Source organism: Lycium ferocissimum, chromosome 6, assembly GCF_029784015.1.
Source record: "Lycium ferocissimum isolate CSIRO_LF1 chromosome 6, AGI_CSIRO_Lferr_CH_V1, whole genome shotgun sequence".
Classification (NCBI taxonomy): Eukaryota; Viridiplantae; Streptophyta; class Magnoliopsida; order Solanales; family Solanaceae; genus Lycium; species Lycium ferocissimum.
This window is the reverse complement of record NC_081347.1, coordinates 7,135,194-7,207,282: the sequence shown is the minus strand read 5'-3', so window position 1 is coordinate 7,207,282 and position 72,089 is coordinate 7,135,194. Positions and strand designations below refer to the sequence as shown.

The 72,089-nt window shown below is 33.7% G+C and overlaps 4 protein-coding genes and 1 pseudogene across 5 annotated transcripts; all 5 read left to right on the top strand.

Annotated features, from left to right (window-relative positions):
* The first annotated feature begins 7,340 nt into the window (after window positions 1-7,340).
* Window positions 7,341-10,677, top strand: LOC132060604 (probable disease resistance protein At4g27220). Its single transcript, XM_059453597.1, has 2 exons — window positions 7,341-8,590; window positions 8,955-10,677. The coding sequence occupies exons 1-2, from the start codon at window positions 7,463-7,465 to the stop codon at window positions 10,380-10,382; spliced, it is 2,556 nt and encodes an 851-aa protein (XP_059309580.1). The 5' UTR covers window positions 7,341-7,462; the 3' UTR covers window positions 10,383-10,677.
* A 7,612-nt stretch (window positions 10,678-18,289) lies between these two features.
* LOC132059126 (phosphoglucan phosphatase DSP4, amyloplastic-like) lies at window positions 18,290-29,186 on the top strand. Its single transcript, XM_059451632.1, has 14 exons — window positions 18,290-18,450; window positions 18,528-18,597; window positions 20,095-20,139; window positions 20,565-20,667; window positions 21,125-21,201; window positions 21,284-21,360; window positions 21,465-21,545; window positions 22,683-22,815; window positions 24,277-24,336; window positions 24,822-24,878; window positions 26,987-27,082; window positions 27,391-27,450; window positions 27,958-28,065; window positions 28,865-29,186. The coding sequence occupies exons 1-14, from the start codon at window positions 18,425-18,427 to the stop codon at window positions 28,994-28,996; spliced, it is 1,125 nt and encodes a 374-aa protein (XP_059307615.1). The 5' UTR covers window positions 18,290-18,424; the 3' UTR covers window positions 28,997-29,186.
* Window positions 29,187-30,698: 1,512 nt separating this feature from the next.
* Window positions 30,699-36,637, top strand: LOC132060603 (phosphoglucan phosphatase DSP4, amyloplastic-like; annotated as a pseudogene).
* Window positions 36,638-39,881: 3,244 nt separating this feature from the next.
* LOC132059124 (uncharacterized) lies at window positions 39,882-49,399 on the top strand. 2 transcript variants are annotated; one of them, XM_059451628.1, is made up of 14 exons: window positions 39,882-40,440; window positions 42,939-43,025; window positions 43,788-43,891; window positions 44,004-44,054; window positions 44,632-44,803; window positions 44,930-45,250; window positions 45,753-45,956; window positions 46,054-46,563; window positions 46,749-46,958; window positions 47,177-47,365; window positions 47,513-47,685; window positions 48,132-48,284; window positions 48,398-48,479; window positions 48,584-49,399. In XM_059451628.1, the coding sequence occupies exons 1-14, from the start codon at window positions 39,901-39,903 to the stop codon at window positions 48,971-48,973; spliced, it is 3,186 nt and encodes a 1,061-aa protein (XP_059307611.1). In that variant the 5' UTR covers window positions 39,882-39,900; the 3' UTR covers window positions 48,974-49,399. The 2 variants fall into 2 exon arrangements, with proteins under 2 accessions (XP_059307611.1, XP_059307613.1); XM_059451630.1 differs by lacking the exons at window positions 48,398-48,479; window positions 48,584-49,399 and having other exon boundaries at window positions 48,059-48,246.
* Window positions 49,400-50,425: 1,026 nt separating this feature from the next.
* On the top strand, window positions 50,426-57,041 carry LOC132059125 (uncharacterized). Its single transcript, XM_059451631.1, has 5 exons — window positions 50,426-50,592; window positions 51,545-51,707; window positions 53,303-54,392; window positions 55,879-56,051; window positions 56,547-57,041. Exons 2-5 carry the CDS (start codon window positions 51,574-51,576, stop codon window positions 56,656-56,658), a joined length of 1,509 nt encoding a protein of 502 aa, XP_059307614.1. The 5' UTR covers window positions 50,426-50,592; window positions 51,545-51,573; the 3' UTR covers window positions 56,659-57,041.
* Window positions 57,042-72,089: the final 15,048 nt, after the last annotated feature.

Genomic DNA, 72,089 nt, shown 5'->3' with positions numbered 1-72,089 from the left:
ACAATGTTTGTAATAGTTATTTAGACACTATATTTTCTCCTCCTATTCTTCGGCCAATATGGTCCAAATAATGGTGTTTCTACTAATTTTTGATTAATTTAAATATCATCTGTTTAACAACAACGAGGCTGACTCAAGATTTTTAAAAAAGTGTATTATTACGAATAAGTATATTTTTGCTTTAAATTTGACAGGTTGAATATTTATATTCTCACTATTGAACCTATTATACTTTTAGTTTAACTTTTTTTTTTTTGGTCGACATATTGGTGATTTTTCATATATAAATATGTATTCCGTGTCGAAGATGTAGGAATTAGTTTTTTTTTTTTTGGCTGGAATCAAAGAACTTTGCATTAAAATAAAAGTAGAGATTATTACATAATGGGACAGATCGTGATGAAGTTATCCCAGAAATGTCTTTGCAGAAAGTAAAGGAAATGAAAGTAGGAGGATTAAAATACATCTTTATCCATAGCTAATATATTCGAGCACATTTTCCTTTCATATTTAGCTAGGCTATGCACAACAAAGTTGGCTTCACGGGATATTCGTCTGACTTGTAGATTTTAGGAGGGCCTGCAATCATTCAAAGTATTAAAGTATGATTATCAGATGCATTTATAAGGTTTGCCGGTACCTGGGAATCTGTTTCCACCTCAAAGGGAAGCAGGTTCTTTGTGAAAGCCTATTCGAGTCCTTTGAGCAAGGGTATGATCTTAACATGGGGGGGGGGGGGGGTAGGGAGGCATGATGTACTTGCAATTCATTGATTAAGCATAAAGCAAACACACAAGGACTGTGTAAATCTTTGATCTGTCTATTATTGCCATGTTGGGCTGACTCCTGTTGGTGAATATACCACAAATTACAATAAATTACAGTTAAAAATAAAATGAATAAAATGAAGAACAAAGTAAATAAATATTCTTCAGGCTGAGGCGCGGATATCTTGCTCTCTTTAAGGAGATTCAAGCAATGAAGAACAAAGTAAATAAATATCTTGAGGCGCGAATATCTCACTCACTTTAAGGAGATTCAAACCCACTGCAGCATAATCTTCACCGGTCCAGCAGTATAACTCTGACTTGTCCTTCCGGAATACAACAACCCGTCAATTGTCATGTGACTCAACCAACTCTAGACAAGATTTTGAGTCCAAAGCTCCACCAAAAAGAACACCTTCCTTCAACATAAAATTACTCTCTTTAATTCTCACTTTTTCAAGAACTCTCCAATAATTTTCTTACACGCATAAGGTAAGGATGACAAACTATTTACAGTTGAAGAATTGATCCTTGTGAATTGAATTGGATGAAATGTAAATACGGGATATAGAATTATCACTACAAAAAAATGGGTAATAAAGAAATGTAAATATGGAGAATATCAATGAATTTTTTTTATGTAGTAGTAAGAGGTTACAAAGAAAAATAAGACCACATTCATCCATAACTCATATGATGAGATAGTGGAAGGACAAAAGTAATTGCCATGTTATGGCACCAAAATGTGTGAAAATGGTTACACATTTATGGTCATTGATGAATGAATATGGAACTTTAATATGATATTAAAATGCACATTATATCCATCAATCCCCCACTCATTTTAATATTATAGTCAGAGAGTTATCACCAATTTAGTTGAAGGGAGACTATTATGCATAATGAAGGTATGCTCTGCATTGAACCTTCAATTAGCAATATAGTAACCTTTACTCCAGAGTCAGTAGTGTGCTCCGCATTAAATTATGACTGCTTAGGAGAAATAAAGTATCACTGCTTACACATAATAATCAAGGTTTTGACATGAGCTTTAATAGCCAACACATTACGGCCTTGTGCTATCCCGATTTTCATGAGTGCTTTTGAGAACAAACTCAATTCTCATAGGAAGCAGCCTACCTCTATACTCACATAGGTGAAATCTGTCAAGGGTGCTTCTGTAACTTTAACATCCCACTCATACGAGCTACATATTTTCATTAAGAGTTCATAGACTCAACCTCCACAAATTGTTATAGAATAATGCACCCATATCATAAGGAGGGAATAAATAAAATAGAGCATTTTCACCATAAGTCATCATATGATTTGTCTTTCCCATTGAACCTGGTTATAGGATCTCTAGTCCCCAGGTTGGGTTTCCTCATACATGACTTAGAAATTTTCGGGCTTTAATCCCATCCCCCTCGATGTGCTTCAGACCCTCTCTTGCAAAGGCCTTTGTCTATAAATCTGCAAGATTATCACAAATTACACAATTAATATTTATGGTATACCACTTTTCACAAATAATCTCACAATATTATATGTTCTCCTCATGGGGTCTGAATTTACCGTTGTGATAACGGTATTGAACTCTACCAATAACAACAGTCCTTTCACATAAGTTAAAATTAGAGGAATTGGTTTCTCAAAATAAGATATTTGAAGTAATAAATTTCTCCACCAATTCTCTTCTTCATTGACTGAAGTTAAAGTAATAAACTAAGCCTCCATAGTAGAGTTACAATAATAAATTTTTATTTCCAATAAACAATACCAAATATTCTCATATGCATTAAAAAAGTCTTTGAGTACAACAGGATATTTTTTATATAACAAGCCACCAACTTTCTTACCAAGTAAATATACCTGGTTTGCTTGTACCTGCAAAGTACTTCTACTGCATACACAATATCAGGCCAAGTGCAGTCAATCACAACTCATATTTAGGCTAGCATACTCTTTTTTGATTTATCACTATTTTTCACTTTGAATTTGAAATAAATAAACACTTAATCAAAAGGAATTGCAACACATGTACAATCTACATGATTGCACTTCACAATTTTCTCAACATAATGTGACCGAGTAAGAAAAGTTTTATCACATGTTTTTTATATTTCATTCCAAGAATGATATTTGCCTCACTCAAATTTCTCACGTCAAAATGGCTGCTACACACATTTTTAATTTAATTTAACAACACTAGTGTTGGACCCAAAGATCAACAAATGATCAACCATTGAGGCAAAAACAAGTGAATTTTTAAAGATTAATACATGCACTTGCCACACTTTATAAAGCACTCTCAAAGATGCAGAAATCACTTTTCATGATAAATATTTTTCTCACTTCATTAGCCCCCTCTATTTTGAGAATTTGAATAACAATTTATACTCTTGAAAAGTAGTATCACTTTATTCATAAAAATATAAGGTAAATAGTTTTTACCTTTCCTCCGGTTGAGTTGAGCAAGTAGAAAAAAAATACTTTACCCTTCCATCTCTTAAAGAGACCTAACGACGTCGAAGCGAAATGATGTTGACATCTCCAATCTTGATATCCGCGATTTTTTCAAACTATAACAAAGTTGAATCTCCTTAAAATTGTTGGTGAATATACCACAAATTACAATAAATTACAGTTGAAATAAAATGAAGAACAAAGTAAATAAATATTCTTCAGGCTGAGGCGCGGATATCTCGCTCTCTTTAAGGAGATTCAAGCCCACTGCGGCATAATCTTCACCGGTCCAGCAGTATAACTCTGACTTGTCCCCTCCAGGATACAACAGCCTGTCAACGTCGTGTGACTCAACCAACTCTGGACGAGATGTTGAGTCCAAGGCTCCACTAAAAGAACACCTTCCTTCAACATAAAATTACTCTCTTTTATCCTCACTTTTTCAAGAACTCTCCAATATTTTTCTTACACACATAAGGTAAGGATGACAAACTATTTATAGTTGAAGAATTCATCCTTGTGAATTGAATTGGATGAAAGAGTGGATTAATGGGTAATAAAGAGATGTAAATATGGAGAATATCGATGAATTATGGAGTACGTTGCGTTTTGCACCCCTAACCTGTGTCCTCTTTTGTGGTTTGCACCCCGTCCTATTTTTTGTAATGATTCGCACCCTAATCTCTTTATTTTTTACAAAACAATAAAAATACTCTTTTTAAAAAATTTCTACCAGGACAAAATTGGAAATACAAAAAGAAATGGCACAAAATTAAAAAAAGGGCTAAATAAAAAATGTGAATTCCCGCCAATCAAAAACTAAATTCAATTTGAACAGTCCAAACACACAATCCCATATCCAAAAATATCTCAAGATTGCAACCAAAAACGAAATTAGATTTCAGTCTAATGGGCATCGATACACTGCTGTTCCACACTCTCCAGCATTGATTGAAATTAGTGCCTCCAAGTTAACACCAAATCAATAGGACGATAGCTCTTAATTTCTTTTCTGAACTTGAGAAAAAACTCCGAAGGCATCACATTGACATTGTAAAACGCATCCCTAATATGGGTTCTTCTTCGCTTTGACTTGGATATCTCAGACCCAGGAATAAATTGATACTGCAAATGAGTCAACTACATATATCTAACACCTCAAAATCAAATTGTTACACATCAAAATGATTTTTTATATATATTAATTCGCACTTGTTCGTCAAAGTTAATGCCAAATGATAATTGCAAATGGGTCAGCAATCAAATACCTCAAAATCAAATCTTTACCTAAAAAAAGATGATTTTTTATATATATATCAATTCATGTGTTCATCAAATTTAATGCCAGAATCAATTCAAATTGTAAATGGGTCAACAGCCAAAAACCTGAGAATCAAACTTTTACACACACACATGTAGAAACAATTCAAACTGAAGATGGATCAACTATAAAACACCTAGAAATTCATTTTCCTTTTTGGTTTCCATCTTGAGATATTTCCAAATATGAAATTATGTGTTTGGACTGTTCGAATTGAATTTAGTTTTTGATTGGCGGGAATTCTTATTTTTTTATTTAGCCCTTTTTTAATTTTGTGCCCTTTTTTTTTGTATTTCCAATTTTGTCCTTGTAGAATTTTTTTAAAAAGAGTGTTTTTGTTGTTTTGTAAAAAAATAAAGAGGTTAGGATGCGAATCATTAAAAAAAATAGGACGGGGTGCAAACCGCCAAAGAGGACACAGGATAGGGTTGCAAAATGCAACAGAGTCTGAATTATGAGTAAAAGGTTACAAAGAAAAATAAGACCACATGCATCCATAACTCATATGAGTAATGAGATAGTGGAAGGACAAAATTAAAGTAATTGCCATGTTATGGCACCAAAACGTGTGGAAATTGTTACACATTTATGGTCATTGATTGATGAATGAATATGGAACTTTAATATGATATTAAAATGCACATTATCTCCATCAACTCCTTTTATAGGCAAGAAGACCAGAGACATCAAACAATTAATTTTGATTTCTTGTTATCGTGGGATTCATAATAAGATGGATCGCCCTTGCACGGTCAACGAACTCATACTAATGCTAGGACTTGTCGTAAGCTAATTCGGAAAGCCCCGTAGCTATAGCTATAAAGTGAAACTCAAGCAGGCGCGAATGCGCCATCAAATGGGTCTTTGCCGCAGAATGTGTTGTTTTAGAATCCTCTTCCTTTAAAGCTTTCGTTTTTCAGTTCAGGACCCAATAAAGTTACAGCCTTCATCACTGGTGCTAAATTTATAGAAATTTGATTTTAATTATATAAAAATTTACGATTACTAAGGGAGAATAGGAAGTTTAATATGTCAAACTTGAGATGTTGAAAGAACAAATTAATCAAACAAAGAATGACAAAGAAAAAGAATACTATATTAAATCACAAGATGGGCATTGGAATTGAAACCTCAACCTTACTCGTAGAGATGCTCCCAAACTAAACAATGAGATTGTACATCTACACAGAAATAATAAATTTGGTTGAAGAAAAAAGGGAAGACCTAGATGATCTACCTGCCAGAAAATGCTTAAAGTTTAATTATTAACAACAAATAGAAAAAATTAAAAATAAAGATACTCTTTGGTTTTTAAAAAAAAAATAAAGGATACCAATTGTACAACAAAATGGTAGTCCCAAGAACTGGTAGTGGTCTACATGTTCGAAGGTTCATAAGAGTTTCGAGTTGAATATAATGTGTATATATATGACCTGTTATTTTAATATGTACCGAACTAATTAAACAATATATAATTTAATTAAGCATATTTAACTACCTATTTTCTATTCGATTTTAGTGGTAAGCAATTATCACTAATTAATAAAACTACCTTCCCTGGCCAGCTCCTTCAAGAAGAAACCTTAGATTTTTCATTATAACTAATGCTATTTGCTTTATGATTTTCATTCATTTTCATTGTCTTTCAAAAGGAAAAAAAAAAAAATTCATTCGTGATCTTTTTTTGCTTAACAATTCCTTCCATTTGTTTTGTAATTTTTGCTTTATGTTTGAGTTAATTGGCTTTTCAAAAACATGATGGCACGTCAATTCAAGAAATAACTGGACTCACAATGTGAGTTAAAGATAGCATCAAGGATAAAACAAAAGTTTTAAGGTATATTGCTCTCTTTAGTCTTTACTTTTATCTTAGATTGGAACTTCTAGTATTTTCTTTACGATAGTTGTGAATTGATTGATAAATTGTTCATATAGTATGTCGATGCTATGGCCCAAAAGCTTCTAGGTGTTTACATGAATGTGAATATTGGTTGAAACAAGAGATTTAAAGTAAGAGTTGAGATACAAGTAAATGAAATCCGCTAATAATAAGTGTTTGGTATGACAAAAATATTTTTCAGAGAATGTTTTTGGTTTTGGAGAAGTATGTCATATTATGATATTTGGTTGCTACAATAGAAAATTCACCAAAAAGGAGAACATGACTCCTTTCACTCTTTGGCTGAAGTCGATTTTTGTCATAACTATCTCAACTCTTAACTTCATATATGCTTCAAGCCTTCAACCAACACTTATACATTATTACCAATCTTAATATTGAAAGATTTTGTGAGAACACTACTGATTTAACAACATTATTATCAACTTATAATATATATTTTTGTTTAAAAATATTTCATTCTTCAACCAAACACTAGATTTTAGGAAAATATTTTCGAAAAATAAGTCTTCCAAAAAAAAAAAAAATCTGTTGTACCAAGAGAAAGAAAAAGACATGTTTCATTGTAACGAACATTAATTTGGCAACTATTGCAGTATCTCAACTAGTTTAGTTATGCATATATTGCATTGATAGTGTGAATTTTTTTCACACTATAAGTGAATTTCAACCTGCTGCATTGCGTTAATTACCAATTTTACCAGGTTATAAATTAATTTATAATAAAGATTTAGCTGCAATTACCTTTAACGTGTACTAATTGTGTAAATATATTTTATACCGGTCACAACAAACTCTTTCACTTTTATACTCTTTCCATATTTCTCTGAAACTCAGCTTAGAAATCCTTGTAGTTTATGAAAATATCCTTGTCAAGTTTTATTTCTTCTTCATAGCTTATTTGTGTAATTTTGCAACACAAACAGGATTTTGTGTTTAATGTTGTTTCTTGATTAATCCTAGGGGTAAAAAGATTAAAAGAACTCCTTTGAATATTTTGTGACAAAAATGGAAGCAAATGAAGCAGGGGAGTCATTTTTCCCAACAAAGCTATTTGGTCAAGAAAACAAGAGAACATGTGAAAGAATTTGGAGATGTTTAAAGAAAGATAAAGTAACAAGCATTGGTATATATGGAGTTAAAGGGGTTGGAAAAACAACATTAGCCAAGCTCATCAATCATATTCTTGAACAAAAAACTCAATCCCAAGTTTTTTGGATAAATGTTTCTCAACAATGCAACATCAAGGGGTTGCAAGGTGATATTGCTCTAGCCCTTGGATTGGATCTTTTAGTGGAACAAGATGAAGAGAAGAGGGCGATCGCGTTACATGAATCATTCAAAAGGAAAAAGGATTTTGTACTAATACTAGATGATGTGTTGGAAGATGTACCTTTGAAAATGTTAGGTAATCCTCTAAAAGTTGAAGGGGGAAGATTGATAGTAACAAGTTCGTTGCTCCAAACGTGTCGAAATATGGGATGTCAAAGGAAATTTGGAGTGAAAACACTTGAAGTAGAGGAATCTTGGAGTTTGTTTATAGAAAGTCTTGGAAATGAACAAGTGATTCCTCTAGAAGTTGAAGGAATTGCCAAATCTATGGTAAATAATTGTACTAGTGGCCTTCCACTTGGAATTATTACAATAGCTACAAGACTAAGAGAATTGGAATTGGATAATGTTGATCAATGGAGAAAGGCTTTGGAAAATATTACTATTCAAGAGTCAGTTAAAGGGGAGAACAATGATGTTATGAATATGTTGTTATATAGTTTTAACTGCTTGAAGGAACAAAAGTTACAACAATGTTTCTTGTATTGTTGTTTGTATCCAGAAGATGAGAAAATATCTAAGGATCAATTGATAAGTAGGTTAATCTCAGAGGGGCTAATCCATGAACGAGAGACTCGCGAGGCAGAATTTGAAGAGGGATATGAAATATTGAACAGATTGGAAGGTGTATGTTTGTTGGAAAGTGGCATAGACAGTGAAGGTAATCAATGTGTGAAAATGCACAATCTGATTAGGGATATGGCACTTAGGATCACTAAAGAAAATCCTATATTTATGGTGAAAGCTGGAGTTCAACTGAATGATGCACCAATGGAGGATGAATGGCTGGAAAATTTGGACAAGGTATTGTTATTCGTTATTATTAGAAGGTTTTGTTATAATTAAAAGTAATTTGCTAACATTTAATGTTGAATCGGCCTAAGACACCTCACTAAGTATGAGTTTTTATGTATAATGATGAGCTAAACTAGAAATAACGAAACAACGCACAATTACAAATAGGGTTATGGTCTCCAAATTGGACATATGATTATGACATTTGTACGTCTTTGGTTTGGAAGATCAATAGCTGTAAGAATGAAGAATTTTGTTAATACTCATGGATTCATGTACACTTCTGCACTTTGTTTATTTTCTTAATAATTTGATATGATATAGATCTTGGAACAAAAATAATAATTTTTGTCTAAGTTTTTGCTCCTAACAGGTATCTCTAATGAGGAACAACATAGCTGAAATTCCACCAGGAACATCAGCTAATTGTCCTAGACTGACAACCTTGATGTTGCAGCAGAATTATCACTTATGGAAAATCCCAGATTCTTTCTTCAAGCACATGAAGGCGTTACGTGTTCTAGATTTAGGCCATACTTGCATTGAGAAATTGCCTGATTCTGTATCCGACTTGGAGAATCTCACCGCGCTCTTGCTTGCATTTTGTTGGAATCTTAGATCAATCCCAACTTTGGAAAAACTCAACTCATTGCAAGAATTGGACTTAAGTGGCACCGGGATTCAGACTCTTCCTGAATCCCTTGAGGCTCTGTTGAGCCTCAAATGCCTGAATATGTATGCAATGCGTTGGGTCGAGAAAATACCAATAGGGATATTGCCTCAACTCTCCACTCTGCAACGCCTAGTCTTATCGCATCATATGGACATACAAGGTGAGGAACTAGAGATGCTAAAAGAGTTGGAAGAATTTCAAGGCAGGTTCTCTAATATTCATGACTTCAACCGATTCATCATAGCTCAAGAAAATGAGGGATGCCTTGGGTTTTACAGAATATTAGTAGGTGACCATGATGGCTCAGGACCAATGACACAAATCCAATTCAATCATGGAAGAATTTCGGATAAATTAGTCAAGTGTTATGGACTTGGAAAAGAAGATGAAGTATTATCGCTTCCACAAGACATTCAACACTTAAAAATTGAGAGCTGCAATAACTTCAGTGGCTGTCTTTCAGATTGTTTGCCATGTCTTTATGAATCTAAAGATCTAAAGTACTTCAAAGTTCGCTGGTGCAACAAAATAGAGTACCTTATGAAGGTAAAAGAGGGGCAAGAATCCGTCTTATTTCATTCTCTCGAGCATCTTGATCTCCTTGAATTGCCTAGTTTTATTGGTATTTTCGACGAGTGGGAAACAAGTTTGAGTTCTTCAATTCCTCTAGCTGGTATTTTTTCCTTCCTTAGAATGATAAGAATCGAAAGATGTCACAATATCAAGAAGCTACTTCCAATCGATCTATGCTCGAACCTGCAAAATCTTGAGAGGATATATGTCCTTTCTTGTAGTCAAATAGAGGAAATAATTGTAGACGAAAATGATGGACTCGTCGTCCTTCCAAAATTGACAAGAATATGCTTATGGTCTTTGCCAGAATTGAAAAGCATATGCAATGGAAAAATGGTTTGTAACTCAATCAAGAAAGTGTCAATAAAGGAATGTGGTAAGTTAAGGAAATTGCCTTTCTTTTTTTCCCCTGAAGAGGAAGATGAGAAACTCAAAATTCCCTCTACACTCAAAGAAATTGCTATACATTCAAATGATAAAGAATGGTGGGAGTCTTTGGAATGGGATCATCCCAGCACAAGAAATGAGCTTCAGCCCTTTGTTAACTATTTGTAAGAATTGTATTTTTTATTTAAGTTATGTTACTGGGGCTATTCAAAAATTGTAACGGTCATGTGCATAATCTTCCAAAAGTAGTGCATTTTTAGAGGATCTGACACGCACAACAATATTTTTGGATAGTCCGAGCAGCATAGGGTTTAAGGCATTTACTCAATAAGTTATGTGTATTTTTTTCTGCCTATGACTAAATGTTTCTCTCCCCCCTAATCAGCTTCCAGAGTTGAGGCTGAATTGTTTTGGTGTAATTCATGTAACAATGTTTTGTTTTGCTATTTCCTGCTGATGTGAAAAAAAAAAAAAAAAAGGGGGGGGGGGGGGGGGGGGAATGCTAATAAACCAAACTTGTATTTATGTATCTTTATTTTATTTCAAAAGCTTTTTGCTCTAAATTTCATTAATATAGAAGTAAATTAGATTGCTTTAGTCTAGGTATTTAGTAAGGTCCTCTTAAATAATCCAGGCACATTAGAGGATATGCAATTATTGGATCATAGGTAGTTTCTTCTAAAGAAAAATATGAGATTTTTTTCTTGTTGATTTTTATGGCAAAGCTTATAAAATACTATATTTTAATTTTTCATTAATTCTTCACGTAGAAAGAAAAACAAATACTGTGATGTACTCCCTCCGTCACCAAATATTATGCTTTTCTAGAGTCAAACTATATGAATTTTGATCAATATTTTAAGATGTATTTTTTTTACCATATTGGTATAAGAAGAGTTGCAACTTATAGTACTTTTTGTATAATTTTGGAATATCTAAATTTTAATTTTAAAATATTAAACTAATCTAATTTAATTTAGCTCCAGAATTAATCAAATTGACTCTCAAGAAGTGAAACGTGACAAGTATATATTTAGGGACGGAGGGAGTAATTCATCTAACAATAACTTTCATGTGAATTTACTAAATATTACACTTGCAAGGCATTTGTGGGTTCCTTCCAAATTCCTACCCCTTTAATCTTCCCTTATCTCTTTACCATTTAGCCATCATGTTACTGCGTGATCTCTGTTTTTTTTTTTTCTTCTTATATTTATAATTTCTATATTTTGGTTTTCAAATCCATCTTGTCTGTATAAAAAAAATAAAAAAATGGCATAGCTAGCTTCTTCTCCTGCCTTCAAGTGTTGATGTTCAATTTCATTTTTCCTGACAGATGATGGTCCAATTTGATCGCATGCACAATCTTAAATTCAAATGAGGTAACATAATACTGAACATAGAATTGAATTTTCGGATTAAAAAAAAAAAAAAAAACAAATTCAAACAATTTGTATAGTATTAGTTCTTATGTTTTGTATATACACTTTTTAACACTTAATTATAGTGATCGTACCGAAATCAGGCTCATATGGTCCACAAACGTCATAAATCATCGCCAAGATAGTATTGAATGTTTAAACTCAATAGCTTCTTTAAAATAGCCCCTTTAGTATAGATAAATGGTATTTATATAAGGATTTATCAGTCAATGTCAACTTCATGTTAGTGCTTTGCCAATTCACACATATAAGAATTAATTTGTCATGATCTATTCTAAGGATGTACACATAATTATTGTTTTTCACGATTGATTGGACATGGTATTAAGAAGTCAAACTAAAAAACAATAAGAAAGTTTCTTTAGTCTTTTTATATAGCAAATGAATGGATAAATTTATCAGATATTCATGTCCTTCAATCTAGAGTTGTCTTTTGAACTATTCTTACTTCTTGAAGATGTTGATCCCCCGATTGAGTTTCTTTTTTTAGTATTATGTGATAGTTGCAAGGCATTTTCCAGGTTCCTTCCAAATTCCTAACCTTTTATCTTTTCCTTCTCTCTTTATTTTTTTTTAATGTATTTTCAATCCGGTATTATGTATTCCTTTGAGGTTCCAACTAATTCGGTAGGAGCATCGCGTAAGACCTGTTTAAGAGAAAATTACTTTCTATCAAGATCTTTTTCATTCAGAAAGCTCGAACATGAGACCTCTGATTAAAGGTGAAGAGATCCTATTCATCTCACCACAACCCTTATTGGTCCCTCCTCTATTTATCATCTATATTTTAGCAAACATGTTACTACGTGATATGATATCTATTCTATAAAAAGTTATTGACTTTTTTCTTCTTCTTATATTTTAATTTTCAAATAATCCATCTTGTTGTCTATACAAAAAATTAAAGACATAGCTTCTTCTCCTGCCATCAAGTGTTGATGGTTCAATTGACTTTTACATTTGGATATCAAAGGTATATAGTACTAGTGATTTCATCTTTTTGATTACATCCTTTCAATTTTCACTTTAGACATGATTATTTGAATTTCTCTTTTTAATTTTATTGCATGCAGGAGAATTTTGAAACAAAATGGACATGGACGTTGAGATGATAGACACTTTAATGAATCCCACAAGGAACAATCAAGACAGCTTTGAGTACAATTGGCAAAGCCTTCAAAGCAATATAAAGGTATTAAATGGCATAGTTTTGGAGATTGAGGTACAAGTGAAGGAAGCAGAAAAAAGGAAAAGAAAAAGAGAAGTTGAAAATTGGTGTGAAGAAGTTGGGAAAATCAAAAATCAATTTTTGAAATTGCATAAGGATTTATTAGAAAAAACACCACAAAAGTGTACTTCAGAAGTTGGAGAAAATTTGTGTGTGATTAATTCAGGAGTAGTTGGACTTATTGAGCAGAGTCAACATTTTGGCCAGCTTTTTGTTGATGTTCATCAGGCCCCTTTGGATGATCAAGATTTGCAAAGAATTTGGGCATGTTTATCTATTGATTGCTAAGGGAAGTCATCAATTTTATTTTTTCGATTTAATTATTCAATATTCAAAATTTACTAGTCCGAGTAATCAAGCTAATGAGAGTTTTGAAAAACGGATGGTTAAATCAAAGAAAAGATGACTTTTGAGCCATCAATAGAAAGTCCTCCATTTTCATTATATTCTTATATGAATCATAGTACTATTTTTGACATTATTGTTACATCATGTGTGTTTTTTTTTTTTTTTTTTTTTTTTTTTTTTACATTAGTGGTGGTTTTAAGATTTTCTGATACAATTAAATGCATATATATACTTCAACTTTCTCAAAGTAGTGTTGTTGAGGATACTGGGATGGATAGGATTTTTTCACTCCTAGGGCTTGTTTGGACATGATTTTAAATTATGATTTGAAATCGGGTTGATTTGAAGTTGAAATTTTGTTTGATCATGCAATTTGGATTTCTTAAGTTGAATTTTTTCTCATAAACATTAAAATTCCACAATTTGTAAAAACTATCAAAACTTCCCCAACTCTTATACAATCTTACCAAATGAGCAAATCAAATTTCATAAATAAGGTATCATTAATAAATTACATATCTCTATATTCCTTTTATAAATAAATGCTCGCGATTACATGTTATTAAAAACTTTCAAATACGCATAATTTTAGAAAGATCCCTTTGGTTCACAAAAGATTAACAATAGTAGTAACTAGTTATTCTTTAATATATTTTATTTCACATGGTACGGATAATCTCTTCACGTCAAGCATGATTCTTTTCCGATTGGTCTTCTTTTACAAAATATAAACTTATGGGTCAAGTTTACATTTTAAAAAATTGAAATCATAAATTGAAATTCCAAATCCTACTTTTTGGATAATTTGGGATTTGAAATTGAAATTTTGTGCATATTTGATAAACTAAAGTTGACTTGAAATCAAAATATGAAATTAGGCTCCCAAATCCTATGGCTAAACACCTACTTAATCAACGGTTTCGTGTTCAACTTGTGGGTATGGAGAAAATCCTATTAGAAAGTGCTTCCCAGTCTTATAGCCTGTTTGGTCAAGCTTCTAAAAACAACTTATTTTAAAAAGTGCTTTTTTCAAAAGTACTTTTCAAAAAAGTATTTTTGGCTAAAAGCAGTTTGTGTTTGGCCAATTAATTTAAAAAGTACTTTTGAGCAGCAATTAGTGTTTGGCCAAGCTTTTAAAAAGTACTTCTATGTGTATTTTTCTCAAAAGTACTTTTCAAAAAAGTGCTTTTGGGCAAAAACTATTTTTTTAGCTTCTGAAAAACTGCTTCTGCTACTCCCCAAAAGTACTTATTTTCTCCCAAAAGCTTGGCCAAACACCTCATTTTTTTTAAAATAAGCACTTATTGAAAAAAATAAGTACTTTTAAAGAAAAAATAAGCTTGGCCAAACAGGCTATTAATATCAAACGACAAGAATGGGTGAGAAACTAAAAAAGAATATCCTGCATCTGCATAAAATATATTCTCAAAATGTGCTGAAATTATTCGGACAAGATGAATAATTGCACCATTTAAGACCATCCCATTATCAAAAGCTTTATTTTAATTTTATTTTTTTATTTAACTATTTTATATACCTATTAATTCAATTAGTTCGAATTCGCATCAATGGCGATAAGAAAATCTCCGACTTACCTTGTTACACAAGAGCCACAAGCACGCACGTTCATAATGGATTGAGCTCCTTTCCATTTCCCTTCTCTCTATTTTTCCCGAGTTCTACCTTAGTAGGCGCTTCGACATGCGGTTTGAAATCATGGTTTGAAACCATGAGATGAAACCAGCGTTTGGACATGCATTTCATCTCATGGTTTCAAACCATGGTTTTAAAAAATTTAAATATAAAAATTAACCCATAAGTTTATATTTTATAATAAAAAGACCCATAAGTTGGTAAATATTTTTAACAATTACTCCCACCAACCATTTACCAATCTCATTAACTTCCACCAACCTTTATTTATGTCTACCATTTGGAGGATTATATTAAAGAGTAATTACATTACTATTCATGTTAAATTTTCGTTTTTATTGAACTAAAGTTTGATCAATTGATGTTATATTTTTTAGAAAGGCCTTCTAGTAGCATATTAATTTTGTTATGAACTACGACTTGCTCATTTGGTAAAATTGTATAAGAATTGAGAATGTTTTGATAGTTTTCACAACTTGTGGGGTTTTATGTCTATAAGAGAAAATACAACTTAGGATATCCAAATTATATGTCCAAGCATGGTTTCAAACCATGTCCAAACGGCTCCTTAGAATAGAGAGACATGGCACGGTTTAGAATTAATGGCTAAGATTTAATTGACTAAAACAAGGCCCTAACCATGGTTTATATAATTAATAACTTATCCATAAATATATTAAAATATTTTCTTGCTCTTCCTATTTTAATATTCCATCCCATTTTTTTTTCAACTATGACAATTCTTTAATAGCGATATTTTTCAGAATATAGACAATTCTTTCAGAAATATACAATTACCAATTGAATTATGGAGTCTATATTATGTGAATTTATAAGCATCATAATTGAAAAAAAAATGAAAAATATCACCTATTGAATAATGGGGTCTATTAGGGAAAAAAATTAAGTGGCAAAAAATAATCGGGTAAATCAAAAAAGATATTTTACTGGGTAGGAAAAGTAAAATAGGAAGAGAGAGAAAAATATTCTAATATATTTATGGATAAGTTATTAATTATGTAAACAATGGTTAGGGCCTTGTTTTAGTCAATTAAACTTAGCCATTAATTCTAATTCATGCCATGTCTTTCTAATCCAAGGTAGAACTTGAGGAAAATGGAGAAAAGGAAAATGGAGAGGAGCCCAATCCGTCCATGACAATAAGTGAAAGTGTTGAACGCTTAAAACACTAAGAATAATGAGGCGACTCGGAGGAATTAGGATTAGATTATACGTACGGTCGTATGTACCATGTTTTTATACGGTTTTGCAGAACCCAATTCAATAATTTATTTTTAATTTTTATTTAATCTAAACAAATATAAGGTAGAACTCAGTAATTCTAAAAGACTAAAATTAAAAACTCGTAAATTTTAAATTCTGAATCCGACTTATGTGCACGAAACCATATTGTAAACATTAATGTAGTAAGGGTTGGGTGAGAGATGAATAAGATGATACTCTCTTGCTAGATAGCAAACGAGGGCAAGTTTTATATTGGATTATTATAGCATGCAAATGCCCTGGGACTCTATGTTCATAATGATTGCCTTTGGCACTCCGGAGAAGTAAATTTTAATTGAACTTATATTTGCTCAATGGATATTATCCGCTTATGGTAAAACTTCATATTTAATTTAGGATCCGTTTGGCCATGAGAATTATTCACTTTTTTTTTTCGTTTATGGTGTTTGACTATAAAGTTGTATTTGGAATTTGAAAAACAATCAAAGTCTTGTTTTTCACTTTTTTCATTTTTTGTTTTGGACCGTTACTTTTGTTTTTCTGTTTTCAATTTTTACCTAAAAGTTTTTATGTTGCTCAATTTTTACCCTAAATGTTCATACAACTTTTTTCATTGGTTAGAGGCAACTTATGTTGCTCAGTTGCTCTCCACTCTAATATTCAACATCATGTGCTAAAAAGCCTCTAAAAGAAAAAAAAGCAGGCGGAAATTTTGCAACAAAGCCTTTATTTAGATCTTTATATTTTTTGTGTACGCGCAAGCCTCCCGCATTAAATTGCTTTGATGGAAAGAAACCATCAGTTTTAAGCACTCCATAAGCTAATCTCGAGTATTGTTGCTATATTTCTTGCACTGATTATATTTATTAATTGCTTTGGGTGATTTTGCAGTTTTTTAAAAATTAAGGGATATAAATCATATTTCATGTTTTAAAAAAAAAAACACATTTCAACAATCAAATATTATTTTCAAAAATTATGGTCAAACACAACTCCACCTTCAATTTAAAAAATTCCAAAAAAAGTAAATTTTTTTTGTTTGGTTTCTAAGGCCAAACGCCTACTTAGGCTATCAATCATGTCGTTATCTCTCCTGATCATGATAATAATTTGACCTGAGATATCAAATCCCGAATATTTTACATTATAGTTTATCAGCAATAGATACCCAAAGTGCGGTACACTTCACGCCAACCTAAACTCCCTATCCTCGTAGAAAAAGAGAATATCAATGGTGAATTTCAATAATTAATTTTGACTTCATCTCCTGTAAGTGCAGCCACGATAGTTAGTGGCATATATTTGACGAAAGATAGCATTATTAGCATCTGGATTTGCGTTCTCCTTCTAGAATCGATAAATATAATATTTAAATGATAACCTATATATACATATTTAAATCAATTTGTTTCTCTAATTAGAAAATCAGAGAATGAAGCTGCTCATATTTTAGCTAGGACGATTGATTTTATATCTGGTTCGATGGAATGGGGGTCTGTCCCACCATTTTGTATGTATTTAATTTTACAAACCTTGTTAGCTGTCTAATCTTAAAATAAGGAGAGGAGAGAATGATACAAGTCCAAAGGTAGAATGGATCGGATTTTGACTTTTTACATAAAATTGAAGGAAGAATAATTTCTCCATTAAATGAGCATTTTATTAATGGTTTTGTTTGTTATCAATCCCATATCCGGTATCTATTCCGATTAATTTGAACTCATGCCTAAAAGTCCATTTTGAAAAGTAAAACAACAAAGATTACTCTATTTTCAGAGCTTTAACTTGAGATTAAATACTACTATGAAGGAGTACTTACATCATACCATAACTTTCGATTGTATTTTATCAACAACTGAACTATAGGAGTATACAAACTACAAAAAATTTGCCATCCGTTCAAAATATATCATTTACTATGTATATTTATAGAGGGAAAGGAAACAAAAAGAAAAAGAAAAAAAAAAAGATTAATTCCAAGCAGCCATAATTTTTTTCTATGAAAAAGAGATGTACCCCTATACCCTACGAAAAAGGAAAAAGATCAGAGGGTATTATAGAGAATCTTGAAAAAGGTGCCTTTTTCAGATTTGATTGGAGGTTACAGTTAGTATAAACTATCTTATAAAACGCCAAAATCAGAAAAATATCAGTGACAAGTATTATAAAGTACTACTCAGACAACAAAAAACTGAACTGATAAAATAATAGTACACAGTTTCATTTCAGTTCTGTTTCATATCAGATTCACATTCTTCTTCATTCTCTCTGCTCCAAATCTATTCATTTTCCCAATGAATTGCCTTCAAAATCTTCCCAGGTTTATTTGATTTTTTTTTGTTTGTTAAAGTTTCATTTTTTGTTGGATTAATTAACTTTTTTAATTTTGGTTTTCAGATCATCTGGTTTACCACTTAGAAGCTTCACAGGCAATTCAAGAAAGCCTTTTTCCACTGTTGTTTCACTGGTAATAATCTCTTTAATCCACTTATGAGTATTGTTTCCTTTGATTGGAGTTGGACACGTTAATTTGATTAGTGTATTGCTCCGTCTCAATTTATGTGAAGGCGTTTGACTGAGCATGAAGTATAAGAAAGAAAGAAAGAAAGAAAGACTTTTGATACTAGTGGTCTAAGTTATAGATATTTGTTTGGCTATAAATCAATGTTGAATAAGAAATTTAAAGTTAAATTGTTACTAAATATAGAAAGATATCTTTTTTTACTTTTTGGGACGGACTAAAAAGTAAAAGTGTCACGTAAATTGGGATGGTGGGAGTATTATGTTAGTAGGTATTTGGCCATAGATTCCAAATATTTTTCACTTTATTTGGAATTTATGAAGTTGAAGTTGAAGATGGAGTTGTGTTTGGTTATACTTTTTGCAAATGAGACAAGAAAGCATTTTTTTATTTGGAATTATGAAGATGGAGTTGGAAAACAGGTTATAAGCTGTTTTCCAAATTTGGAATCCAACTTCAAGTTGGATTTGGAATTTTCATGGGCAAGCACCGATTTTAAATAAAGTTGAAATTATTCCGAAAAACGCGAGGTCAAACGGGTCATAAATATAGAAAGATATCATTTTTGGACTGACTAAAAAGTAAAAGTGTCGCATAAATTGAGATGGAGGGAGTATTATTTTAGTGATATTGGGAGAAAATTATATGGGGTCCACCTTCATTTGGTAGAAATCTTGGCTGAATTTGGGGACTAAATTTGTTTTGTCTGAGGAAGTGTTGGCATTTTTTTCTTTTGTTTTTGTACTTCTTAGAGCCCTCAGTTTTTGCTCCTATAAAGAGGGGCAGCTTTTCTTCTCATTTCACTACAGAAGCAAAAGTAGCAGAGAAACAAGTCACACACATTGAGAAAGTAAATAGTGTGCTAGGAGAAATACTGTGAGCAGTGTTATAGTAAGTTGTGTATATCCAAAGAAGGTTCCTGTGGTGGTCTCTCGAGTATTTTACTCGAAATTGCGAAGTGTTATGATATTACTTTGAACCTCTTAGGCCGCTGTTTCCTCCTTATTAAGAAGAGTTTTGCTTGTTGAAATCTTGGTGTCCTTATTACCTTGTATTGTTACTTGATTACTGTGTCTCGGTACGCTGTTTATATTGCTATTAGTTACTAATAGTATTATTTTCTGTGTGATATCATTCACAATAAAATATTTAAGTAATGGTTATAAAGTTAGTTTGATAGAGAAACCATGTCTTCAAAGTAGTGAAAGTAGCTATGGGTTTACCCTGTGCGCACCCGAAAGGTAGCGGCTGCGGGTTCTCATGTCATCAAAAAAAAAAAAAAAAAGTAGTGAAAGTAGTATATAAATTGAATGGTGGCAAGCATCTTGCGGCATCCTAGAGAAAATGTCATACAAATTGAAATGGCAGGACTAGTAATTTGTACTTTCTACTGGTTGTGATCAATATGGAACCTTATCATGCTCATTGTTTTTTCATTCACAGGGGATGACAAAATTTGCTTATCAGCGTCTAAGTGTTGTGGCACAGGTAATTTTTGAAACAGCTATTTATGAATCATTCATTGGTATTTCCTTTTTTTTCTTTTTATGGACTTTTGTTTTTGAATTCTGTGTTCCTTGATCAGATTATTTAGCTGAACATGGTACTCTTTTTCTGTACAATGTCAATTGGTCTTGCACATTAGTAGTAGTGACAGTTTAAATTGCGAAAAAATCTGCCTGCTTTGGTGTCTCTTTTCCTTTCCATTATCTTCTAACCGAGATCTCTCTTCCTCTCTCTCTCTCTCTCTCTCTCTCTCTCTTGCATAGTTTACTAGGAACAGGGAAGGTTGAAATTGAGTATGTTATAACATAGTGTTTACTGCAGCTTCTTCTCCTTTTCCTCTCTCTACCCTTTCTTTCATCTATGAAACCATTTCTGAATCGGCATTAGCTTACTTGCTATGTTTCTAGGTAGTATCTGGTCCTGAATCTACTACCGAGAAGGATGAGACAGAGAAGGATGCGGGAAAATCTGATACATACAGTAATGACATGACTGCAGCTATGGGGGCTGGTTAGTCTATCTTCAGACGCGTTTTTTAGTTCTGTGAACTTTATGTTCTTTTACTTTGAGGATTTTTCTGGTGCAAAACCTTTCCGATGTGAACAGGAAAGCTATTAAACTTATTAGTTTCCTTGACTTATCAAAAAAAAACTTATTACTCTCCCTGGCATTTTTATAAAGCTACATTACATGCTAGCTAATAGGTTAAGTTATGTGCATACTATTTTCTCTTCTTTGCTTCTCCTTCTTGCCTTCCCCTTTGTTGAAGAACATCCTTTCCTTATGCAAACTGCAAATCCAAGTTTGCTCTATGTAGACATGATTCAGTTGTATTAGCATAACTTCCGGATCATCTAACGTAATGACATGCACCTTTAGTCAGTAATTTATCAATAAAAGTTTGCACAGTCCTATTAACTAACTACTATATGTGGCACTCATATCGTCGCTGACTTTCTTAATGCAGTCTTAACCTATAGGCATGAGTTAGGAATGAACTACACCTTCATCCTGCCAGATTTGATTGTTGGGTCATGTCTACAGGTAATGAAATTCCTTTTCCTTTAAGCATATTATCCTTTTCAGAAGTGACCTTTTGACTTATTTGACTCCAACGAAATGGCAGACTCCTGAGGATGTGGACAAACTTCGCAGCATTGGAGTAAAAACTATTTTTTGCTTGCAACAAAATCCAGATCTCGAGTATCCATGAAATATGTCATGTATTTATTTCATGTTGGATCAACAAATCTATTTCACCCTCAATCTACAACATTCTTTACAAGTCCTTAATTACTGTTCTCTAGATATTTTGGGGTTGATATCAGTGCAATTCGTGAATATGCCAACAAATGCGGTGATATTGAACACTTGCGTGCCGAAATAAGGTTTGTTTAAGAGAAAAAAGTCAGCAGTGCGTTGTTTTGTGATTGTAACTCTCCCTCTCCCTCCCCCTCTCTCTCTCTCTCTCTCTCTCTCTCTCTCTCTCTCTCTGTGTACGTTTGTCTCTCTCTTTTCGTTTAATGTAGCATTACCATTTCTTCTTTTTTAAACCACTTCTTTGATGTTACAGATAGTGGAGGAGTTTATGCAATTGAGAAAGACATGCTTTTCTTTTGGTTACATTTAGTTCTAAAAGGAAATATATTAAAGATTGGAGTTGGTTTGAACATGAAATAACAGGTTATATTAACCTAGGGATATGTGTATGCACATTTAAAGGACAAGAAAGAGAACATCTATTACTGGGATAATTTTCCCGTTCATGTGCAAAAGATTTGTTTTCTGTATATCCCTTGAATCAATTCCTTTTCATCCTCTTCCATTGCAAGAAATGCAAGTACTAAAGTAAGCACACTTCTTTATTTCCTAGTCGCTGGGTGGGCAGTTGTGGAATGGTTTACAGATGCCAAAATTGTTAAACTTCTTATTATGGCTGATAATTATACCTGCAAGGGTGTGTAATTTTTCTTATAAGTACGTTATGTCCACAGGACCTTAGCATAATTTGATTCTTTTTTTTTTTTTTTTGAGATGGTATTCTGTTTTCACATTCTTATCTTAAACCCATGTGAAGAAGGAACAAAAGGATTTGGAATTTGATCCCGAGCATCAATAAGCTTTGTTTATAACATCATATGTGCAGAGTACTAAAAGATGAAGAAGTTTTATCCGTTTCAAGAATATTTGTTAAATGTACACTACCTCACCTGCTGATGTTGGAAAGGAGGTTCTTCATTACATGGTCTGACATGTCTTGGGATTCTCATTCTAACCCAAGCTAAGGTGAAAACAGTAAAAGTTTTTCCAAAAGTGAGAATAAGTTGTAATTGAACAGATAATCTTAGCGTTTGACGATTTGCAAGTAAATTGCTGTGCATACTAGTTCCAAAAATTGGACAAGCATCTTACATTTGTGGCTTTATAATTTTTTATCATCACTACAATACGTGATTTCATGAGGCATTTCAAAAAGTTAATTCCATGATGCTAATTCCTAAGTGCGCTGATGCTTGATGAAGCAGGGATTTTGATGCATTTGATTTGAGGTTGCGGCTTCCAGCGGTAATGAGCATACTGACGAAAGCCATCAATAGAAATGGGGGTGTGACTTACATACATTGCACCGCTGGACTTGGCAGAGCTCCCGCAGTTGCGGTATGTGCTTATGAGTTTCTTTATGTCGCCTGGTGACTGCAATGACATTAAAGTACTAATTCAAATGATAGTCTAGGCGTGGAAATTTCCCCCCTCTTGCTTGTGGTATTTGGATCGGTTCTCTGAACTTTGATGACATAGAGCACTGTATGGTTGCTCCTGGAGCATAAACCTTTTTAACGGTAAACTGAAATTTGTGCAACGACAAAATGATTTGAACTAATCATGTGCAACTTTTTCTTCCTAGGATAACATAGAATGTTTTTGACCACTGGAGCCTCTAATTTTCATTTACTTGAGTTTGTTCTTTGCTAATCCATAAACAGTGTTGTTGATGCACTAATATACGTTTCTTGTACTTAATTCAAGACCCTAAGTATCTGTAGCGGCCTACATCTTCTTTAGTATGAAATGATACAGTCAATGTCCCTTTCTGAATAATTGAGCTTCATATGTAATTATCATCTCCCTGTTTCTTCCTCTCCAACATGATGTATCACCTGGACCTCCTCTCAATCTTTGTCACTGAATCATTGCTCACCACTCCTTTCCAAATTTAACACTCATTGCGGCCCTTAAGCATTGCTGAATTACACATCAAGTCCTTGCAACAACAGAATAAAACTCCATTATAAATAGTTTCCCTTCTGCACTCCGTCCTCACTCCTCCCCTCATCTCCAAATCCCGGTCCTAGCGATTTCCATACCCATCTCTAAGTTTCACCTGAATTCCAGAAGCACCTGACCCAAATTTGTGAGTTTGAGCAAATCCTGTCTTTTCTTTGATTTTCAATTAGCAGTTCAGTGCATTGCTTTGTGCTAGAATCCATTGTGACTGCTTGTATTATACTGATCTGGTGATTGTGCTTGCATTTTTTCTTGTGTTTTTGCCACTTTGTGGTGTTAGTAATGGACGAATGATTGCAAGACCGTAGTAGTGCAGTGGAGAAGTTTACCGACATTTCATCATTGTCTGTGTCCCTTCTGTGTGCATTGGTGCATGTTCTTCCTTATTCTATACCTCAAAGATGTAGGGTGATGATTAGTCGTCTGGGCCAATGGACTCTCTAGTGCTTGCAGGCTTCACACTAGTAGCCTGCAAGGGGAAGTGAAAAAGAAGTAGAAAGAGACCATCCAATAGCTGGTCATACTCCAAATTAGAACATTGGCCAATTGTATGCGTTGAACCATACGATCACCTCATTCAAAAGTTTAAGCAGAGGACACTTTTATTTACTTAAGTATGTCTTCAACACAACCCTCAGGTGCTAATTAGATTCTCTTTCATGAGTCAAGGATGTGAAAACTTCTTTTCATTGAAGGATGCTGATCTTGTAATTTTCTTATTTGAAAAGTATCTTGTATTTGAAATACAATCACAATTAGCTGGAAATGTTTTATTTTACTTATTTAGATTACGTTGTGATTAACTTATATTCTTTTTGGAACTTTGAATTGCAGTTGACTCACATGTTCTGGGTTCAAGGCTATAAGCTTAATGATGCTTTCGATTTACTCGTGGTAAATTTTCCCTGTTATGTTTGTTATGTAGTTTCACTTCTTGAAAATATTATTATTGCTGGCTGTCTTGCTATAACACCAAGTGTTCATTGAGAATGGTTACCATGAATTACGGTCCTTGAGGAAGAAGAGTTTGTCTTCTTGGGTCCAGTAGCCAAACTTCTGAAGTTGATATCATCTGTTGAAGATGATACCATGTTTTTTTTGGTCTTTGCACTAAAAATCCTTATGGTGGTGACCTGGGGAAAGTGTTTATGTGGATCGCATCTGTAGCAATGTTTGTGAAGCTGATTATTGCCTGTTGAAGATACAAACATACAGTAATACCATGTGTTTATTGGTTTTTGCAATAAATTTCCTCGGAATATTTTATTGGAACTTGGCTGATTCTTTTTCCCCTTTTGTATAGCTTATTCCATTTTTTTTTTTTTCAACTCAAACTGGTTTTACTTATCTTGACCAAGTCTTTTCTTGTCTTTTTGCAGAGCAAGCGCTCCTGCTTTCCAAAACTAACTGCCATCAAAAGTGCCACAGCAGACATCGTGAGTTCTATTATCATTTTAACAATTTATCATTCCCATAGTTGAAGGGGGGCCTTGGCGTAACTGGTAAAGTTGCTGCCAACCTTTTGCTGCAATGCAGGGTAAGGTTGCGTTACAATAGACCCTTGTGGTCCGGCCCTTCCCCGGACCCCGCGCATAGCGGGAGCTTAGTGCACCGGGTGGGCCCTTTTTTTTTTTTTTTTTTTTTTTTGTACTTTTTATCATTCCCATAGTCCCTTCACGCCCTTGTGGCTTTTGGTGTTGGTGTTGGTGTGGGATGCTTGGTAATATGTATTGCACTTCATCACTTAATAAATTGAATTGAAATTTGAATCACTAGTTAGGATTAATAATCCCTAACTTGTTTGAAACTGAGGCGTAGTTGTTGTTGTTTAGATAGGATTAATAATACTACTTATACCTGACAATCGTATTTTTCCTTTGGGGAAAGGTCAATTTTTTACAAAACCAATACCAGGAGGTATTGTATCTTTACAAGGATTTGTAGTGTACTTTCAAACCTGAAAGGGTTCCATCATTGGTAGATTATTTTCAATGTCATTAACTACATTCCTTTTAGGCCAAACATACAGACACCGAATACATCTAAATTTTAAATGAGAAAACAATTTTCCTTCCTCTGAGTGAATTGTTCTTCACTCTTCTTTTCTCCATCTCTGCCCTTGCCAGCAGCTTAGTAGTTGTGCCAAATCTCCGGGCAACACCCATTAGTCACAATACAGATTTATGACAAATTCCAAATCTGCCAAACAACTTTACACTGAAAAAGACAATTGACTGATTCAGATGCCTGTTTGATTTTAGCTGCATGCTCTTCTTTGTTAATGTCCTTGAGTTAAACAAGATTCGTGTGTAGCTATCCAACCAAAACAACCCACTTTAGGTGGAGCTCTTTTTTTCCAGATTATCTTCCACGGCCAACTATATCTACCAGATTCAGTTTGTCTTAATAACATCTTATAACAAGATCTCACAGAAAATTTATCATCCATCCTCTCCAGTACAAATAATCATTTCTGTTTTCCACACTAAGTTCAGTGTTCATTTTTTCATAAGCAATTCACGTCCCCGACCTCCAATCATGGAAGTTTCTTCTGAAAAGGAGATTCCATCAACTTTCAGTGAAACATTCAGCTATATTACACATTTCGTCAACAGCCAGATTGGCAGATTGTACAGATCTGGAAAAAGTGTCTTACAATGCAGTATTCTCCTGCGATTTCCAGAATCTAATTTTTCTCCCACTTCCTGCTTTCAGACTTGTGTAAAAGGCTGAAATCCGTACCATAAGCTCCTTATTTGTCTTCATAAGGAATGTTGACTAATTTTGTACAATGTGGAGCTCCCTTACCATATTTAACAGTAACCACTTACTTCCGTAATTCATTCTTCCTATCATTGAATCTTCAATGACACTTGTAAAGTAACCTCTTATTGTGCAGCTTCAAGTTTCCAACTCCCACACCTCCAGAATAAATTAGTTACACAAAGTTGTAACAACACTATTTGTCCTCTCAAATATGTCAATATTTTGTGTAACTGTGCACAAGACTCTCCAGTTGCTATATTGTAATTAATTGACCGGTCTATTTCACAGTGAGATGCAGTTGGTTGATGGAGAAAAATTGATAGGATAGGAGTATAAACAAAGAAAAGCTGATCTGCATATTCTCCATTCTTTAACACCCTTTGAGAAGAGAGATGTAATCCATTATCCATTCTTCCCCACATAATCTTTGCTTTGCTCACTTGTATATTGTTTTCTATAAAAAGATGTATCTCTTGTGATTGTAATCGAATTGGGAAAATATTGGAAGATTGTGTTGGTTTGTCAGATATCTGGAGGTAAAATAACAAAAATAGGTCAATCCTGCTACGACGTGCAGAGAGAAACTATTTGTTTCATAATGTACCTGGGTTACTGTATAGTTACAATATTTTACAACACCATGGACGACTTTTTCATCTTTATTTTATTATGTCTTCTTTTACATCTATTTTTCATTTCACATTCTGGCTTCTAATTATGATAGGTGGTTAGTGTCGTAAATGCTTTTCTGTTCTTGACTGAGTATTCCTGTTTAAAGCTTACAGGCCATAAAAAGACGCCTGTCACATTGACATGGCATGGTGTTAAGTGTACTACAGTGGAAATATCTGGACTTGATATTGGCTGGGGCCAGGTAATAATCAAGTCTCACAAATGGTAATAGACTACTAGTTTTTTTCTTCCAATCTTTGACAATACACTACTCACAAGTAGTTTTATTCTTTGACAATCACATACCCTGTACTCAATTTAATAAGAGGCTCTCACTACTAGGGAAGGAACATTCTGGAATAAAGATTCGAGTTTCCATTAGCATTTCATTGCCTTTTACATGTTCTAAAGAAAGTTCATTAAACACTGTTTGCACTTGATGCAGCAATGCATTATTTCATGCTTTTTATTAACGAGCTCATTTAAGAACTCTGCTTATGATGTTTTCAGAGAATACCCTTGGAATTTGATGCAGATCGAGGTTTGTGGACTCTCCATAGGGAATTGCCTGTAAGTAAAGTCCACACACTTTGTGTTTCTTTATATGCCTTCAATCCTTTTTTATAGCAAGATTCTTAAAGCTATACCAAAAGGTTTGTTTAAGTCCTGTAACTTGTTGAAGATCGGGTTTTCATGGCATCTAAAGAATATACCGTTATAAGTTACTCCCTATGTCCCATTTTATGTGACACGCTTTCTTTTTTAGTCTTTTCCCGAAAGAAAAGATACCTTTCTCTATTTGGAAACTATTTAAAATTAGCATCCCAATTTCACACATTAATGACGTAAGTTATTGGATCCTCTTGATATAAAAATTCATTCTTTTACTAGGAAAGAAAATGAAAAGACATGTGGAACTCTCACTAGCACGCAGTTAATTATTACTATCTTGCTTTATTTCTTAAATTCCATGTACAGACAAATATCTTCATATAAAATGAGATGGAAAGAGTAATTGGAGAATATATGAAAAATGTTTTTGAAAGATTTTCAACCTTAATGTATCTCCATTAACAGGAAGGGCACTATGAATACAAGTACGTCGTTGATGGTGAATGGACATGTAATGAGTTTGAGCCCATCACTTCTCCCAACAAAGATGGACATGTCAACAACTTTGTAGAGGTAAGGAACTGATTTCACTTGGTTGTAGAACGAGAGGTGCATGCTTTCCTCCTATCGTATCGTCCTACATACGCCTTTTTTTTTTTTTTATATTTGAAATTTCTGTTTTATTAGTTGGAGTTTACTATATTCTCGTGTCAAAATGTTTTTTTCAAAGGCATAAGACATAAGCACTGAATATGGCATAAATCAAATGCTGGAAAGTGATAAGAGTATTATCCATATTTTTCATCGGACATCGCATTGGCCATACACATAGGCAGAGGCGGATCCAGGATTTAAACTCTATGAGTCCAACCTTTTAAGATTCTTAGCATTGAACCCATTATATTTTTAAGTAATAGGTTCAGGTCTACTATTTATTGCAATTGTAGTAAATTTTTACACTTAAATTTATGTTCTGAGTCAAAAGTTATGGGTTCAGTTGAACCCGTACCTATAATGGTACATCCGCCCCTGTTTATAGGCAAATGCACTTTAATATCAAGTCTCTGAACTCATGATTGTGATGGATTCAGTGTGTGAGTACATAAAAGTTGAACCCGTCAAATTTGAATCATGAATCCACCTCTAACCATACATTAGCTGCGGCTGAGGTGTTTAGCCTCCTTTGTAGCTGTGACTGCTCAAAAAGGGGATATGTCTGTTTCTACTTCAACCTTTCAATCTAGAGTTGCCATCCTTTGACTTCTCATGGATATGTCTGTTTCTACCTCAACCTTTCAATCTAGAACTGCCATCCGTTGACTTCTCATAGTTATTATCTCTTACCTAATGTTCAACTTGGACGTGCCAACAGGTTCTTGACGACAATTCAGACAGTACCCGTGCAGCAGTTCGGAAGAGGCTCACTGGTGATGACCCTCATCTTACTTTAAATGAAAGGCTCATAATTAGCCAATTTCTCGAAGCTTATCCAGACGTAGAATGAAGGGAATGCATATCATAACTTACTATGCACTTTGTAATTGTAAACAAGCCAATAATCTGCTATAACTCATGCAATTCAATAAATCATGCAGTGTAAGATATAGCTGTTTGTAGCATGACCACACGAGTTGTATGATACGTTTTTAGGAACGAACACAGTTTTATGCTTTAGTGAAGTAACTATTCCATCACTACTTTTCTTCCTCTTTTTCATCCGTCTTTTAGGTAAATAAGGCTCGCTTCATTTCAGAAACCGTGGACACGTCATTAGTTTGTAATTCTCATGAGTTATGTAATTTAAAAAAAGGGGATAGCAATTTCTGCAGACTGGCTTCTGTCACATATGCATGTGGGCCCGGGAAGGACTGCATCATAAGCGTCTATTATACGCACCTTTACCCTGCTTTTAAGAGGTTGTTTCAAGCCTCCAGTTTATCTAATTAGAGCTCATTTAATGGTAAAGTAGTTAACAAAATTCAGAGGGAAAATAGTCGTTTTAGTCCTTGAGTTACAGTTTTATCCTAGTTTTGATCCCTCATGAGTAAGCATGTTTAACCTTTAATTAACGTAACATGCTATTTTGCTCCGTCAAACTAAGGGAATTCAAAACTTAACAGAATCCATATTTAGAAATTTAGAAAGGGAGAAATAAAAATAAAGATGGAACAAGTGGAGCTATGATTCAAGGATAAATGTTCAAAGGATTATTTGGTCTACTCTCCTTTTTCTGATTCAGAATTTCAAGGAAACAAAATGAACCTTAATAGAAGTTATTCGTGATAAATATTTAAACTCATCTCTTGTTTAAATTGAGCTAATTGTAAAATGAACCTTGGTACTGCTTTTTTGTTTCCTTCATAATTTGACTCTGAAAAGCATTTTTAGAAAATATATTTCTTTTAAAAAATAATTCACACCCCCCAACTTAAACAAAAATATTTTTAAAGCAACAATTTGGGGGCTGTATACTCTGATAAACATATTGTAACTTTCAAAATATATTTCTAAAAAAATTATAACAAAAGTACTTTTCAAAATAAGCAGTTTTTTAAACAGTGTGTTCTTTGAAATCGGGCGCATATGCCCAAACATCATAAATCGGTAGTACTTTATAATAACTTACCGGTCATTATAAGCTGCCTGTTAGCATAGGCGGATGGAGCTCTATAACTTGGGGTTCAATTGAACCCCAAACTTTCGATGAGGGGTATAAATTTATGTGTAAAAATTTACTAAAATCACAATAAATAGTAAATTTGAACCCATAACTTTAGAAATGTAATGGGTTAGTGCTAAAATTTTTAGATGTTGAACCCCTAGAATTTAAATCCTACATCCGCCTCTGCCTGTTAGTGCTTTGCCAAATACACACATAAAAATTAATTTGTCATAATCTATTCTAGATATACTCATAAATTTGGAGACATGACATTAAGAAATAAAAAACGAAACTAAAAAAAAAATATATATATATATATATCTTGAGATTTTTAATATAGCAAGTGGATTAATAAGTCAGATTTTCATGCCCTTTAATCTAGGGTCGTCTTTTAAAATAAATATTAGTGCTATCAAGGAAATTTCCATGTCTCTTCCAAATTTCTACTCTTTTATTTCTCTTTTGTTATCATTTTAGTTTAATCAAGTTATCAGTAACTACCTAATATTTATTTATTTTAAAAAATTATGACTTATTTTATTTTAAAAAATTATGACTTCTCTTCTTATTTTATAATCTCTATAGTTTGGTTTCCAAATCCATCTTGTCTGTCTTAGAAAGAAGGCATAGCTTCTTCTTTGACGTTTAACATTTGGATAGCAAAGATATAATAGTGATTTCATCATCTTTTTTCATTATGTCTTTGTTAAGCTTTTTGATTTTTTTCAAATCTTTTTTCATTATGTCTTTGTTAAGCTTTTTGATTTTTTTTCAATTTACACTTTAGTCATTGATTATCTGAGTTTTTCAATTTTGTAACTCGTTTTTCTTCTGGTAATAGTTTTATTTTTCCTATTAATTCAGGTTAATTCGGTTCTCAAATCTTCTGATTTACCACTAAAAATCTTCACGGACGTTTTAACAAAGAAGGATTTCTTGAAGCGCATGTGAAGATTTTATTTGGACGACTAATATGTTTTGAGCTTAATAAAGTCTAAATTTCTAATAGATTTGAATTCAACAAAATTTAACTACATATAATGACTCAACATGATGTTTATTTTTCTATAAGGGCAATTTTGTCCATATATCAAAAGAAAATAAAAAAAATTGAACTGACCGCCATGGTGTTAATTTTTGTATAATATTCATTGTATTTGTTTGATTTAAGAAATACAAGGTATATCTGAAATAGAATAATATTATAGGGGTGTTTAGCGTAACGAAAAATTTGACATGTGTTCCATATTATGTTAGTGGTATTGGAAGAAAAATATTTAAGTTGAAACTTAGTTTTATAGAGAAAATATATGTTAAAATTTTTGGCACCCAAGAAACATGAAGTTTCAGGTTCAAATTTCAGCCGAGGAAAAAATACTACTAGGTGATTTTCTCTTACGTGTGCTGATGGAAGTTAGCTGGTATCACGTGAAACTAATCGATGTGCACGCAAGCTGGCCAGAACACTATAATTATAAAATAAATGTTTCAATTTTTATCAAAATCATTTCTGAATGTGCTAAAATAGAGAGAATGCCATATAACTCGAAAAGGAGGGAGTATTAATTTGTAATAGCTATTGGTTGTGATCAATGTTGCACATTATCATTTCATTTTTCTCTCCCTCTCTCTCTCTCTATTTTTTTTTTTTTTTTTTGGGAGTCATTTGCAGGTGATGGCAAAATCTGTAGCTACTGAAGATGGTTAGTCTATCTCTTTACACATTTTTAAATTTTGGAACTTTATGTTCTTTTACGTTGAGGATCTATCTATTGCATACCTTAAACTATTAAACTTATTAGTATCCTGACTTATCAAAAGAAAAAACCCGTTAATTTCCTTAATTTTACTAGACTAATAGCCTGTTTGACCAAGCTTTTGGGAAACTAAAATTGTTTATTTTTTAAAAAAGAAGGTGCTTATTTTAGAGAGTTGAGTTGTTTGGCCAAGCTTTTAGAAAAAATAAGTATTTTTGAGTATGAGTAATAGCAGAAATTATTTTTTAGAAGCTGAAAAGAAACGTAGCTCTTCACGGAAGCACTTTTGGAACCTTAGTCATCAAGCACAAATTATTGCTCTAATATTGACAAAAGTACTTCTCAAATTAATTAGTCAAACACAAAATGATACGTACGTTCCAAAAGTATTTTTTCGAAAAGCAGTTCTTATAAAAAAATGCTTTTGAAACTAAATCAATTTTGAAAGCTTGGTCAGAGTTGCATGCTAGCTGAATAGGTTAACCTGTGGGTGATCTTTTTCTACTATTTACTTGTTTCTCCTTCTTGCCTTCCCTTTGTTAAAGAACATCCTTACCTTAGCAAATTGCAAATCAAAGTATACTCCATGTAGACATGATTCAGTTGTATTAGTATAATTTTGAGATCATCTTACTTAGCGACATGCACTTTAAGTAATTTGCTCAAAAAATTTTGCACACACACACACACATATATATAGTCCCATTACCTAACTACTATGTGTAACACTCATAACTTTCTTAATGCAGACTTAACCTATAGGCATGAGTTAGGAATGAGCTACAACTTCATCCGTCCAGATTTGATTGTTGGTTCATGTCTACAGGTAATGAGTGATTCACTTTCTTTTTTTGGTAACATATTACTTTTTGACTTTTTTTTTTTTTTTTCACTCCAACAAAATGACAGGCTCCTGAGGAGGTGGACAAGCTTCGTAGCGTTGGAGTAAAAACTATTTTTTGCTTGCAACAAAATCCAGATCTTGAGTATCCATGAAATATGTCATGATTGTTTATTTCATGTTGGATCAGGCAAATCTGTATCATGGTTCAATCTATGACATTCTTTACAAGTCCTTAATTTAGTGTTTTCCAGATATTTTGGGATTGATATCAGTGCAATTCGAGAATACGCCAGTAAATGCAGTGACATTGAACATTTGCGTGCCGAGATAAGGTTAGTTTATAACATTTGCATATGCCTGCCAATGCAGTGACATTGAACATTGCAATATTGCAATCTGTAGAGTACTAAAAAGATAAAATTATTACTATTTCAAGAATATTTGCTAAATGTACACTATCTCACTTTCTGATGTTGGGAAAGTGTTCTTCACAGGGGCGGATCTAAAGGGGAACCTACAGGTTCACGTGAAACCCAGTAGATTCTGCGCATAGCTCTATATGTATTAAGAAATCCACTAAATATCGGCATATATTTGACTGTGAACCCAATTATTATTGTATATTAACTTGAGGTCGTTGTGAGAACCCATAAACCTAAAATCCTGGATTAACCTCTGGTTCTTCATTATATGGTCTGAAATATCTCGGTATTTTCGTTCTAGCCCCGCCAAGCTAAGGTGAAAACAGAAAGAAGTGCTTCCAAAATTGGCAATATGTTGTAGTTGAACAGAAATTGTTAGTGATTGATGATTGCAAGTGAACTATATATTGTCCATACAAATTCCAAAAATTGGACAAGCATCTTTCCTTTTTGTGGCTTTATAAATTTTTATATTCGCTACAATATGTCAATGCCATGAAGCATTTCCAAAACGTTAAATCTCATGATGTTAATTCCTAAGTGTTTCTGATGGTTGATGAAGCAGGGATTTTGATGCATTTGATTTGAGGTTGCGGCTTCCGGCTGTATTAAGCAAACTGAACAAGGCCATCAATAGAAATGGGGGTGTGACTTACATACATTGCACCGCCGGACATGGCTGAGCTCCCTCAGTTGCGGTATGTGCTTATAAGTTTCTTTATGTCTCCCGAGGGTTGCAACCACGTTAAGTAACTAAACTAAATGATAGTGAGTCTAGGCATGGAAGTTTTCTCCCTCTTGCTTGTTTTATTACAATTGTGTATCAACACTTTAATTACATAGAGCACAATGTCATTTCTCAAGAGAAAAACAAGTAGGAGGAACAGACCGTTTGATGGTTTGTCATGATACTCCAAATTAGAACGTTGACTAATAGTATGCTTTGAACTGTGTGCCCATCTCATTTAAAAGTTTAAGCAGTTAGAAAAGACACACTTTTGTTTACATAATTATGTATTGGCATACCCTTTACATGAAAATTAGATGCTTGAGAAAATTTCTTTTCAAAATATGTGACAAGACTTGAATTTAGGACCTCTGTCTATTGTGGTACCATATTGAATTGTATGATCACTTCATCTAAAAGCTTAGGCTGCACACTTTTATTTACTCATTAAGTTAGTTACATTTGAAGTGTTAGTTGTTTATTCGGATTAGGAGAACATGATCATTTTGCGTAACTGTTCTTATTGGTGAACCTTGCATTTCATTTACAAGTAGAGTTTTGAGAGCGTGAGACATAGCCTGAAATCCAGTTACGATTACTATGTAATTTGTCTTGTAATTTATCAGGAGAACATCCCTTTTATTTATTGAAGTTACCTTGTGATTGAACTTATATCTGTTTTCGGAACTTTGAATTACAGTTGGCATATTTATTCTGGGTTCAAGGCTATAAGCTTAGTGAAGCTTTCAATTTACTCACGGTAATTCTTTTTACCTGTATGTTAGTTATGAAGTTCCACATTTTGAAGATAGTTTTGCTGGTCTTTTTACCTGTATGTTAGTTATGAAGTTCCACAATTTGAAGATAGTTTTGCTGGTCGTTTTGCTATATCACCTAGCTAGTGTTCTTTGACGAAACATTCTTTGTAAATGTAACCATAACCATTGAGACTGGCTGATTCTTATCTTTTTTATCCCTTTTATATATGTGATACATTTTTTGTTTTTCTTTGTTTATAAACTTTATTTGGTTTTAACATATCTTGACCAAGGTTTTCTCTATCTTTTTGCAGAGCAAGAGATCTTGTTTTCCAAAACTTGATGCTGTAAACTGTGCCACTGTAGACATCGTGAGTTCTATTTTTGTTTTTACAATTTATAATTCCCACAGTTCCCTTGTGGCTTTTCTGTTCTTGATCAAGTATAGTCCTGTTTATAGCTTACAGGCCTTAAAAAGAAGGCTGTCACAATGACATGGTATGGTGAAAAATGTACTCCAGTGGAAATATCTGGACTTGATATTGGCTGGGACCAGGTAATAGCCAAGTCTCACAAATACCTATTCTTAAGTACTCGTATTTCTTAGGACAGATACTGTAGTTAATCTTTTTTCGAATTTTGACTGTCAATTTGATCAATGTTAGTCACAAGTAGTTCTATTCTTTAACAATCACATCTTCACTACTAGGGAAGGAACATTCTCGAATAAGAATTCCAAGTTCCATTATTGTAGCATTTCATTGCCTTCTACATAAACTGTGCATTATTTGATGCTTTTTATTGAAGAGCTCATTTAAGAACTTTCTTGTCATGTTTTCAGAGAATACCCTTGGAATTTGATGCGGAGCGAGGTTTGTGGATTCTCCATAGGGACTTGCCCGTAAGTATGCGGTTTTAGGTTTAACGCATTTTTCTCCTTATAATGATGTATATACAAAAACATAATTAGAAAGTTTTGCAGCATGTGGGATGTAATTTCTGTTTTTGGATCTTAGTATCTTCAAGTCCACACACTTTATGTTTCTTTATATGCTTCGATAAAATATCACATAGACTATTCCAAGATCCAAAACAACCTAAAGAGTATATTGTTGTGAATTAATTGGAGAACAAATAACAAATATTTTGTAAAGGTTGTCAATTCCAATATCTCTTCATTAACAGGAAGGACACTATGAATACAAGTACATCATTGACGGTGAATGGACATGCAATGAGTTTGAGCCCATCACTTCTCCCACCGAAGATGGGAATGTCAACAACTATGTAGAGGTAAGGAACTGGTTTCTTATGAGAAGCATCCATTTGTATATATATACACGAAAAATTACGAAAGTTTCAACAATTAACAAGTAATTTTCTGAAACCACATTGCATAAGTGCGATCAGATTAAAATCTTGGACCCACCTCTGGCGATACATCAGCTGCGGCTGAGGTGCTTAGCCTTCTCAATAGTCGAAATGTGTATTTTTACCCCATCCTTTCAATCTAGAGTTGCTGTCCTTTGACTTCCCACACTTCTAAAAAAACAGAAATTAGGGACAAACAAATTCAGCAAAATCCGTCGCTAATCTTATTTAACGACGGATTAGCGACATATTATCAAAAAACTGTTAGTTTTGGGCGATTTTACGGCAGATTAGCGATGAAATTCGTTAAATAATTCCAGTTTTTTTTATGTGACGGTTATTGTCTCTGACCTGTTGAACGTGTTAACAGGTTCTTGACGACATTAATCCAGACACTATCAGAGCACTAGTTCGGAAGAGGCTCTCTGATGATGATCCTGATCTTACTTCAAATGAAAGGCTCATAATTCGACAATATCTCTAAGCTTATCCAGATGTAGAATGAAGTGGATTATGTCACACAGTACTTACTTTTTATACACATTGTAATTGTAAACAAATTAAAGCCAATCATCTGCTATAGCTCATGATGCAGTGTAATTAAGATGTGGTTGTTTGTAGTATCAATAAGAGTTGCATGATACGTTACATGAATAAATTTTTTTTTTCTTTTGTGAGTTTTCCACCCATTCTCCACTACCCATTTTGAGGTAAAACTAATCCAAATTCGCGAGGAAGCATCTATCAATGGGAAGTAGTCTATTATCCGGACTTAAATTCGAGACTTCTAATTAAGGATAGATGGATAAGTACCACCTCATCACAACCTCTGGAGATAACATGTTCAGTCTCGGAAGCTCACACTTCTAAATCCACTCTCCAAATCTTGGGAGAATTAAGTAAACATCTGCAAATCAAGGAAAAGATAAAATAAAGTACCCAAAAAGATAAAGAAAAAAGAAATACACGGTTGATATATATAAATGTAAGATAGTTATCAAGATCCTAAAAAGGATTAAAAGTTTAACTCTTTCATGTGATTAGTAAATGCCGTCTTTATTAAAAAATATATAATAGAATATAAAACGAAATAAGAGAGCAGTTGAATCATGAATCAAATCGATCATGAAGTTATTCTAAGTATTTTTTATGTAAGCCGTAAGCACAGGTGTCACAATTAAGACTAATCGAAATCTTTTAGATTCCTAATCACATGCTTAAGCATTAAGGCGTGTCGGTGTATTTTTTGTTGGTCTTATTAAGAAAATAATTCAATTTAATAGTGTGAAAATTGTAAAATAATGATCATGAACAATAAACAGTAGATTCTCGAGCGTAGTTAAATCTTTTACCTCGCCACCTTTGGTTTTTTTTTTTTTTTTTTTCTCTTATGCTTCAAAAAGGGATCTTTTGAAGGAAGAGGAAAGAAAAAGTACTAGATGAATTTTGAAAGAAATTTATTTCTTAAAATGTTACATGAAAATACCAATTTTTTGGCCTCAGACCCTATTTCCATGTTATATTTTTTTTGTTATACTCCCTCCGTTCATTTTTACCTATCATGGATTGATTAATAAGCCTATTAAGGAGTCAAAACTAAAATGACAATTTTACTATATTACCCTTTAATTATTGCTAAGTAACCTAATGATTAAAATTAATAAAACATGATTTAAAAGTTGTGCATAACTAAGAATTCCTTGAACTTTCCAAGCCAATTAATAATAAGAGTAAAATAGATATGAAATGGTAAATTATGTATTGATTTTTCAAACTGGATAAGTAAAAATGAACAACAATTTTTAATATACAGAACAAATAAAAATGAACGGAGAGAGTAATATTATTGATGGTGAAATCTCTCTACTTTTTCTTTCAATAATTAATGACATAAGTCGTTTCTTTTCACAATAATAAAAAAAAAAAAAAAAAAAAAAAAAAACAGAAAGCAAATGGGATCGCGTTTCGTAACAAAAATTTTTCCCACGATGTAGACGAATAACCGTAATCGGCCGTTGCCATTTAATTTTGTCACCTCCATTCGATCTTATGTGACGGGTGGGAAGATCAAATTAGTTAATTTTTATTTTGAATAACATGTATAGATTTCACAAATTATGTCAGATTTACATATATATAATAAACTACATAAAAGATGGTTGAAGTAACCTTTTTTTTTTTTTTTTACTTTTCAAATAATAATATAGCGCTACATAATGCAATTAATGGAGTAATGAGATTGGTAATCATATGCATCTAAATCCTATCATTAGTACCTTTTTATAGATTCAAATTGGGTTAGTAATATTTATTGTCCCTTGGCTATTGATAAATTATAATTTTTAGCTCTTGTGATATCTGGCTAAGCACATTAACTTCCATCAATTGAAATGCGCACTTTTGATCCATTTGCTTGTGAATATTAATAAATTTATCATTATTATTAACCGTTTCATTACTAATTACCAGTGTGTTATATTAAGCTTCTATTTCTACTCCATATTTGATGGTCATATAATTCTAAAAATAATCCAAATATAACATACTTTCACATTTCAATTAATTTCAGGCTAAATATGCTTAATCAAATATCACAATTTACTAATAATTTTGTTTCTTTTTACACGTTTTTTCCCTCTCCAATTTACCATTAATTGAATAAGCAAAAGTGTTATTATTCAATTTTAATTTAAACATCTTTAGTCTCTGGTTCCCCATTTACTAAGTTCATTCCCTAAACAGTAATTTTACAACTCTTACTTTCTCCATCTAATAATTCTCCCCATAATCTCCCGCCGGCTAAGCGCGTAGAGCCCACAGATCATGGCATCACGTCGTTTATTCAATCACGAAACTAAACAAAAGAAGAAAATCAGAAAAATAAATAAAAGAATAAAGGAATAATTGCAATTTTAGCCTCTATATTATTGAAAAATTTAGATTTGGCCTTTTAAATAGAGGATTAAGCACATTTAGCCTTCAATATACAATATATATTTTTGATTTGTTTATGTAGAAATATGTTATACTTATATAAGGCCTTCAAACTTGAAGAAATTTCATTTAGACACTTTAACTACGCTGTTTTAATCATTGAGCACATGAACACATAATAAAGTGTTCTATTAGTACTTTTTGTTCAAATTTTGGAATAAATTTTATGGTAAGTTAACCACTTAAAATATATCATCTTCTTTAGTTATACACATCATCCATAATCAAAACATGCTCGAGTTTTTATGGCTGATTGAGAATAATTCGTATAACTAAAGGGAATAACATATCTTAAGAGATTAACTTATCTACGTAATAGACACGTGACAAAACAGACAAAAAAAAAATATCAAAATTTGAATCGAAGTGCTTAATAGGAACACTTTATCATGTATTAGTCTTCAATTAAAGTAAAGTTAAAGAATAGTTCCACAAGGTTTAAATGAAATTTATTGACAGATTTTAGGAGTTGTCCATGTATTAAGCCTTGTATTTTTAGAAGCATATCACCTTCAAATACGAAGTAATAGGAAAATATAGCATAACACATGAATAATCAAATGGTGAAACGGTTAATAATTATGAAAATTTGTATATAATCATAAGCAAAACTGCAAAAAGATCAAAAGTGCCACATTTAAACTAATGAAGAGCTCATTATGCATATTCGAATTTTACGAAGACTAAAATTAGAATCTACAACTAACTGAAAGGACCAAAAGTAGTTTCAATACTGAACAATCAACAGTCAGACTCATCAGAAAAACGAGTGAAGAAAGAAGCTAACAGACACATTTCACACTTGCGATTCAAATCACACACTACACACCCCATTTCAATGCCAAAACCACAAATTTCGCCTATTAGAAACCAATGACAATGGGCCGTAGCTCAGCCAGTAATTCCGGTGACGAAAACAACGATAAACAAAATGACAATAATTCCATTAACAATGTTGGATTCCATTCGATCCGTGACCGTTTCCGTTTCAAACGCAATTCAAATAAACAACAACCGACACCTTCGCCGGCGCTGACGTCATCCTCGCCGGATCGCCACTGGAAAGCTCCGCCGGCGGCGGCGGCGGCGGCTAATTCGGCGGCGGCGCGATCTCATCATAAAAACAAAAGGAAACTGAATTTCTTGTGTTTACAACGGAGATCGTGTTTATATTTGTGTATATTTCTGGTTATATTCGTGTTTGCGTTAGCGTCAATGGTGTTACAGAGTTCAATAATGTCTGTGTTTAGACAAGGCGATGAAAGAGCACGTTCGAAGTGGTCAGTTAGAGATGATTTGAAGTTAGGTAGTTCGTTAGAGTTTGTGATACCTAAGAGGTTTCAGCTTGGTAATGGTTTAGACTTGCTTAGAAATCAGCCTAGAATTGGCGTTCGTCCTCCTCGAATCGCGATAGTAAGAATTCTATATGCATTTGTTCTTGTTTAAGTATTCGAATTGCAAATTTGATATTATTATTAGTAATAAGAACTATATATACCTGTGTTCATGTTTTAAGTATGCGTATTGCAAATGTGAGATTATTAGTAATATTTGATCACCATAGAAGAACTCTATATGCATTTGCTCATTTTTTATGTATTCGAATAGCAAAATGTGAGATTATTAGTAATATACAACCGCCAGAGAAGTGTTGGGTGTTGCATTTGTTACTGCTACAGTTTTCTAGAATAATTAGTTGTTTAGTTGTAGGAGAAGTTTAATAGTAGTTGATTTAGTAGAACATTCAATTTCTTATTAGTTTAAGAGTCTAATACCTTTAGCCTAGAATTGGTGTTCGGCCTCCTCGAATTGCACTTGTTAAGAATTCTATATGCATTTGTTCATGTTTAAGTAAGCAAATTGCAAATGTGAGCTTATTAGTAATACAATCGCCATACAAGTGTTTGATGTTTCATCTGTTACTGCTACAGTTTTCTAGAATAATTAGTTGTTTAGTTGTAGGAGAAGTCTAAAAAGTTGATTTAATAGAATATTCAGTTTATTGATTGAGTTAATAAGAACTCTATATACCTGTGTTCATGTTTAAGTATGCGATTTGCAAATGTGAGAACTCTATGTACCTGTGTTCATGTTTCAGTATTCGAATTGCAAATGTGAGAACTCTATATTACCTGTGTTCATGTTTCAGTATTCGAATCACAAATGTGATAACTCTATATACCTGTGTTCATGTTTAAGTATTTGAATTGCTAATGTGATAACTCTATATACATCTCTTCATGTTTAAGTATTCGAATTGCAAAATGTGAGAGCTCTATATACTTGTGTGCATGTTTAAGTATTCGAATTGCAAATGTGAGAGCTCTATATACCTTTGTTTATGTTTAAGTATTCGAATTGCAAATATGATAACTCTATATAGCTCTGTTCATGTTTAAGTATTCGAATTGCAAATGTGAGAATATATATAGCTGTGTTCATGTTTAAGTATTCGAATCGCAAATGTATGAACTGTATATACCTCCGTTCATGTTTAAGTATAATGTGAGGTTATTAGTAATATACAATCGCCATAGAAGAACTCTATATGCCTGTGTTCCTGTGTTCCTGTTTAAGTATGCGAATTGCAAATGTATGATTATTAGTAATATAAATCGCCATGGAAGAACTTTATATGCCTTTGTTCCTGTTTAGGTATGTGAATTGCAAATGTGAGATTGTTAGTAATATAAATTGCCATAGAATAACTCTATATGCCTGTGTTCATTTTTAAGTATGCGAATTGAAAATGTGAGGTTATTATAGTAATATACAATCGCAATAGAAGAACTTAGGAAGCTGTTATAACAATAGCCATAAACATGTGGAAGAAAACAAGTTCAAATTAATGAGAGAGCAAGTTTTTGGTGAAATTCTAAGTTACTATTTAGGAAGACAATGCAGAAGTTGATACTTACATGATCATGTTCAATGGTTGGTTAGGATACGAGTTCTGTTCGTTGATGCAACATTTTTATTACTCAGAAAGAATTTCCGCTGCTGATTGTATTTCCAAAAGAGAGTAACTGGATGATGGACCTTGAACAGATTTATATCAACCTGATATTTTGTAGATATGTTTTTTCACGTCGATATGAGAGCAATTGGATCATCTGGGTTAAACTTTCAATTATTAATATATTTTACAGATCAGTTTGTTTCATGCATGTGAATGCCAAATGCTTATTTTGGTAAAACATTCATGTTTCACTTACAAAAATGCATTTGGCGTTCTTCCTCTGACTTGTAACCTCCAGCCGCAAAAATGTAATGGATGGAAACCAAACAAAAGAGGTGTCATGCACATCAACTCAATGATTTAGTTGCCAACTAGCATCACTTGTCGATTCTTTTCTCTTTTCTTTGGGTTGAACCTTTAAGATCTAGATGCATGTAAGTGCAGTTTATACTAGAGCTTTAGAGCTCGGGAGATGATGACAGCTGATTCAAACTTAAGAATTTCATATCATCATATGAATTGTGATAGTGGCAGGATAATACTATTTACAAGCCTGAAACTATAATTTAGTGTTTGTTTGAATTTGGAGGATATGCCGTAACATTTTATTTGCTGAATGAGTGAAAATAAAATATGAGCAAAACATATTTGACATGTTTAAGAATATATAATCCCCTTTTTTTCATTATTCATGACCTGTGATCTTTACCTGGTTTCTGCGGTTATTCAGTCTTAGCAGATGTTAGTGATTTTATTTTACATGGATTATTCCGGTTTCTAATTTTAAAATGCATAAAGAAAAGACTGGTTTCGAGTGTCAAGTCACCATTTGTAATTTCGTTGTCTTCATAATATATTATATCTTCCCTATCGCTTTTTATATCAAAGTGCACGTTGCGTTGGTCTCTTTAGCTTTCACGAATTTAACTGTGCTTCAATTTGACTGTGTAAGGTCTTAGGAAACATGAGGAAGGACCCACTGTCATTGATGCTGTCTACTGTGGTGAAGAACTTACGGGGACTAGGCTATATGATTAAGGTAATTTTTGGAAACTTCAAGCTATAAAATCTGATTGCTGTATCCTATGTATGTACTGTCTAAGACATAAAACTTTAAGCATCTGTTCAGCAACTATTCTAAATTTCAGATGGTATTTCTGCTATAAAGATGGTATTTCGGCTGTAGAGATTATTTTTGCCTGAAATTTCTATTTGTGATTCTTCTCTGACAAACTGTTTATTTGAGATTGAGTGAAATTCGGTTGTAAAGAGGTAATTGGTGTTGAGAGCTGGGTCACCATAGCCCATTGAGATTAATACACTTTAGATTCTGGGAAACAGAAGCGGGTTCTTCTCTTGATGCTGGGAGGGGACTGATCTGGCAGATTGTGGAATTAGGTTTTAAACCGAACCATAATGTCATATGTTCTTCGGAAGAACTAGGGGTGTCAAAGATGGCCCAAAAGTTGATGGTTCTATTTGACATGTTTAAAGGAAGAACTTCTTCCTGTTTGCTCTGTAGTTTCTTATTTAAGTTCATGATTATTCTTATTTGTCATGATTCCTTTTCTTTTTTCCCATCCATATCCTCTAAATGATAATTGCATCACACATCTGATTATGGACATTTTAATTTTTCTATAAGTCATTGGTTCTCTATCTGAAAACTCGGGACTAGACTATGATGAGTGCGAAATATGGTACCATGTCTAAGTTGTGACAGAAGAACTGTACCTTGTTTGATAGCGGTATATAATGGGTATGTGCAACCTTTTATCCTACCTAAAGCTATTCTTTGCAGATATATGCTGTGGAGGATGGCAATGCAAGATCTATATGGGAAGAAATAGGAGGGCAAGTATCAATTTTAACTGCTGAAAGATATGATCTCATTGATTGGTCAATGTAAGCATGCTCTGCCATCTTGTATCCTCATGACAGTTCATTTCTGTAACTTTGCTATCGCTACTCTCAATTAGCTTGGTATATATTAGTTTCTACTTTTTCATTCATGCAGCTTTGACGGTGTTATTGCTGATTCACTTGAAGTTAAAAATGCTATATCAAGGTATGGCTAGCCTGTTAGATGAAGCTTACTTTTCATTATTCTAAAAGATTCAGAATGAATATCATGTGAGCATTATCTACCTATAACAAACTAAAACGTGTGTTTGGTCTTCTGTTATGAAAATATAAGCTATTTTAATGCGAAATGTACGGGCAATGAGTTGTTCTTTAAAGCATCCTTGTCCTATATTCTGAATTTCTCTTGCGAGAGTTTTAAGCATTATAGTGCATATGTTGACTTGTACAACATATGAAGATGCTTAAACCTATTGTCACAAAAACATTTGAATGAAAAGCACTTCTGTAAGATGTTATAATAAATCAATCCTAATGTCAAATGGGCTTTATATTATTATCAGGTGATGTCAACACTAGTATTTTCTGTTTTTCTTGCTACATTCTTGATATAGTCTAAATGATGCATACAAAGTTCCATATCAATGTCAGTCCTTCTCAACATGGGTATGTCTAGGCAATACAGGGAGACCATGTGACAAAGATGAATCTAGATCTTGAACTTATGCATTCTCTATATTTTATTTGAGATATTATGGTTTGTGAGTTCTATATTTATGCAGCCTTATGCAGGAGCCTTTTTGCTCTGTCCCCCTAATATGGATAATCCAACAAGATACTCTAGCAAGTCGCCTTCATCTTTATGAAAACACGGGATGGGAACATCTTATTTCTCATTGGAGAGATGCTTTCCATAGGGCTGATGTTATTGTATTTCCGGATTACTCTTTGCCGGTATATAACAATATTCTTCTCTGTTTTTCGTTCTGAATTCCTTTTTTTCCCCAGAATTCTTAGCATTTATTCAAAGTGCTCATCAAGCTTTTCATATACTCAACCCTTGCATTTCTCCTGTTATAGATGTTATATAGTGGGCTGGACACTGGAAACTTCTTTGTGATCCCCGGATCACCAAAAGACAATTGGGCTGCTGACAGTTATAGTAGGAGACATTCAAAATCTCAGTTAAGGGAGAAATATGGTTTTGAGAAAAATGATCTCTTGGTTTTGGTTTTTGGAAGTTCCGTTCTGTACAATGAGCTGTCTTGGGATTATGCTTTGTCCACTCATGATATAGAACCTTTGCTACTCAAATTTGCTGGAAGGAGCGATGTTGAAGAGAGACTGAAGTTCGTTTTCATGTCAGGAAATTCCAGTGATGGGTATAATGAGGCGTTGCAGGTAGGACTCCTAAATGCTGTTTTAGTAATTAAGATAATTCTTAATTTCTGCATCCTGTTTCACTCCTTATTATGTCCTTGTAATTGATGGCTTACCATCACCTTCCTCTGCTTCAATAGTGTTACATCTCAATCTTAAAAGAAGTTTTTTGCTGTTTGAACTGTAAAATGGATAAATCTTCTTAGGTATATTTATGCATAACAACTGAAACTCATTTAGCCGAGGAAGTTCTAAATCTTTTTCTCTTGATTTACACTTTAAAGGGCTTTGCTATTTTAGTTGCCTCCGTGAAACTTTTCACTCTTTTGTCATCCAATATGTATTTTCCATTTTTTGTTGTCTTCATTCCTTGCTAGTGCTTTACCGTGTTATTTGTTAGGTTGAGATGAAAGTTCAGGTGATATTGAATAATGCGTCTCAACATTTTTGCAGTAGCAGTAATGTGCACTTTACTTACTATTATATATGCAATAAAGAAATTATACTGTTTCAAAATTTGTAGGATATTGCTACTCGTCTAGAACTTCGTGAGGGATCTCTTTCACACCATGATATGAAGGGTGATGTTAACGGTATTACACTGATTGCTGACATTGTCCTCTACTCTTCCCCGCAACATGAGCAAGAATTTCCTCCTATTCTGATACGAGCTATGTCATTTGGAATACCAATTGTTGCACCAGACTACCCTGTCATTAAGAAATATGTAAGTCGATTAAGTGTTGTTGGCAACTTTTTAAAGCTGAATAGTAGAATACTTTGCTTCTTATTTTGTCTTTCCCTGAAGAACTTTCTGTATCCAGGTTGTTGATAAAGTACATGGAATCATCTTCTCTCAACACAATTCAGATGAACTGGTGCAAGATTTCTCACAACTTATATCTAATGGAAAACTCACTAGATTTGCTCACACTATTGCATCTTCTGGGAGGCTGCTCTCCAGGAACATGCTTGCAGTGGAATGCATTACAGGGTATGCAAAGCTGCTGGAGAATGTCATAGCTTTCCCATCTGATGTCATACTTCCAGGAGACACCTCTCAGCTTAAGCAGGGCTCGTGGGAGTGGGGTTATTTCCAAAAGGATGTAGAGAATAGTAATGACATAGAAGATCCTCAAATGAAGGATGTGGATCCAATAAATTCCAGTGTTGTTTATGACCTTGAAGTAGACATGACAGATTTTGCTCCTTTGATGAATGTATCAAGAGATGATCCGGAGGCTTTAAAGGAAGACTTTCCAAGCGAGTGGGATTGGGACATCTTGAATGAAATGGAGCGATCTGAGGAAGTAAATAGACTGGAGATGGAGGAGGTATGTGAATAATTTTTACTGACTAGCAGTCTTTTTTCCTGTCCATCCACAGTCCTATAACCAAAAGAAAAAAAGAACAAGAAGGAAAAAGGAAAAAAAAAATAGATCTTTACTTGTCCATGTTTCTATTTTTCTTGATTTGCCTTTGATGCAAGATCTGTTGAGCACATTTTTTCTATATGTAGATTGATGAAAGAATGGAAAAAGACATTGGTGGGTGGGATGAAATATATCGTAATGCTCGAAAAGCTGAAAAGCTTCGGTTTGAAACTAATGAGAGGGATGAAGGAGAGCTGGAAAGAACTGGGCAACCAGTATGCATTTATGAGGTTTATGATGGAACTGGAGCTTGGCCATTTCTGCATCATGGTTCTTTGTACCGTGGGTTGAGCCTTGTGAGTTCCTGTGGCCTATTCTATGTGTTCCAGTTTCATATGGTTTCCTCTCGTTTTTTGGTATATCTTGGTACAGAAATGGAGTTTTTAAAGAATACGATGCTATATGTTAGACAGATTTGCTAATACAGATTAGTGCATTCCCTTACATTTTAAATTTCTTCATTATGTTACATCTCTCGTTTCTTTGGTTCTAACTATGGAATGTTCCCTTATAGTCAACTAAAGCACGGAGATTGAGGTCAGATGACGTTGATGCAGTTGGCCGGCTTACCCTCTTGAATGAGACCTACTACCGGAATATCCTCTGTGAGATGGGTGGCATGTTTTCAATTGCATACCATTTAGATAATATTCATAAGCGACCCTGGATTGGGTTCCAGTCATGGCGATCTACTGGGAGAAAAGTATGTTACTAATTCTTGATGAATCTTGACGTGTGTAATTGTTCTTCTTGTAATTGTTAAGCTTGACATTGTCATATTCACATATAATCTCTATGTACTCTTTTCTTGTTAACAAGTTTCATATAGGATTCTGTACTAATGTATCAGGTTTCCTTATCTAAAAAAGCCGAGCTGGCCCTAGAAGAAACAATACAGGCAAAGGATAAAGGTGATGTGATATACTATTGGGCACATTTGGATGTGGATGGTGGGTTTACAGGAAGCAATGATGCCCTTACCTTCTGGTCAATGTGCGATATATTGAATGGAGGCAACTGCAGGTAAATATTAAATCGTGTACAGTGGGAATTGGACAGACCGATTTATTTCAACATTATTCATTCCTGCCAGCATTTTTTCCTTTCCATCTTGGTGGATAGGTTTCTTGTATTTCAACAGTTTAGATCTCTGTTACAGAAATTTGGATGAATTATCCATTTGTTTAGGTTTATCTAGTATAGAATACAATAATAAATCCCAAATTCAAGTTGATTCTATTTCGACTATTTCATGTTCTGAAGTCCAAGAAGCTGGAAATGGAGATTTCAGAAATTCATGTCCTATAATGTACAATGTTAAAAGAAGAGAGTTAAACAGGAAACTGGAAATTTTACACCCTACTCCACTTAATAAATACCTTCACCTTATGTGCAGAGGGCGGGTGTATTTTTGCTTTTAATGGAGATTGTCCTTTCATAATTGTCTCAGCTAACTCTCATTCTTTCAGAAATGCTTTCCAAGACACATTTCGTAGAATGTATGGCTTACCGTCACATATAGAAGCTCTCCCACCCATGCCTGAAGATGGTGGGAGATGGTCAGCACTACATAGCTGGGTTATGCCAACCTCTTCTTTTCTGGAGTTTGTTATGTTTTCCAGGTAATCTAGGCACAAACATACTTATCTTGTGACGTCGTATTACTTGCATAAATTTGGATATTCAAGTTCGAAATATGAATTGTTTATTTGAACTAAAATGGTTTGAATTACAGGATGTTTGTCGATGCTCTGGATGGTTTGCACGTGAATTCAAGCAATAGGACACGTTGTATACTAGCAATATCAACATTGGAGGTAAGCCTGTAGATATAAATTGCATTAGTACTAGTTTCCATTTGGTATAAAGTAAAGCAGGCTAGAAGGAGAAGTTCTTATGTTTGATTGTTTCCGACCACCAGAAGCAGCATTGTTACTGTCGGGTATTGGAACTGTTGGTAAATGTCTGGGCCTATCACACTGCACGGCAGATGGTTTATATTAATCCTCACTCAGGTGTACTGGAAGAGCAGCACTCAATTGAGCAGCGAAAAGGATATATGTGGGCAAAGTACTTCAACATGACATTATTGAAGAGTATGGATGAAGACTTGGCAGAAGCTGCTGATGACAATTACCTTCCATATGAAACGTGGTTGTGGCCATTAACGGGAGAGGTATATTGGCAGGGGATATATGAAAGGGAGAGAGAAGAGAGATACAGGCAAAAAATGGACAAGAAGAGAAAGACAAGAGAGAAACTACTCGATAGAATGAAACATGGATATAAACAAAAGACACTTGGAGGATAACACGTCTTGGCTAGAAGAGTTTTTTGACACCATTTGTGAACCACTTGGCTTCCAACACGACAACCAAGCTCATTTTTGCTCTGGGCTTGTGGATGAAAGAGAACGATGCCAAACAAAGGAGTGGTTTAATTCTTTCTAACTGCATCAACACACGGAAACTGACATACCAGACTGACCTAACTACATATATTCATATGGAGGGAGAGTGAATTAGGCTTGGCAAGAGCGAGCATTTTTGAAAGCTTTTATAATGGACATCATATGCGGCTCGTTACTATTCTCTGATTCTAAGAGGCACAATCTCTAGTGGAGACTCCATTACTGCAATATTTGAAATGAGCAGAGCCTCTGCTGAAATTGTATTCTTTCGACAATGTATATACATTTTGATACGATAAAGCAAATGCAAATTCGTTTTACTGTGCTCGGGAAGAATTTCGCTTTTCACAATTTCTTAAAAGGACTGGCATTTCTCTCATTCTTTTTGCGCAAAATGGAAGGGTAGAAGCCTCAAGACTCAGCCTCAATGAGTTGGGATACAGGTTCCTGGATATTAGGGGTAGCTTGTATTTATATAAACATGACTTCTAATAGTATCACAGATTTTTCTTGTATATATATATATATATAAAAGTTTTCATTTTTTTCAAAGAGAACGATGAGCGTAATTTACCTTAAAGTTCAAAACCTTGTGATATATAATTTCAGAAAAAATATACACATGATGATGTGACCAAACGATCAATGAAACTATCTTGAACCATATGACACTGGGTTCCAATCCCAATTGAGTTATTCAATACTTGGGTTGTTCACTAGTGGGAATTGCAAGTATATACCCTATACTTTGCAACTTACAAAGGAGTTGAATGTATCTTGGGACAGTGTAAATTGTTTTACGTTATGATTGGATAAAAATCTTTTGTTTTTATAACCAAGTGTCACGACTAGCATACCTACAATAAGACAACAAAAATATAGCAACAATCTTTTGTGGCAAGAGAGCTGGCTAATTCTTTGTAATTCCAAGTTATCAAATTACTTGAAAGCATAGGTTGTTCTCCGGTACACTTGTCAACATTTAATTGTGAACTACCAAAGAGTATTACGAGGACCCACGTTATAATGAGAGCTTCTTCTTTTTTCTGGATATAAACTTTCTATGATCATATAAAAGTTCCCATTCAACATAAGCTTTCTATGATCATTTCACGAACATAACACACACTAAAATAGATGAACATAGGCTTTTACAATTTAAATGAAAAAATAACGTTGCAAAGATTACATGTGTTAGTATTTTTATATCTCTCATGTATAAATATAATTTTATAGAAAACATAAAACTAAAATTAAAATTTTAATAGATGCAAAATCAATTGACTCGTGGCTTTTGTTTAGTAATAGTAAATTTTTTCACCCTCATGTTTCAAAAGCTCAATAAAAAAATTCAAATAAAATAATAATAACGAGCCCGCCCTGTGTCTGTCTGGACCAATAGAAAAAATGAAAAACTCAGAGCAGTCTCTCACTCCTCACTCACAGTGTAGGGTTTTGTCACTCTTGTTTCTCTCCCACTACCTCATTTCACTTCACTTCTTCCTGGAAATTAAACCCAGGTATAGTTTATTCTACAATAATTTATCTCCACTTTTTTTTTTCTTTGGGGCTGATACAACTTAATTTTGCTTAGCTATTGTTTTTATTTTTTTTATTTTTTTATAGCTTTATGCAATTTTGGAAAATCTGAATGTGGAAATGGGGTTTTAGTCTTTCTTGGTTTTTGCTCATTTTGTTTAGTTTACTGAGTGTTAGAGCTAAAAAGACAAAGGAGTAGGAAAAAATAGAAAGATTTCTTGGTGGGGTTTTAGCATCTTAATGATTTATGATAATCTTGGTAGTTTTTTTTTTCTCACTTTAATGAAAGAATTATTGACTTTGGGTGTTTCCATTGGCACTATTCTTGTAATTATCTATTGTTGGAAATGAAGGGAAACACCTGGATTTACAGATGGAACAAAAGTTTTGATTTTTTTTGTCCTTTATATATATATTTGGCGCTAACTAATTTTTCTCAAGGTTTTTTAGGTTTCGACTATCTCTATGCTATGTTACATAGATTCAAGTATGCATTTTTCCAAAATTTAGCAACTTTTTTTTTTTTTAAAGTATATTTTTGAAGGATCTGCAAGAAAGTAACCATACCCTTGGCAACCCGTTCGGATTGCATCAACGCTAATGAAAATTTCCTGTAATATAGTTATTTATGTTGCATTGTGGTGGAATATATTGCTCCTCATTTGTTAATTCACCTAGGATTGAAAGTGTTTTTTTTTTTTTTTTTTTTTTTTCATTACCACTTGATGTTGAAGAATAACCATACCCCTATCAACTCGTTCGACAGGTGTACATCTAGACAAATGAGAAAATTCATGTATATAGTGTCTGTATGTAATATGGTGGAGTCGATTTTTCTTCGTTTCTTTCCATTTCTTTCGTTTGATAGTTCAGCTTTGGAATTTCATTATTTGATGTTGAAGCTAAACATTTTTCTGTTGTTCAATATTTCAGCTTTACATGAGTAGCTGAAAGTTAAAAAAATGCACACAATTAAGGGTGGTTGGGTCGGGCAAACATTTGCCCTTGCTACTTACAATGACTCTAGTGGCCGGAAGACTAGAATTAGGCGTTCGAAAGAGGAGAGGAAGACTATGGTTGAAACTTTTATAAAAAAGTAAGTGACTTTTTCATTTCTTCTTTAAACTAAGCTATTCTGATGATTTCTCTCAAGCCTGGTTGAGTTGGACTGATCTGTTTAGGGTTTAGAACATCACTTGGGTTGCTATATATCATCAGTTCTAGTAGTAGTGAACCTATTCTTCGTTTAAATTCTTTAGACGCTTCACTCTAGCTAACAAATCACCTATATCTGTGTGTGAATTTTGCTAAATTGTAAGAGAGGTTCTTGAAATGATATTTCTTAAGGGTATTATATAAATATTTGATTTGTGAATTAAGGTTGCTGCTATATGTTAATGTTCTCTTCATATGATGTCTCATAGAGATGATTAAACTTTTGGAAGCAAAGGTGAATGTTGAACATTACTCAATTACCTGGTTAAGCAATCTGGTCTTCGCATGCTGATTTCACATAATGATTTAAGTATTGCAATGTTAGGTACATGTGGATGAGAAAGTAAGCAGGCCTCTAAGTTAAAATGCAGCATGTGTTCTGTCATTCTGTTTTTTTTGCAAGTAAAAGAGGTTTCATTGGACAATAAGGGAATTCCCTGGTTTACAAGATGTATAACAAGCTGAAAATTAAGCTGCAAAAATATGTTGCTTTCTACAATGAAATCCATTCTTCTATAGATGTATAAATCCTAAATGTGCCTAAAATTTATAGGAAGACAGCAAGATACTAGTCATTTGGAAGAATAATGACCATTTTCACTTATCAAAAAAATAATTACCTCTTTTCATCAAAGCTCTTTTATTTCTAACCTTACAACTTGTCCACATCTTAGCATGTAAAAAAATCCTTTTCGGTAGCAGCTTTTAGAATCATTTTCTTCCTCTCACAGTTCTAGTTACTATGCAGCTCCACAATAGGTCTAAAATATCACTTGGCATCATCAACTCATTTCTCTTGCATAAGGGATCAAACTTAAAAAGTTCTGCAGCAGTGTTGCAATGCAATACTCTCTCATTTTATGTGGTCCTTTGTTCTTTAAGGTGAAAATGATTAGATTTTGAAACTATCAAATAATGGGTATTAGCTTAGCTCTTTTTTTTTTTTTTTTTTTTTGACAATGGTAGCATAGCTTAGCTCATATTTTGAAAGTAAAACTTGAATAGTCGAGAGTATACTTAACTCTATCTATTATAAGTGCTCGTTTCTTAAAATATTTAATTAGCGTTTTAAAGATCTCGCGAATAAATGATGTAGTTTAACCTCCAATTCAAATCATGTTAACAATTGGGGGGGGGGGGGGGGGACCAAGGACGTTGCATGACAGGGTCAATGAGAGAGCTGGAGAGGAAAAATGGGCATAAAGAGTAAAATAACCTCTTAAACCTATTTCCATTAAAGAGGGATGAGAACATCAAGGGGGTGGATTGGGAAGTAGAAAACTGCCCAGTAAAATCTCCCTTTAACTCTTGTCTCCCGTGACTAATGAGATAAAAATATCCGACAAAGAGGGAATCATTATCCTTTCCATAATCCTAAGCTCCCTTCAATCTTCTTTGGACCACTAAATCTTTACTTTCCAGCATTAAATCAACGGAATGAAATCTTATGTGCATTTGGCTTTTTAATGGTTGCAGATATCAGAATTCAAACGATGGGAATTTCCCGTCACTTAATCTGACGCACAAGGAAGTTGGTGGCTCTTTCTACACAGTACGAGAGATAGTTCGTGAGGTAATTCAGGAAAATAAAGTTCTAGGCCCAGCTAAGTTATCTCCTGAAGAGCAGAACAATGTCATGTTTGCAGAACAATATCCACTAGGATCCATATCAACTGAACCACAAAGTTCATCTTTATCTGGTGAAACCCATGTTATGTCAACTTTTACACCCAACCATTACATAGATAAAAGTGAAGAAGATGATTTTGGTGTGAACAGACAACTTGATATAGCTGAAGTGAAGGCTGTAGATAATGTACTACAGACTAGCACAAATGACGTTTCCGAGAGAATTGAAAAATCTGATGAATCATACTTAACTGATTCTGAATCTGATGAACGAAAAAAGGAGGATGAGGTTGTGTACTCTGTTGGGATTAACGGGGTTGACCATGAGGTGCTCGATGAAGAAATGGTTGATGATTATGAGACAACCAAAGAAAATGAAATCTCGCTCTCTCACAATCATCAAAATACCAGTGCACAAGTAGATTCTACTGAGATCATCTCGGAAAGTGTGAATGCTAGTCTTCTCGGTGGGGTTGATGGTAGTCGTCCTAAAGTTAAAAAAGATGAAACAGATGGAGAACCAATTTCTACAGAGTCGGTGGTAGGAGAGAATCTAAATGTTGAAGGTGGATTGAATGAACTAGAAGCATCAAAAGCAACAGAATTACTGGTGGAGGACTTCCCCCCGCGACCCATTTCTAAGAAAATAGATGACATGGATTCAGGATTAAATGAAACAACTAGTGTAGCAAAAACATCGAAAGAAACAGAACATGAACATGACAGAATAACCTCTTCGGAGAAAACTGCCCAACTTGTAAATGAGCCAGTTGATGTGATGATAGCTGATCCAACAACAGAAAAGTCGAGTAAACTGTTGAACGAGAAAGCAGAGGCGAAAGCTGGGGAGGCATCATTGGAAATTTCAAGTTCCTCAGAAGAAAGAGAAGCCATTACTGCTGATATAGCAGTTAATGCCTCATCAACTTTAGATAGGGTAAGCTTTTTGAGCAGTAACCTTTAGCAATGTTTTCATGTAGGTCAAGTCTCAAGTTCCTGCTTTTTCTTTCTTATTTATCAAAATTAGTCCTTTAATTTGAAGGTTTATTTCCTCTGGTGCTTGTCTTAAACTCTTAATGTACCTATTATTTTGCTGGGGTCAGGAAATAGTAGAGGAAATAAACCTTTTTATGCCGAATGTATGGGAAGTAGGGTGTGTTTGGTATAGAGGAAAACTTTTTACAGAAAATGTTTTTCAATTTTCACATGTTTGGTTGGTCAAAATGCTTTGGAAAACATGTTCTGTATGAGGAAAATGAGTAATGGAAGTACGGAAAACACCTTCCATAAGTGGTCCCCCCCCCCCCCCCCCCCCGCGTCTCCCATCCCCATAGTGTTTTGCTAGATTACATACAAATGCTTTCGAGATTATATTTTTTTGCCTATTTACCAAACGCTAGAAAATAAGTAAGAACCCCACTTGTTTTCCGGAAAAGCATTTTCTGGGAAAACATTTTCCTTCATACCAAACACACCCATAGAGTCAACTACTTCAATCACAATCTAGAGTTTTTGAATTTATCCCATGTGAACATTTCTTAGGCATCTAGCGCTTAGTATTAAAGTTAAATACAAAAAAGGAAATTTAAAGTGCTTATGGAAGAAATAAGGAGAGGGCATGATTTTGGAGATGTAGTGTAGAAGAGGTTCTTCGTTAGGGCCATTCAGACAAAGTTGAGTGTATTTAACTCCTTAGTGCTCAGGTAGGTTAACTATTGCTTTCCATGTAGTGTTGTGTTTTGCTCTTTTGGGTGCGGCTGGGGGTTGGTTTGAGTTCCTGGCTTTACGTTCTCTCTTGGTAGTGAGTAGGATGGAGAACTTGCAAGTATATGTTGGTTTGGGTAGCTTTACCTTTTCCCAAAGTTCACTTCGATCAATCTGTCGAAGACATATCTTATTAGGCATTTTGACTGAGGCAAGTGATGTGGTTTCCTTTCTGTATATTTCATGCTATCACAGCCTTGACTTTTATGGTTTTAAGAATGTTTAGAAGGTTGAGACGCTCCAACTTTTATGCATTTTTTTGACTTTGATAAAGAAATTCCCTTTAGTTATGGAACAAAGTTTCTAGAAGCAAGCTAGTTCAGCTTACTTTCATGATCAAATGAATGTCTGTCTTATTCGATATTTGTATGGAATTTACAGCTTTGCTTAACCTCCTAGATAGCATTAGACTTTTACTTTTCTGCCATGATTGCAATGATAAAAGTTCAGGAATTAAGGTTGTCATATTTTGTAATCTGCAGTTATCTTTAGCTGTAACTAAAAAAAGTCCAATTAATGATAAACACAAAATAGTTCTTACTTGTTACTCTCATCTACACCTGGACCCTGCTTGCCTTTTTGACTATTTAGTGTAAATGTTCAATTTCTCTCCATTTAGATGTTAACATGCTATATTCAATTTTTTCAAACTTTTTCAGACTGTTAATGTTTCTAGCCCTATGCTTAATGAAACTGGTGACAGCAGTAGTATTAATGGTACTTCTAAGAAACAAGCTGTTGACGAGTCGATTGAAGGTAAAGGCAAAACCAGCGTTCAACATGGAAGCATCCAACAGAAAGGAGGCAATCCTCCACTAGACAGAATTCATCTGTGAGTAACTCATAGTAACTTCTTTTGGATGGGCTAAATGCTGTTCCCATCTATTTCTTTCCTAGTCCCTGTTTGACCAAGCTTTAAGGAAGCCAGAAGTGCTTATTTTGCTTATTTTTTTCATAAGTGTTTATTTTGGAAAGTTGAGGTATTTGGCCAAGCTTTTAGAGAAAAAATAAGTGTTTTTGAGCAGTAGTAGAAGATGTTTTTCAGAAGTTAATAAAGTTCTTTTTCCCCGAAAGCACATTTGGAACATTGGCCAAACACAAAGTAGTTCTAATATTGGCAAAAATTCTTTTCAAATTGATTAGCCAAACACAAACTGCTACTTTCCAAAAGTACTTCTTACAAAAAAAAAAAAAAAAAAAAAAAACAATTTTCAAAATAAACAGATTTTGGAAGCTTGGCCAAACATGCTTGCTATGAGTGTCAACAAGTTCATCGTTCGTGCGACACAATTCCTGCTAATTTACTTTTGCTGGCTAATTTCTCCAGTGAAACATGGAAAGGTGCTTCAGCAAAATCCAGGGAACGTGAAACAAATCCACTCCTGGCATTATTGAAGGCATGTGTCACGGCCTTTGTCAAATTTTGGACCGAAGAATAGCTTCTTTGCTTTTTCTTCTAGTGCTTCGAGGATGGTTATAGATTCTGCAGTTGCTGCAGTGATATCCGGGTTCATGGGAGGATGCTTTTCTTGAATTATATCATCTCTGAACTGAAATGGAAGTTACACACTCTACCACAGGGATCTCTCAAACCAAAATCCCAAGGTTTTCTGTGGGTCAGGATGATATATTACTTGTATAATAGAACTTGTGCTAGTTATGACTCAGTGCATGTGCCTGATATGGTTTAGCAAGTATTTTTAGAATGAACATGTTACTTATGAATTCCAGATATAATAGATTAGATCCATCAATGCTCTATTCTTTTCTCATAAGGCAAAAGCTGTCTTTACTTGAATATATAAGAGGCTTCATTGTTCTATGAGCTTGTCATGTTTCTTGAAAATATTGAATGTTTTTGTTGTATTGTCAATTTTTTTATACTCTTACTTTTTTGTATTAAATGGAACAACATGGTCAGTGGTGATTTATATAGTCGATTCCGACTTGCATGGAATTGAGGCATAATAGTAGTAGTAGTACTACTAGTTGTAGTACACAGGCTTTCTGTGTTTGGTTACGATCTACCATGACAAGAGAGATCTTAACAAGGATTCTTTTGTGTTACAATTTTGATGTCTTTTAGAATAATAGAAAAATGGTTTCTTAGGCGTTTGGATATGAGTTCAAAAAAGTATTGTTGAAGTTGATAAGGGATATTTGGAAGTTGAAATTGTGTTTGGACATGAAAATATAATTGAAGTTTGTGAGCGAAAGCTTGAAAACCCTCTAATACTTGTTTTCCAAACTTCAAATTCTATATTTGAAATTTCAAGTTGAGATAATAGGCCAATTTGATAAAGGAATAAATACTTGTGTGAAATAATTTGTAAATTCCAAAATTTTGAGCCAAAATCTACGAGCAAACGGTAATGATTGAAGGCCCATTTGGTTTTGTTTTCTTCCATTTCTGAGGGTGTTAAGTTATGTCTTTGTTGTTACATCGGATCACTCTTGTTTTCTTGGTCCACTTTGAAAAGCCAATTTCTGATTATTTAGGATAGGGAAAAGCGTCAAATATACCCTTCTACTTTAGTTTATTGGCTAACTTTGCCCTCCGTTAGTCAAAATAGTCAAATATGCCCCTCCCGTTACAAGTTGAGGCCAAATATACCCCTACCGTTAGCAAAATTTCAAAAATACCCCTCATTTTTAACATATTCCCACATAAGCAAGTCTAGTCATTGGAATTGGGTGACATGAATGTCACATGGCATTAAACTTATTCTATGTGGTGCCTACGTGGCAAATTTTTTTAAAACAATCTAGAAAATTGATTTTTTTAAAACAAATCTAAAAAAATGGCTTTTATTAAAAATCTGAAACTTTTTTGTTTTAATAAAACCCGTTTTTTTAAAATATATTCTCGAAAATTGGATATTTTAGTTAAAAAATCTGGAAAATGATTTTTTTTTCAAATCTGAAAAACTGTAAAGCATTGTCCTATTTCTTTTTAAAAAAAATCTGGATCAATTTTAAAAAATCTTAAAAACTGATTTTAAAAAAAAAATCATGTTCCAGATTTATTAATTAAAAAATCAGATTTTTTAATAAAAGGCATTTTTAACGTATTTGTTTTTAAACAAATCAATTTTCCACATTGTTTTTAAAAAAATTGTCATGAAGGCACCACATAAAATAAGTTAAATGCCATGTGGCGTTTATGTCACCCAATTCCAATGACTAGACTTGTTTATGTGGAAATATGTTAGAAATAGGGGGTATTTTTGAAATTTTTCTAACGGTAGGGATATATTTTACCAACTTCAACTTGGGAGGGTATATTTGACTACTTTAACTTTGTTAAAAGTTAAATTAAACAACCAAAGTAGGCTAAGATATTTGACCCTTTTCCCTACTTTTAATAAGTTAAAAATTTGGTGTGCTATAATTTTCAATTATCCAACAAGACTATGATTTTGACAGCTTAAGGCACAAGATGGTCATTTACAGTAGTGAAAAATGAAGGGCCGCAACAATTTTACATCAATGATCCAACTAAAATTTTCTCCATTATTGGTAATTTAGGAAAAACGACACCAAATGTCCACCATAGGTAAACTATTTACACAAGAATGGCCCTTTATAAGTTAATTTCACAAATGCCCCCAGGGCTGAAACTTTTTACCCAAAAATGCCTAGCTTCTCTTTCCATGAGAAACACCCAACAATTAATGCTATTTAATGGTGTGTCCTTTGGTGTATTAATTTTCTTGTCCATTTCCTTTTATGACTAGTTTCTCTATCTTCTTTTTTTGGCTTTTGTATGCTGGCAAGTGGGGTTGTGTGTTTTATTCATTTCATTTTGGTTTTTGTCTTTTTTCTATTTTGTCTTTTTCCTTTTTCTTTTTATTTTATTTTGAATGATAAAATAAAATATAAAGGCAAAAATATTCATTAATTATTTTTATATTAATAAAAATATAAAATAAATAAATAAATAATTAGACTACAAGAACAAATAATTAAAAAAAATACTAAACTAATATATTTATTAATTTCATTTTGGTTTTTGTCTTTTTTCTATTTTGTCTTTTTCCTTTTTCTTTTTATTTTATTTTGAATGATAAAATAAAATATAAAGGCAAAAATATTCATTAATTATTTTTATATTAATAAAAATATAAAATAAATAAATAAATAATTAGACTACAAGAACAAATAATTAAAAAAAATACTAAACTAATATATTTATTAAAATCTAAATTAATAAAAACATGCTTTTATAATTTTTCACTTTTGCAAATGAAAACAAAACTTCTACCTAAAGTGTGACTTTATTTTTATAATTTTTTTTTTACAAGAATTAACTTGCTAAAATAGTTATAAAAAATCAAAATTTAAGCTTAAATTCTATTTGTTGTATTTTCATATCATTCTTTTTGAAGAAATGAACATGTCCTTTATGATAGCATGTCAGTATATGATATATACTACATGGGTATCATAAAAGAGTGAAAAGACTAAGGAGTTTTTTTAAAAGAATGAATTAGTCTTTTATGATACCCTAGCAGTATATGGTATATACCATGTGGGTATCATAGATGACTGAGAAGTGTATATTTAGTGTTTAAGGGATGAATTAATCTCTATGATACCCTGTCAGTATATGATATATGCCATGTGAGTATCATAGAGGATTGAGTAGGGTGATTTTTTTAAGAAATAAGTATGCCTGATTTTTTTAAGAAATAAGTATGCCATATATGATACCCTGTTAGTATGTCATATATACCAGGTTGGTATCATAGAGGATTGAGTGTTTTCTTAAGGATGAACTGCATTCCTCTACAATACCCTGTCAGTATATGGTATACCAGGTTGGTGTCATAGAGGACTGCGTGTTTTTCTTTAAGGAATAAATCAATCTGCTAGAGAAACATCAATGAATGCCCCTAAAATATAAAATATTTACCCGCCCATGCTCCTTTCCAAACTATTTTGGCTTCTACCCTCACTGGCTGAAAATATTTACCCAACACATCCCTCGGCCAAACCCCTTCCTCCGTGATACCGTCGCAATATATTTATATATCACGATGGTATCATGGAGGACTAAGAGAATGACTAAAACAGTCCTCCATGATACCATCTCAGTATATTTCTATACCATGATGGTACCATAGTCCTAAAGAGTGTCTCATTGAAGGACTGAAGTAGTCCTTCATGAAACCATCACGGTATATGTATATAAGACGATGGTATCATAGAGGTTTTTTTCGAGAAAAGTGTGTCATTTTTAATCAAGAGAGAATGCATAAATACCCCTCTGGAGATGACACCTTTTTTCAATAAGATACCTAAACTTTGCGGGCGTTCTATAATTCCCCCCCGAACAATTTTGAATTGGAATTAATACATCCTTTTCGACCACACAGTGTAGAGAGTGTATATCACTCTCCTAGGGAGAGTGAGGACCTAAAAAAATGATAAATTTTTTTGACAGCTATTAAAAATATTTTTTTCTACTTATTTCTCTTTTTATTTTACCTTTTTCCTAATTTCATTTCCTTTTCTTTTTTATTCTTTTATTTGACCCATCTTCTTCATTTTTTCCCAGGCCATTGATGGTGATTTTCTTCTCTTAGCTTGTTTCTTTTAATGGTGGTATGGAATGGTTCTGGGCATAAATGAGCTTTTAATTGTATTTTAGGGGAATTAGAAGAGGAAGACGGAAGAATATTAAAAAGTGGTCGTCGGCGAAGAGATGGCAGAGCAGTGGCGACCGGTCAGCCATGATGGCTTCTGCCACAGGTAGAAGAGAGTTTTTCAAATTGATTATTAAGCCATAATTGTTTGTATAATTTCAGGAAGAGAGGGATAGACCAAATGCAATGATAATAGCATAAAATGGTGGAGTGATTCTTTTGTTTCCATTTCTGAAGCTAAGCACACCTCCATTGTTGTTTCAGTGAAGCTCACGGTTAGGGGAAGGGGAGAAGGTGGGGTGGACAATTTTTAGATTTTTGTTTGGTGGTGATTTTAGTTTTCAGATTTTGATTATTTTGTGGGTTTGATTTTCAAACAATGATTGATGATTATTTGGTGGTGATATAGTGGAATTGGTGGTTGTTGCAGTGGCGGCGATGGTAGTGGCTTCATCGAAGGAGCTTTTACACAGTTGGGATGAAGAAAAAAGGGAGAAAATAAATAGAAAAAGAAAGAAAAGGATTCAAATAGAAAAAACAGAAATAAAAAGTATTTAAAAATTAATTTGACACGTGGCAAGTGATAATTGGTGCGTGATTTGCACACATTTTTTATAACTGGGATTGACCGAAAAAGGGGGTCTATATACTACTCTGAAGTTGTTCAAGGGGGTCATAGGACCCCCGCAAAGTTTAGGTGTCTTATTGAAAAATGGTGTTATCTCCAGGGGGGTATTTATGTATTTCTCTTTAATAAATGAACACGATCATTCATTATACCGTCTCGGTATATTTATATACCATGATGGTATCATGGAGGACTAAGAGAAAAACTGAAGCATCTTCCATGATACCATCTTAGTATATTTATGGGAAAAGTGTTCAAAACAAACTTAAACTATGGCCAAAGTTGCCATAACACACCTAAACTTTGCGGGGGTCCTATGACCCCCCTGGACTTATTTTTTGTGTATTATCTACGCTTTCAAACGGACAAAGCCACCCAAACTCGTTTGAGTGTATGCACGCGCTCCACTTACGGTGAAATCGATATTTAGCGACCACTTCTTAACGAAGTGGAGATGAATCCCAGAGTCGTTATAAGTGCACTTATAGTGACCAAATTTTTTTTCCAATCGTTAAGAGCTAATTTTTCTTTCAATAATCGTGCCTTTTGTGTTGAGTTTGTGACGTTCAAGAATTTGTGCCTTTTGCTTTCCTTTGTGTTGAGTTTAAAAGATTTAATTATTCTTCAATCGGGTATTTTTTTATTTCTCCACTTTCCAAAATTTCAAACAAAAAAAACTCCATTGTGACGACCAAATCAAACGGTCTTTTCGATATTATATAGGATTTGTGACATTGTCGACATTAAAAACATGATTAATCATAGTGGATTAAGATAGTAGAACAAGAACAAAAACTCCATTAGGGACGTCGAGTTTCGACTTGAAGCTTTCGGATCCGGGTCTTCAAATTCCCGGATTTGATGAATAAAATTCTTGGTTCCGATTGTTTGAAGGGCCGAACTCGAGCTTAGAAGACGTCCGGAACGTGAAGCAAGAACCGAACAACTCCATGACCGCCATGAACAAAGCTTGAAGCTTCGAACTCGAATTTTCGGGTTGCGCAAATGAGCTCCATTTCGAGTGGGTGATATATCAAAAAACCGGAACGTCGAATTCGAATCCGAAATTTGGTGATGTTTGGTTGAGATTTGAAGTGCATTAGGATCAAATTTCGGTCCGGTTCTCTATGAAGAAGATGAACGAGTAATTTGCGACGAGATTTTGCCAAAGTTGCCATAACACACTGAACTTTGCGGGGGTCCTATGACCCACGGACTTATTTTTTATGTATTATTTACACTTTTATATGGAATCTTACGCGCTCGAAGAGTAGATACGGTCGCTTATACAGTCACTTATATAAAAGCGTACAAAATACACAAAAATAAGTACGGGGGGTCATAGACCCCCCGCAAAGTTCAGGTGTGTTATGGCAACTTTGGCCATAGTTTGAGTGTGTTTTGAACCCTTTTCCCTATATTTATTTATCATGATGGTATCATGGAGGACTAAGAGAAGGACTGGAGCATCTTCCATTATGCCATCTCAGGATATTTATATACCATGTTCGTATCATAACTGGGGAGCACCTCGGGTAATTTTTATTTTATTTTTTCAAGGGGTACAAAAGTAATAAGGGTATGGGCGGATAATTATTTTGGTTTGAGGTGGTATGCATGGTCTTTTCCCAATCTTCTATAATACCCTGTCAGTGTATGAGATATACCATGTCAGTATCATAGAGGACTCTAGTATTTTTTTTTAAGGGATGAATCAATCTTCTATGATACCCTGTAAGTATATGATATACCATGTGGGTATCGTAAAGGATCGACTTGTGTTTTTCTTGAAGAAATGAAGTAATCCTCTATGATACCCTGTCTGTGTATGATACATACCATACGGGTATCATAGAGGATTGAGTTGTTTTTTTCTTGAACGAATGAACCAATCTCTGTGATGCCCTATAAGTATATGATATATACCGTAGGGGGGGGGTATCATAGAGGACTAAGAACTGTTTTTCTTTAGTCCTCTATGATACCATGTCAGTATATGATATATACCTTAAGGGTATATCATAAAGGACTTAGTAGTGTTTTTCTTGAAGAAACGAACCATTCCTATATGATACCATGTCAGTATATGATCTATACCATGTGGGCATCATAAAGGACCAGGTAGTGTTGGAGTGAATTTGTCATCTATGATACCCTATCAATATATGATATATATCGGGTTGGTATTCTAGAAGGCTGAGTGTTTTTCTTGAAGGAATGAACTGTCGGTTCTCTATGATACCTGTCAATATATGATATACTATTTGGATATCATAGAGCGCGGACTAGTATTTTTTAAGAAATGAATCAATCTCCTATGATACCCTACTAGTATATGATATATACCATGTGGGTACCGTAGAAGATTCAGTTGTGTTTTTATTGAAGGGATGAATCAGTCCTCTGTGATCCTCTGTTCATATATGATATATACTAGGTTGGTATCATAGATGACTGAGTGTTTTTCTTGAAAGAATGAACCGCTAGTCCTGTATGATGCCCAATTAGTATATGATATATACCATATGGGTATCATAGTATACTGCAATAGTATACTTCAACTGCTACTGATTTGATGTACTATATAATATATTATTTTTTTAAATATGGACAAAAAAAGTTATTATATCAATTATCCTTTTAATTGATATAAAAATATAAAAATATAAAAATAAAGGAGTAAAAAGGTATGTAGAATTAGCTTATGAAAGAAAAGAAAATAAAGAAGAAAATAATTTGAAAAAATAAAATTAGAAAGGAGAAAAAAGTAAATGAAAATCACTAAAAATTAAAAAATAAGAATAAATAAAAATAGCAAAAAAAAAAAAAGGTGAATGAAATTAGATTATGGAGATAAAAAGGAAAAAAAATGAAATTAAAAATGAACAAAAATAAAGAAATAAAAAATATAGAAAAAAATGAAAAGAAAGGAGCTAGAATTAAATATGGAATTAGATTATGGTGAAAAAGAAAATAAAAATATAGTATGATTGGGGTAAAAAATAAATGAACAAAAAATGAGAAAAAAGAAAAGAAAGAAAAAGAGGATAAGAAGTAGAGAAATAACAAAGAAAAGAAAGAAAAAAGAGACAATTATCTACAAAAGTTATAATGGGTATTAAGGATAAGTAATTTTTGGGGTATGAAAGTAAGGGCACAGGAAAGGGTAATTATTTTTTGTGTAGTGGGCATTGATATTCTTCCCCGCTAATTTACACATTATGTATTTCCATAATATGGTTATGAATATTTACGGACACTGAATTCTCTCAAAATTGCTTATCGGTTATTATGCACAAAAGGTTGGTGGAATGGGAGAAACAATCTCCACATAAAACTTAGCATCGTTAATAAATCAGTTGGTTCCCTCTTTTCTTTCTGTGCATAACTAATTAAACCCATATAATTTACACTGAATCTATATATTATTTTATGGTGGATAAAATGTGAAATAAGAATATAAGTTCTAGTAATAAATGAATTAAAACAAGTAAAATGACGAAAAACCCTCATATAGTAATAACGTTTTAGTTTTTTTTTTTCTAAATAAATAAACACTTATTTTAAGTTGTACATTGTATTGTGGACACACGAGACTCAATTATTCATTCTAAAAAGCGTGGTTGTTCGAATCCTCTTCAAGACATACTATTGAGAAAACTAGCTTTTAATACAACAAATCAACCATCTAATAAGAAATAATCTTTTGCAGTTTTTACATTACTAAATTTCATATTAGGTATTAATTAATTTCTGCATACCTTGTGGTTGAACCAAATGACCCCGTTGAAATATCAGAAATAGTATGATGATTTATTGTACAAAAACAGCTTACTGCTAGCATGTGCAGTAAGACAAAACAGGTGAAGAACATAATGAAATTGAAAATGAGGTTTAACTTATTCGCTATAGCAAAGTACACAACCATACTACATAAAATAAACTCCTATGTCTCTTTGGTGAATCATAACAGCGTCCCACATTAAATGCCTGCTAAATACTAGCTAGAAAAGTATGTTTTGATTTTCCAAACTGGACAAGTAAAGGTGAATATCTGTTTTTAGTACAGTAAATAAGTAAAAATGGATGGAGGAGTAATTTATTTAGAGTTAAGTTAACATGAAATTCATAAAAGAAATTAAAAGGAAAAAGCGAAAGACACAAGAAAATGAATATTAATTGTCTTTGAAGAATCAATAAGAGTATTAAGAGTGGAACCCCAGTACCCCACAACAGTGTGTTGGCTGTATTAAATTCCATATGCACCTTTTGTCCTTGTGTAGGAAATATTATTGCATTATTTTTGTTTTTTATATTTATTTTAAAAATCTAAGAGAAGTAGTAAAGGGATGGAAGAACGGATCAAGTGATCGTGAAATCAATTATAATTCGTCACATTCTTCTTAAAACTGTCTTGTGAGAAGAAAAAGAAGAAGATATATCAACTCGAGATGGAACTAAGGAAATAATTAAATTCGGATTCTTCTTAGCTCTAAATTCTAATATCCAAATAAATTATCTTATCAACACTACTGTTTCATGATGAGAAACCCGTTGACTCTTTTTTTTTTTTTTTGCGATATGTTATCTAGGTATACATAGAGTTCAAGCTATAGACATTGTAAACAAAGATTATATAATTCAGTCATTACTGAGAAGATTACAAGTATTTTATAATGAGCATCGGTTGGTGACATTGGCAAAAATTGTAATTTAAATTCATTTGCATACTAGTATTTGTAATTTATTCTAGCCATCTTTCGGTGGAATTATGTGAACAAGGTACTCCGATATTTAAAATTATTTAATAGTTAATTATTTGTATATTAGTTTTTGTAGTTTAGAATGGTCCACTTGCTGCTTTTCTCAAGATATCTTCTAAGTATTCGGCATAGAATTCAGTTATACACCTACATATAAAGAATTTTGAGCGATTTTTTTAAGCCTTGAGCAGAAAAAAATTTATTTTAAAAAAAAATGTTTTTTAACAGATAAATATTTTTTTTTAAAAAAAACTTGAGCGAAAATTTCATATATATTTGGTAAGAAATCTATTTCTATATTTTGTAAACTGAAAAGTTTCGTTATATTTCATAAATACTTTTCTTATTATGTATATATAGGCCAATCTCCCATTTGACAAAGAAATAAATACTTGTGTGAAATAATTTGTAAATTTCAAAATTTTGAGCCAAAATCTACGGCCAAACGGTAAAGATTGAAGGCCCATTTGGTTTTGTTTTCTTCCATTTGTGAGGGTGTTAAGACAAGTTATGTCTTTGCTGTTACATGGGATCACTCTTGTTTTCTTGGTCCACTTTGAAAAGCCAATTCCTGATTATTTAGGATACTTGTAATAAGTAAAAAATTTGGTGTGTGATCATTTTCAATTATCAAACAAGACTATGATTTTGACAGCTTAAGACACAAAATGGTCATTTACAGTAGTAAAAAATGAAGGTCCAAGTAACCGCATCAATTTTACATCAAAGATGCAACTAAAATTTTCTCCATTATTGCTAATTTACACATTATCTATTTCCATAATATGGTTATGAATATTTACGTACGCTAAATGACTAAATTTTCTCAAAATTGCGTATCGGTTATTATGCACTTATGATATTTGGCACAAATATCTATGTTTCGTGTCATTTTACATCCTATTCTTATGACTTTTGTCGCTTAATCTATGATGAAATCGTCGTATTTGAACTTATGTCGTCATATTTCATGTGTATAGGTACGAAGATGACAAACGATGGAAAAGCGGGCTAAAAAGTGATTGATTTTGGAGCATATGATGATTACACGCGACGAGTCGAAGACCACAAGTGATGAACTAAAAGGAAAAAAATTGAATCAAGGTCTCGCTTTTTCATCCGCATAGCGAAGAAAAGCGGAACCCGAAGCTTGCTCTGTCCTTCCGCATCGCGAAGGAGATGGAGCCTCAGAACATTGCGCTTTTCATCCGCATTGCGGAAGGAAAGCGGGGATGCGCGACTTTTCCGGTTCGACTAGGATTAGGTTTACTTATTTTTTGTTTTTACCCTAGACTATATATAGACGTTTTATTAGTCGAGAAGCTTCTATTAGGATTATTCAAGGATTTGTAAGTGCCATTCTCTTTTCTCTCTCTAGGTTTCTTTTATTTTTCATCTTTTTCAACCTAGGTTATTCATGACTTCTTTTTCTACATGATCGAATCATAGTAGTTTAAAACTTCTTAATTTAGGGTTGTGGCGAAAGACTTGAAAGTTGATTTGATACAATTATTATCTATTGATTTTCCATACTTTGGGTTGCTTATTTATTCTTGATCTTAATTGTTTGATTATCTGGCCAATAGTTAGACACTATCTGTGGTGCGCGAATTGGACTTGAGAAAGGGAATTCACATACGTAATAAGAATAAATAGAGTTTGTTCGATTTAATCGTTTCGCTACTGAGGATAGAGATATACCCTTTAGCCCTACTTAGTTGAATACGGAGAAATAAATGCGTTCTTATTACCTCTGATGACCATAGAGATATAGGCGTTATAGTAACATCTCTACAGGCTTGTGAGTAGTTCGAGAGAATATCATGAAGTATAATTAACCCGTCAACTAGTAACCTAGGAAATAAAATAGGTGGAATTGTCCGAAGATCAACCGGATTGTCGAAAGCCATGACCACTAGATCTTTCTCTCATCTGATAATTCTTACAATCTTTGTCAAGATATTCCCAGTCACAAAAACACCCATCACAAATTGTTTACTTTTCATTTTTAGTTTAGTACAATAAACATCTTGATTTTCACTTTCTTGAATAGTTTCATTCGAATTTGAATTAGCTTAACAGTGGAATCTAAGTCTCTGTGGGAACGATATCTGGACTTAACACTCTATATTACTTGTACGACCACGTATACTTGCGTGTGCGTTTGGGAGCAACAAGTTTTTGGCGCCGTTGCCGGGGTAGCAATATTACTGTTTTTCTAATTTGGATTTTTGAATTTCTATTCAAGTTTTTATTTATTTATTATTATTTTATTTTTAATTTAATATTTTGGTTAGTTTGCTTGATATGGCATCTTGGAGTAAAAATTGGTCGAATATTGGTTGTTCCTATTTTGGTGATCCTTGTTTGATTTGTGGAGGACCCCACTTGTGGCAACACTGTCAAAATATTTTCGGGAATGGGTTGTGTGCACCTTCCCAATCTTTTGAGTGGAATATTGGTAATATATGTGGTGGTCAAGACGGTCATTGGAATGGTTGTCCTAACTCTCACTCCCCATCCCCGAGCCCATATTATGATTCTCCTGTTATTTGTGATGTTACGTAGTAACGAAGTGGAGGATGCGGAAAGTCTTGCTCGGGTTAGCGATATGATGAAGCAAATAGGGTAGCAAATGATGGAGCATGATGCATTAATGAGAGAGCAAAACGCGAAATGTGGAAAGCCATAGAGAGGATTCGTGCCAAACTCACAGAGATGCAGGCCGAGGCCGAAACTTGTAATGATTTACAAGTGACAGGCTTAGCCAATACTCAAGACGAACCTCAAACAGAAGAAGAGAGCGAGTTCCCACAAGTAGATAGCTTTGAAGAAGCGAGAGATAGCCAATCTTGGCTAGCGGAGAACAAAGCTCAACAAATGAAATTTCATGGGTTTCTCCATGATGGACTTACAAACATGGCGACCCAACTGATAGAAGGCAGAACTGACCTCAGACAAGAGATAGACCAATTTGGCTCAGATATCCATGGCTTACGGGCACAAATGAATAAAAAGGAGGCGTGTCGATGCCCAACTACATATTACCTTGGATAGTGGCCCGCGTGTGGAGCGAGATAGATAACTCCAACCATTCGATCAGATCTTTGTTGATGATGTCATTGTTGAGGAGGTATACAAAAGTGAGGATGTCAGAAATAATGCAATTTTAGAGTTAGGGCGTGTTGGTCCTCGTTCAAAACATTTTTCTACATTATGCGTGGTTGGCGACATGGAAATCTAGCCTTCCACATTGATGAAGAAGTGTATAGATGAGGAACAAGAGCCTTACATCCTGAAATTTGCCACACCGAAAAGACAAAGCGACATTCCTCACTTAAGGGCCAAGAAGTTCAAGAAACGATATCTATTGCTTGGTTCCTTTATTTTTACACCACCGCCCCAGAAGCGTGATAGAAAATTGGATGCAAAATTAGGGTTGAAATTCATAAGTTCGAGGTGGAGGAAAAAGTTGATTCGTATGCCGTGCCACGACGATTGGGAAGTCCGAGTACCCAAAGTTGAAAGCCGAAGAGCATGCCGAGTTTTAAGTGCGGGGTCATTCGCCCTTGATGATGAGAGCATGTTGCTAGCTAGGCCCTAGTGGGCCCCAGGGAGTATTTCTTACCTTGCTTGCGCTTTGTTTTTTTTCAAATATATATGCATTGAGGGCATTGCATAATTTTAAGTGTGGGGTGGGAAAATACGTCCCTGGTTTGTAACAACATGTTTTGAGGTTGTGGATGATGATTAGTATGCCTTAGGATTTTTTTTTTAGTAGTTTTGCGTCTTAGTGTCAAAAAAAAAAAGTTGAAAAAGTTGAAAGAAATTCAAAAAGATTTTATTTTCCTTATTTTTCTTTGATAACTTTTTAAGTCCCTCATTAGTAGGCATTCATCATCCACCCCTCGGGTTTTCTTATGGCCTCGGTTCTTTCCCGGGGGCCTTTTGAACCGGCGTAGGTAGATTTTTCTTTTATAGTCATAGAAAGGGCTTTTCCGATGACGGGTGGATAACAACGTGCTTGAGGGAAAATTAGTCCTTAGGATAGGTGTATTCAAATGCTAGGTGCACAGGTTAGGTGAAGTATTAGCATATGAGTGATCTTGAATTTTTCCCCTTTGTGAAAGCATGCCTTGAAAATTGTATCACTTTTCTTGAAAGCACTTGCAAAATAGTCGTTATTTGACTCGTATGGACCCACTTGGCATTGTTGATTTTCATTGTTGTTTGATTCGAGGGACAACCGGATCCCTCTTGCATTGATTGTGTGCCATGTGTGAGTAAGGTTTTGCATTTGAATCCATGTTTGGTATTGACATCTAGAACTTGCCCTGTGTGTTCACAAAGCGAAATAAAGTTCGGTTGAGCCGAGAAAATGATAGAGGCGTTTCTTTGATTAATCACTAAAAAGCCTAAAAAGTTATCCCACCAACTTGCAAATAGCACCCTAGTTAACCCTTTTGAGCCTTTAGCCTTTTCTTTGATAGCAGTTAATTAGCCTTTACCCCTTCGTTCTATAAAACTGATTTTTGATCCAAATACTCTATGAGCACTTTAATCATTTACATGTATAATGGGAGTTGGGATGTGAAATAAAGAGGGGAAATCGTTGTTAATTGTAATCTAGAAAGACAATGGGAGCACTTAATGAAAAGAACTAATTCACTTGTTAGTTGGGAATTGAAAAAAAAAAAAAAAGAGAAAAGAAAGAAATCTGAAAAAAATGTGTAGCGAAAAAGTTTTCCTTCTAACTTGTGTGACTTTTAAAGAGTGGTGCTTAAACAAAGAAAATGGGTGAATTGGGAGAAATTTAAAGGTTGGTTGGTGTTGAATAAGGGCTAATGAAGAAATTGTGCAAGAATGATAGAACATATATGTATTAAAGTGCTTAGGGAGGTTAGTCACTATTATCCAAATAATCCCTACCCGTCCCTTAGCCTACATTACAACCCTCGAAGTCCTACTTGATTCTAGGTTCGTCTTACTTGTATTAGTGGAGTGGTTACACTACGGGCAAGCCTATGGTATGTCGTATTTTACATGTGATATTCTTTGTGAGAGTGAGCGTACTTAATGATTTTATGTCCATTGATTTAAACATATGTGATTCTTGAGAGATATGGACTACTTTATTTTGGTGAGGGCACATAATTAGCAATAGAGTGGTGAAGTGTTGATTTCTTAATCTAAGGCTGCTTACATGTGTTAAAGTGGTGCCGTTGGGTCAATTGGTTTTAAAAATTGAAGTGTTTTTTCAGGAAGGTGGTCCTTGGTGCTGAATATGAGGTTTTAAATCTTTGGCATGGCTTTCGCAAATTGGCTTATTGTTTTGGTTTTGAAAATTTTCTTTTGAGATAGTCATACTAGCCGAATCCTGTTGCAGACCTGTTTGAATGAATTAGGCTAGAAGTGTAGTTTGGTGTTGGTTTGTGTTTGCTCGAGGGCGAGCAAAGTCTAAGTGGGGGGTGGTGATATTTGGCACAAATATCTATGTTTCGTGTCATTTTATATCCTATTCTTATGACTTTTGTCGCTTAATCTATGATGAAATCGTCGTATTTGAACTTATGTCGTTATATTTCATGTGTATAGGTACGATGAAGACAAACGATGGAAAACCGGGCTAAAAGTGATTGATTTTGGAGCATATGATGATTACACGAGGTGACGAGTCGAAGACCACAAGTGATGAACTAAAAGGAAAAAAATTGAACTGAAGGTCTCGCTTTTCATCCGTATAGCGGAAGAAAAGCGGAACCAGGCTTGCGCTATCCTTCCGCGATGCGGAAGGAAAACGGGAGGCCTCAGAACATTGCGCTTTTCATCCG

What these genes read in the sequence shown, in the direction of transcription:
- LOC132060604 (XM_059453597.1), top strand. Translation starts at nt 7,463, where the DNA reads ATGGAAGCAAATGAAGCAGGGGAGTCATTTTTCCCAACAAAGCTATTT. An exon ending in GGCTGGAAAATTTGGACAAG is followed by an intron (nt 8,591 to 8,954) that starts GTATTGTTATTC and finishes TGCTCCTAACAG; the next exon opens with GTATCTCTAATGAGGAACAA.
- LOC132059126 (XM_059451632.1), top strand. Translation starts at nt 18,425, where the DNA reads ATGAATTGCCTTCAAAATCTTCCCAG. An exon ending in ATGCTTTCGATTTACTCGTG is followed by an intron (nt 24,337 to 24,821) that starts GTAAATTTTCCC and finishes GTCTTTTTGCAG; the next exon opens with AGCAAGCGCTCCTGCTTTCC. An exon ending in ATGTCAACAACTTTGTAGAG is followed by an intron (nt 28,066 to 28,864) that starts GTAAGGAACTGA and finishes ACGTGCCAACAG; the next exon opens with GTTCTTGACGACAATTCAGA.
- LOC132059124 (XM_059451628.1), top strand. Translation starts at nt 39,901, where the DNA reads ATGACAATGGGCCGTAGCTCAGCCAGTAATTCCGGTGACGAAAACAAC. An exon ending in GATCTCATTGATTGGTCAAT is followed by an intron (nt 43,892 to 44,003) that starts GTAAGCATGCTC and finishes TCATTCATGCAG; the next exon opens with CTTTGACGGTGTTATTGCTG. An exon ending in TTGAATGGAGGCAACTGCAG is followed by an intron (nt 47,686 to 48,131) that starts GTAAATATTAAA and finishes TCATTCTTTCAG; the next exon opens with AAATGCTTTCCAAGACACAT.
- LOC132059125 (XM_059451631.1), top strand. Translation starts at nt 51,574, where the DNA reads ATGCACACAATTAAGGGTGGTTGGGTCGGGCAAACATTTGCCCTTGCT. An exon ending in GTTGAAACTTTTATAAAAAA is followed by an intron (nt 51,708 to 53,302) that starts GTAAGTGACTTT and finishes TAATGGTTGCAG; the next exon opens with ATATCAGAATTCAAACGATG. An exon ending in CCACTAGACAGAATTCATCT is followed by an intron (nt 56,052 to 56,546) that starts GTGAGTAACTCA and finishes TAATTTCTCCAG; the next exon opens with TGAAACATGGAAAGGTGCTT.